The sequence below is a fragment of the Lactuca sativa genome, chromosome 3 (genome assembly GCF_002870075.4).
Source record: "Lactuca sativa cultivar Salinas chromosome 3, Lsat_Salinas_v11, whole genome shotgun sequence".
NCBI lineage: Eukaryota > Viridiplantae > Streptophyta > Magnoliopsida > Asterales > Asteraceae > Lactuca > Lactuca sativa.
Window position 1 is genome coordinate 177,740,704 of NC_056625.2, and position 72,089 is coordinate 177,812,792.

Below are 72,089 nucleotides of genomic sequence, written 5' to 3' on the forward strand. Positions count from 1 at the left end.
GAGAGACCGAAGTCAGTTAAGGAGGTCCCGGTGGTGCGTGAGTTTCCAGATGTCTTTCCCGAGGAACTGCCGGGAGTACCTCCTGTGAGGCAAGTAGAGTTTGGTATCGATCTGGTTCCGGGGGCTGCGCCTATTGCTAAAGTGCCCTATCGTCTTGCACCTCCAGAGATGCAAGAGTTGTCCTCGCAACTCCAGGAGTTGCTGGGAAAGGGATTCATTCGGCCGAGCAGCTCGCCATGGGGAGCACCTATTTTGTTCGTCAAGAAGAAGGATGGTTCACACCGGATGTGCATTGATTACCGGGAGTTGAACAAGCTAACGGTCAAGAACCGTTACCCGTTGCCGAGGATCGATGATCTATTCGATCAGTTGCAGGGAGCATCTTGGTTTTCCAAGATCGATCTGAGGTCGGGTTACCATCAGGTGAGAGTACGGGATGAAGATGTCCAGAAGACAGCGTTTAGGACGCGATACGGGCATTATGAGTTTGTGGTGATGCCTTTTGGACTCACCAATGCCCCGGCTGTGTTCATGGATCTCATGAACAGGGTATGCAGGCCGATGTTGGATCGGTCAGTGATCGTATTTATCGACGACATTCTGGTGTATTCGAGGTCGAGAGAGCAGCATGAGGAGCATTTGAGGGAGGTCCTTGAGGTATTGAGGTCGGAGAAGCTTTATGCAAAGTTCTCCAAATGTGACTTCTGGTTGCGGGAGGTCCAGTTTCTAGGACATGTGGTTAATCAGAAAGGGATATTGGTCGATCCGGCCAAGGTTGAGGCGGTGATGAGTTGGGAGGTGCCGAAGTCACCCTCTGAGATCAGAAGTTTCCTTGGGTTGGCAGGGTATTATCGGAGATTTATCAAGGATTTCTCCAAGATTGCAGTGCCACTCACCAGATTGACCCGGAAGGGTGTTACGTTCTCATGGGGGCCCGAGCAGCAGACCTCCTTTGAGACACTTCGCCAGAGATTGTGCGAAGCCCCGGTTTTAGCTCTCCAAGAAGGGATGGAAGATTTCGTGGTATATTGCGACGCATCGATTTCGGGATTGGGTGCAGTGTTGATGCAGAGGGGTCATGTGATAGCTTATGCATCGAGGCAGCTGAAGCCTCATGAGGCGAGATATCCCACGCATGATTTAGAGCTGGGGGCAGTAGTGTTCGCTCTCAAGATTTGGCGCCACTACTTGTATGGGGTTCGATGTACGATATACACGGACCATAAGAGTTTGAAGTATTTGATGGATCAACCCAACCTAAATATGCGTCAGAGGAGGTGGTTGGATGTGGTCAAGGATTATGATTGTGAGATCCTGTACCACCCAGGCAAGGCTAATGTGGTAGCCGATGCATTGAGCCGCAGGGCGGAGATCACTCCATTGCGAGATGTGTGCTTGAGACTGACCGTGATGACTCCTGTATTGGACGATATTCGTAGGGCACAGGCTGAGGCTGTGCGACCAGAAATGCAGAAGAAGGAGCGGGTTGTGGGGTTAGTCTCAGAGTTTGTCAAGGATGGTCGAGGCCTTATGACGTTTCGGGGTCGGATTTGGGTGCCGTTCGTGGGCGGTACGCGTGTTACTTTGATGGAAGAGGCTCATAAATCGAAATTCTCGATCCATCCCGGTGCTACAAAGATGTATTTGGATCTAAGGAAGGAATATTGGTGGCCCTGTATGAAGAGGGACGTGGCATGGTTTGTTGAGAGGTGCTTGACCTGCCGTAGGGTTAAAGCTGAGCACCAGAGACCGCATGGCAAGTTACAGCCATTGGAGATCCCCGAGTGGAAGTGGGATCAGATCACTATGGATTTTATCACCAAATTGCCACGGACTGCTAGGGGAGTAGACGCAATTTGGGTGATTGTGGATAGGTTGACGAAGAGTGCACACTTCCTTGCCATCAGTGAGAGTTCTTCAGCGGAAAAGTTAGCGGAGATATACGTGAAAGAGGTGGTATCTCGGCACGGAGTACCGATCTCGATTGTGTCAGACCGCGATGTGCGCTTCACTTCCAGATTCTGGAAGAAATTCCATGAGGAGCTGGGTACTAAATTGCATTTTAGTACCGCATACCATCCCCAGACAGACGGTCAGAGCGAACGGACAATTCAGACGCTGGAAGACATGCTCCGAGCGTGTGTGTTAGACTTCGGGGGTAGTTGGGATGCGTACTTACCATTGGCAGAGTTCTCCTACAACAACAGCCATCATTCGAGCATTGGTATGCCACCTTTCGAGCTGTTGTATGGTAGGAGGTGTCGGACCCCCATTTGCTGGGGAGAGGTGGGACAGAGAGTGATGGGCAGCACGGAGATCATACTCCAGACGACAGAACAGATTCAACAAGTGAGACAAAGATTATTGACTGCCCAGAGCCGACAGAAGAGTTACGCAGACAGGCGCCGATCCGAGCTTGAATTTCAAGTCGGCGACTTCGTTCTCCTGAAGGTCTCTCCTTGGAAAGGAGTGATTCGATTCAGGAAGAGGGGCAAATTGGGGCCCCGGTATATCGGGCCATTTCGTGTGATTGCAAGAGTAGGCCGTGTAGCCTACCGGTTGGAGTTACCAGCGGAGTTGGGTCAGATCCATGACACTTTTCATGTGTCGCAGTTGAGGAAATGCATAGCCGATGAGTCGGCAGTGGTTCCATTGGAAGATATTCAGGTGGATGCGAGCCTGAATTACGCGGAGAGACCAGTGGCGATCAAGGAGCGGAAGATCAAGGTTCTGAGGAACAAGGAAGTACCTCTGGTGCTGGTTCAATGGCAACACCGTAGGGGATCGGAATTGACTTGGGAACCGGAGCGTGAAATGCGGGAGCAGCACCCGGAACTATTTGCAGAATGAGACTTCGAGGGCGAAGTCTAAACCAAGTGGGGGAGAATTGTAACAGCCCGGAACCTCAGGTATTATTAAAATTATGTTTTTGGGGTGATTTAAGAGGGGACTCGGCGAGTTGGTGCCTAGACTCGCCGAGTAGGATCGCGGACTTGGTCGCGGGTCCGCGACTGGACTCGACGAGTCCAGATATGGACTCGGCGAGTCGACGCTGTTCAGCAGAAACCCTAACCGTTCAAGGTTGGGACGTATAAAAGGGGTCCATTGGCCGTCATTGTTCGTTTTTGCCTTCTGAGAAGAACCCTAAATCGATTAAGTGCAGCAGGAGCAAGGATCTTAGGCCATTATTGGTTAGAAAAGAGTGGGTGTGCAAGGAAGAGGGAGGATTGGCTAAAAGAGCTGCAAGGGGGTCACATTCTGAGGTTGGGAATACAGAGAACACATCATCCAGGTAAAAATTCGTGTTGCTCTGTTATTTTGATGTAATTATGAAATTAGGGTTTATAGAACCCATTTGGTGATTTGATGAAGTAATGCCTTGTTACCCCACGATTATAGTCTTGTATTAGGACCTTTAGAAGTCCAGAAGGTCCCATGCATGTGTACTTCGGGACGAGACATATCCCAGGAAGCAGTTGCTCGTCTGCATGGCATGGACTCGCCGAGTTGTTCTTCAGACTCGGCGAGTAGCTTGAAGATGTGCTGGGACTCGCCGAGTTGTTCATCAGACTCGGCGAGTGGAGTCGGGGTGGCCCCGCGATTCTTCCACGAGGACCTCGTCGAGTCAAGAGGTATGCTCGACGAATAGAAAGGGAATATTCAGGAATCTGTGAGGACGACTAGACTCGCCGAGTCGCCATGGTACTCGCCGAGTCCAGTCGAGTTGACCGTTGACCGTTGACCAGAGTTGACCTAAGTCTGACTTCTTAGGGATAGTCACACTTAGATGATATAAGTGTTAATGAGATATGTAATGTTATAGGAGGATTGTAGCTCGTTGGTTGGTGCGCGAGTGATTTCAGGAGTTGCTAGCTTTCAGCACTTACGAGGTGAGTCTTCTCACTATACTCCACCCGGAAGGGTTCGACTGTGTGACCGAAAGGTCAAGTATGTTATGTATTATGTTTATATGCTATAAGTGGTAAGTTAAGTGTTATATGGATATGTATGCTATATGTGGTAAGTTAAGTGTTGTATGTACTATGTATGATATGTGGGCCGGAAGGCAATATGTTATGGGCCAGAAGGCGATTATGTTATGGGCCGGAAGGCGTTGTAATGAGGACCAGGAGGTCAGGGCCTGGAAAGGCGTATGTGTGTAAGTGTATATTGGGGAACTCACTAAGCAATTATGCTTACAGTTGTTGTGTGTGTATGTATTTCAGGTACTAGCGAGGACCGTGGGAAGGCGCCGGCATGATCGATACACACTGGAGATTGTTTTAGGATCTTGGGAGTTGAATAATTGTATTGATCGAATAACTAAACTATTTATGCCTTGTTTTTAATGGAAAATATTATGTTTTAAAAATGAAAAATTTGTTTGAAAAATTTGAGTTGTTACAATTGGTATCAGAGCCTTGGTTTGAGGGATTCGGGTGCACCTTCGGGGGTAACTGAACTCAAACCGAGGATTTGAGGGAACTTTTTCAAATAAAGGCATAAATTTTTGTAAATGGTTTTGTAGTAAGCAAGAAAGAAGCAGTGTGTACGATCAGTCAGCGCCCGAACGGTAAAAGATCCCCAAAATACCTTACGATATTATATGATATGAATTGTTATGCATGCTAGAAGACTAGGTATTCATGATAGGACTAGAGTGGCCTGATTTGTGATGCCTTAGTCTAGGGAAGTTGCTTATATGAGATGCTTTGCTAGTATGCGGGTAGATAGAGCGTAGCTGAAGTAGAGTACTCACTATCCGAAGTTTGGGGAGGACGACTTGGGATGAACACTGATGCGGTGTGGTCGGTAGTATTGGGCCCGTACTACCGAGGACACCGGGTCAGTGGGAGACCCAAGTAAGAATCCCTGGATGACGGGGACGGGGTAGGGTCGCGTTATCGAGTGCAATTACACTTGATAGAATCTCTGATAATTTTATGTTGTATTTCAGAGATACCATGGTTAGACCGCGACACGGGGCGAGTACGAGCGGTGTGAGTGACGAGGATATTCGTCAGATGATCCACGAGGAGGTGGCGGCGGCGATCCGGGCCGAGATCCCGGAGATGTTTGGGTCTATCAAGACCACCCTTATGGAGACGTTCGACGAGCGGTACGCCGCATTGACTGAGGCTGCAACCGCTGCAGCTACCGCAGCTGTGGCCGCTGCTAGGCCACAGGGGGGTGATTCATTGCTGTTCCGAGAGTTCAGCAACACGAAGCCACCAGAGTTCGACGGGACGCAGGATCCGATTGCTGCGATGAGGTGGATCGCAGATATAGAGGGGTGCTTCTACACTTGTTCATGCCCGGAGCACCTGAGGGTACGGTTCGCTTTGAACCAGCTCCGTCTGGGAGCCAAGGACTGGTGGAAGTTCGTGACGGCGAACTTCACTTTAGCAGAGACTGCGGCAGTGACATGGGAGGGGTTCACTACCATGTTCAGGGATGAGTACGTTCCCCCGGTGGAGCGGGAACGATTGGTTCAGGAGTTCTTAGCCCTCAAGCAGGGTACTGATTCGGTGGCGGCGATCACGCGGAAGTTCCACGAGAGGGCGATGTTTTGCCCTGAGCTAGTGGCCACAGAGCAGGCTCGGATGAGCCGGTACTTGGGTGTTCTGAGGAGGGAGATCCGGGAATTTGTGTCAAACTCCACTTACCATACTTTTGCTGAGCTTCAGGCGAATGCCAGGAAGCGTGAGATCGAGTTAGAGACTCAGGCCAGGGAGGAGGCCGAGTCTCAGCAGGCAGACCGGCGACCGGCTCAGTCTCAGCCGGCAGCTAAGCGGATCAAGTCCGCCGATTCGAGGACGGGAGGTTCGAAGAACCGCACTTGCGTAAAGTGCGGTAAGGGTCATGATGGGGCGTGTCGAGCCGGTGCTTGCTACAAGTGTGGCAAGGAGGGACACATTGCTAGGGAGTGTCCCAAGGGATTTATGGTTTGCTTTCATTGCAACCAGACCGGCCATCGGAAGGCCGAGTGCCCTCAGCTTCGTCAGGGATCTGCACCTGTTGCCAGGACTACTGAGACTCGACCGGTGAAGGTCGAGGCCCCGAGGGCTCGTGGGAGAGCTTTTCAGCTGACTGCGGAGGAGGTCCGCGCTGCGCCCGATGTTGTGGCAGGTATGTTGTCATTCATGTAATTATTTTAATATTGATATGTTATGTTTATATTATTATGCGCGTAGGTACTTTCCTTGTGAACTCTGTGCCTGCCTTAGTGTTATTTGACTCGGGTGCGAGTAGGTCCTTTGTGTCCTTGGCCTTTAGTCAGCAGATCGACGTGAGTCGTGAGTCGTTGAGTCGACCTTTGCGGGTTTCTATAGCTGATGAGAAGGTGATTCGTGCTGCGGAGGTTCTTCGAGGATGTGTACTAGAGATTTTCGGGGTTGAATTCCCGATTGACCTGATTCCTATCGCGATGGGGGATGTCTGTGTCATCGTGGGCATGGACTGGCTGAGCCGATTCGGCGCTGTTATCGACTGTGAGCGTCAGTTGGTGACTATACGAGACCCTAGAGGGGGAGTTCTTTCGGTGTACGGCGAGGGTACCCGTGCGGGATCAGCTTTTTGTTCGGCCGCTAGGGCGAGGCAGTGTTTGCGGCAGGGCTGTAAAGGTTTTGTGGCGTATGTGATGGATACGCGGGGGGTTTCCGAGAGACCGAAGTCAGTTAAGGAGGTCCCGGTGGTGCGTGAGTTTCCAGATGTCTTTCCCGAGGAACTGCCGGGAGTACCTCCTGTGAGGCAAGTAGAGTTTGGTATCGATCTGGTTCCGGGGGCTGCGCCTATTGCTAAAGTGCCCTATCGTCTTGCACCTCCAGAGATGCAAGAGTTGTCCTCGCAACTCCAGGAGTTGCTGGGAAAGGGATTCATTCGGCCGAGCAGCTCGCCATGGGGAGCACCTATTTTGTTCGTCAAGAAGAAGGATGGTTCACACCGGATGTGCATTGATTACCGGGAGTTGAACAAGCTAACGGTCAAGAACCGTTACCCGTTGCCGAGGATCGATGATCTATTCGATCAGTTGCAGGGAGCATCTTGGTTTTCCAAGATCGATCTGAGGTCGGGTTACCATCAGGTGAGAGTACGGGATGAAGATGTCCAGAAGACAGCGTTTAGGACGCGATACGGGCATTATGAGTTTGTGGTGATGCCTTTTGGACTCACCAATGCCCCGGCTGTGTTCATGGATCTCATGAACAGGGTATGCAGGCCGATGTTGGATCGGTCAGTGATCGTATTTATCGACGACATTCTGGTGTATTCGAGGTCGAGAGAGCAGCATGAGGAGCATTTGAGGGAGGTCCTTGAGGTATTGAGGTCGGAGAAGCTTTATGCAAAGTTCTCCAAATGTGACTTCTGGTTGCGGGAGGTCCAGTTTCTAGGACATGTGGTTAATCAGAAAGGGATATTGGTCGATCCGGCCAAGGTTGAGGCGGTGATGAGTTGGGAGGTGCCGAAGTCACCCTCTGAGATCAGAAGTTTCCTTGGGTTGGCAGGGTATTATCGGAGATTTATCAAGGATTTCTCCAAGATTGCAGTGCCACTCACCAGATTGACCCGGAAGGGTGTTACGTTCTCATGGGGGCCCGAGCAGCAGACCTCCTTTGAGACACTTCGCCAGAGATTGTGCGAAGCCCCGGTTTTAGCTCTCCAAGAAGGGATGGAAGATTTCGTGGTATATTGCGACGCATCGATTTCGGGATTGGGTGCAGTGTTGATGCAGAGGGGTCATGTGATAGCTTATGCATCGAGGCAGCTGAAGCCTCATGAGGCGAGATATCCCACGCATGATTTAGAGCTGGGGGCAGTAGTGTTCGCTCTCAAGATTTGGCGCCACTACTTGTATGGGGTTCGATGTACGATATACACGGACCATAAGAGTTTGAAGTATTTGATGGATCAACCCAACCTAAATATGCGTCAGAGGAGGTGGTTGGATGTGGTCAAGGATTATGATTGTGAGATCCTGTACCACCCAGGCAAGGCTAATGTGGTAGCCGATGCATTGAGCCGCAGGGCGGAGATCACTCCATTGCGAGATGTGTGCTTGAGACTGACCGTGATGACTCCTGTATTGGACGATATTCGTAGGGCACAGGCTGAGGCTGTGCGACCAGAAATGCAGAAGAAGGAGCGGGTTGTGGGGTTAGTCTCAGAGTTTGTCAAGGATGGTCGAGGCCTTATGACGTTTCGGGGTCGGATTTGGGTGCCGTTCGTGGGCGGTACGCGTGTTACGTTGATGGAAGAGGCTCATAAATCGAAATTCTCGATCCATCCCGGTGCTACAAAGATGTATTTGGATCTAAGGAAGGAATATTGGTGGCCCTGTATGAAGAGGGACGTGGCATGGTTTGTTGAGAGGTGCTTGACCTGCCGTAGGGTTAAAGCTGAGCACCAGAGACCGCATGGCAAGTTACAGCCATTGGAGATCCCCGAGTGGAAGTGGGATCAGATCACTATGGATTTTATCACCAAATTGCCACGGACTGCTAGGGGAGTAGACGCAATTTGGGTGATTGTGGATAGGTTGACGAAGAGTGCACACTTCCTTGCCATCAGTGAGAGTTCTTCAGCGGAAAAGTTAGCGGAGATATACGTGAAAGAGGTGGTATCTCGGCACGGAGTACCGATCTCGATTGTGTCAGACCGCGATGTGCGCTTCACTTCCAGATTCTGGAAGAAATTCCATGAGGAGCTGGGTACTAAATTGCATTTTAGTACCGCATACCATCCCCAGACAGACGGTCAGAGCGAACGGACAATTCAGACGCTGGAAGACATGCTCCGAGCGTGTGTGTTAGACTTCGGGGGTAGTTGGGATGCGTACTTACCATTGGAAGAGTTCTCCTACAACAACAGCCATCATTCGAGCATTGGTATGCCACCTTTCGAGCTGTTGTATGGTAGGAGGTGTCGGACCCCCATTTGCTGGGGAGAGGTGGGACAGAGAGTGATGGGCAGCACGGAGATCATACTCCAGACGACAGAACAGATTCAACAAGTGAGACAAAGATTATTGACTGCCCAGAGCCGACAGAAGAGTTACGCAGACAGGCGCCGATCCGAGCTTGAATTTCAAGTCGGCGACTTCGTTCTCCTGAAGGTCTCTCCTTGGAAAGGAGTGATTCGATTCAGGAAGAGGGGCAAATTGGGGCCCCGGTATATCGGGCCATTTCGTGTGATTGCAAGAGTAGGCCGGGTAGCCTACCGGTTGGAGTTACCAGCGGAGTTGGGTCAGATCCATGACACTTTTCATGTGTCGCAGTTGAGGAAATGCATAGCCGATGAGTCGGCAGTGGTTCCATTGGAAGATATTCAGGTGGATGCGAGCCTGAATTACGCGGAGAGACCAGTGGCGATCAAGGAGCGGAAGATCAAGGTTCTGAGGAACAAGGAAGTACCTCTGGTGCTGGTTCAATGGCAACACCGTAGGGGATCGGAATTGACTTGGGAACCGGAGCGTGAAATGCGGGAGCAGCACCCGGAACTATTTGCAGAATGAGACTTCGAGGGCGAAGTCTAAACCAAGTGGGGGAGAATTGTAACAGCCCGGAACCTCAGGTATTATTAAAATTATGTTTTTGGGGTGATTTAAGAGGGGACTCGGCGAGTTGGTGCCTAGACTCGCCGAGTAGGATCGCGGACTTGGTCGCGGGTCCGCGACTGGACTCGACGAGTCCAGATATGGACTCGGCGAGTCGACGCTGTTCAGCAGAAACCCTAACCGTTCAAGGTTGGGACGTATAAAAGGGGTCCATTGGCCGTCATTGTTCGTTTTTGCCTTCTGAGAAGAACCCTAAATCGATTAAGTGCAGCAGGAGCAAGGATCTTAGGCCATTATTGGTTAGAGAAGAGTGGGTGTGCAAGGAAGAGGGAGGATTGGCTAAAAGAGCTGCAAGGGGGTCACATTCTGAGGTTGGGAATACAGAGAACACATCATCCAGGTAAAAATTCGTGTTGCTCTGTTATTTTGATGTAATTATGAAATTAGGGTTTATAGAACCCATTTGGTGATTTGATGAAGTAATGCCTTGTTACCCCACGATTATAGTCTTGTATTAGGACCTTTAGAAGTCCAGAAGGTCCCATGCATGTGTACTTCGGGACGAGACATATCCCAGGAAGCAGTTGCTCGTCTGCATGGCATGGACTCGCCGAGTTGTTCTTCAGACTCGGCGAGTAGCTTGAAGATGTGCTGGGACTCGCCGAGTTGTTCATCAGACTCGGCGAGTGGAGTCGGGGTGGCCCCGCGATTCTTCCACGAGGACCTCGTCGAGTCAAGAGGTATGCTCGACGAGTAGAAAGGGAATATTCAGGAATCTGTGAGGACGACTAGACTCGCCGAGTCGCCATGGTACTCGCCGAGTCCAGTCGAGTTGACCGTTGACCGTTGACCAGAGTTGACCTAAGTCTGACTTCTTAGGGATAGTCACACTTAGATGATATAAGTGTTAATGAGATATGTAATGTTATAGGAGGATTGTAGCTCGTTGGTTGGTGCGCGAGTGATTTCAGGAGTTGCTAGCTTTCAGCACTTACGAGGTGAGTCTTCTCACTATACTCCACCCGGAAGGGTTCGACTGTGTGACCGAAAGGTCAAGTATGTTATGTATTATGTTTATATGCTATAAGTGGTAAGTTAAGTGTTATATGGATATGTATGCTATATGTGGTAAGTTAAGTGTTGTATGTACTATGTATGATATGTGGGCCGGAAGGCAATATGTTATGGGCCGGAAGGCGATTATGTTATGGGCCGGAAGGCGTTGTAATGAGGACCAGGAGGTCAGGGCCTGGAAAGGCGTATGTGTGTAAGTGTATATTGGGGAACTCACTAAGCAATTATGCTTACAGTTGTTGTGTGTGTATGTATTTCAGGTACTAGCGAGGACCGTGGGAAGGCGCCGGCATGATCGATACACACTGGAGATTGTTTTAGGATCTTGGGAGTTGAATAATTGTATTGATCGAATAACTAAACTATTTATGCCTTGTTTTTAATGGAAAATATTATGTTTTAAAAATGAAAAATTTGTTTGAAAAATTTGAGTTGTTACAATAATAACATATAGTCTTCAAACTAAGATGTATGAGTTGTTCACTACAAGTTGGTTGTGCATTTATGGCACAAAAACGCATCATGTTGTGCATGATTTAATGAGTAGTTAGTACAAGCGTTTAATGTCACATTTTATCTGATCCATTTATCTTAAGAGGGTTAAAAGAAATATATTGGGCCCCTCGACGATTTTGTTTTAACTTATGTGTCGGGCCCGATCAGAACTAAATTGATGTGTTCAATTATGTTCTATGTCAAACAAATCGAAAATCGGGAAACAAACTGTTGGACAATAAATATGACACTGTTCCATGTATTTTTCCAACTGATATCTTGAGAACAGAGGAGTATATGATCTCTTATCTAAAGGATGAGTCACTTACTTGGTCAGAGTTCGAAAGCGGCTTTTGAAAGCTTATGATTGCTAAGTCGGATCAGAGAGTTACATTGGCAGTTTTAGTTACTAGACTTATCCAATTGGGAGACTATTGGATTTAGTATATAAGTCATAACTATAATTGGGATGTACTTGACCCGATTGTAGCATGTTCCTTTTGGGTTGCCTTCACTACTGAAATTTGATAGGATGGATTTTTGAGAATAAAGTTATTTATGATTTATTAATATATTATAAGTATAATATATTAATATTATTATTTAATTAGTATTGTCCAAGAATTAATTTGGAATTAATTTTGTGATCAAAAGAGACTAATTAAATATATGGGGATTGATTATGTAAATCAATGATTCTTATAGTATAGGCAAATGATCCATGATTATGTAGATGGGCTAAACCAATAAGATAATCCATGGATAGTCCATGGAGGTTAAACCCATGGACCATAGGAATGTGGAAAGTCATGGAGCATTAGGGTTTACAAAGTGTAACCCTAGCATTTTCCATAACTATAAATAGAACCCTCTTGAACCAAAATCGGTTGCACCAACCATTGAGACAAGTAACTTATTCTCTTAAAGCCCCCTCTTGCATATTTGGGGCCCAACTTGCCCTGCTTCCGAAACCGGATGACAACCTACCAAGGTTAGACATTAAGGAACACGTAATCTCCTACCTGGAACTCGAGATCAAAACGAATACGGTCTGTGTAACAATTCTAACGGATCTATGTAGTCTGCAAATTACCTGGAACTAGCTCAGTACTCCCCATCACTCGTTGTCCAACCTCACCCCATTAAATCAGGGTCCGACACTTCCTTATGTAGAGCAACTCGAAAGGAGGCATATCAATATTGGTGTGATAGTTATTATTGTAGGAGAACTCAGCTAAAAGAAGGTATTGTTGGGTTTTGGTATACCACAACATCCTATGGTGCACATATGACCCTAAAAGCTTTGGATCTATGTTTTCTCTTATTATACATGCAATATTTTTTCCGAAGATATAAGATTACAACTAGCATACAATTGACATGAACAACATGAAAATGAGTTATAGAATTACCTCTTGGTTGTAGCTTGTATTTTTGGCCTTTAAGAACTTAGTGCCCCAAATGTTGCACCTCAAATGGAATCACAACACACCTTGGACAAAGGATAACTTTTGAGAGAGAATGCTAGCTTCAATACCGGCTCTATGAACTCCAAGATCATATGCATTGCCGATTTTAGCTATAGGTCATTGTATATATAGTATAGGATTATGGTAAACCCTAATCCATACCCTTGGGCTTATTATCCATGATCCATGATTCAAGTGGGATAACTCTTTATGGATTCCTCCATAAAATTAGTCCATCAAGTATCATAAGCCCAAACTATATATAAAACTAATTTACACAATTAGTCCCCATTAATTTAATTAGTATCTTTTGATCACTGAATTAATTCCAAACTAATTCTTGATCAATACTAATTAAATCATATGATTTCATATTAGTATATTAGAACTTATAATATATTAATAAATCATAAATAACCTCTTATCAAAAGTGATGGGTTTTGGTATATTACAATATCCTATGGTGTACATACAACCCTAAATGCCTTGGATCTATGTGTTCACTAATTATACATGCAATATTGTTTCCAAGACATTAAGCCTACAACTATCATGCATTTGACATATTCAACATAGAAATGAGTTAGATGACATACCTCTTTGTAGTAGCTTTCTATCCTTGATGTATTTGGCCTTTAAGAGCTTAGTGCCCTAATTGTTGCACCTCAAATGGAATCACACAATACCACCAACAATGGAGGAACTTGAGAAGAGATCACTTACACTCCATGAAATCGGCTAGCCCTCTTTGTGCCTCACTAGTGCTAATTTCATGAGCTAGAGGGGTTCTTATATAGTGTGGATTGATTAGGGTTACACCTTGTAAACCCTAATGTGCATGACCTTCCATATTCCTCATGCTCCATGTGTTTAAACCTCCATGGATCATCCATGGTTCACCACATGGGCTTAGCCCAATATAAGGAATTATGGATCATAAAGCCCACATTATAAGAATGAATGATCTACATAATCAATCCCCATATATTTATTTAGTCTCTATTGATCACAAAATTAATTCCAAATTAATTCTTGATCAATACTAATTAAATAATGTGATTTCATATTAATTTATTAGAACTTATAATATATTAATAAATCATAAATAACCTCTTCTCAATTATCCATCCTCCAGATTGTTCAGATGCCATGTGTCACACCCCTAAACCGATACGGCGAAAACGTTCAGGGTTAGAGGACGTCATGTATAGTATCACAACAATTGCATCATAGTAATCAATGTAAACACAACCATTACATTGAATAAGTAAAATATTTACATCTGTTTGATACATAGTTTGTATACATCGAAAGTATAGCAAAATATAAAATAGGTGACGCTATATGCTCTGTCTTCTCAAAAGCTACGGGAGTACCTGTCTACTGATTTCCTAAGAATACAACCGATTTTGAAAAGAGTAACAGCTTTAAGCTGGTGAGTTCATAAGCATATTTTTGTAATGAAAACCTGTCTGAATCTGTAAAATGTTTACATGTTCTCTAGAAAATCCAATATTTTCTAACATATGTGTTCGTTACGATGTTCCATAAAGTTCGTATGTCTAGTTACCACTAGATGTATATTATAATGTTGTTTTGAATGAAAACCATGGCTATCACCAGTACGTATAGAATATTTTGTTTGAAAACCTGGTTACCACTAGTATGATCCGTAGTAGTTTTATTAAAATAAAACTAATGAAAAATGAATTCCCGTAAACAAAGGTTAGTTTATACTATTGTGATTCGTATAACCACGATTGATATGACCTAGTGACCCCTATGGCGTTCTTCAAGTGTCAGATGTTATCACATTTGTCACTTCAGGCATGCCTGCCTAACTGTAGCTAGCAGTTCAGGTGTCAGATTATCAGTTCCGAATAGGTGTATTCATGAATCTCACGTTCTCCCTCCAAGAGACTCTGGTTATATTGTGTCAGGATTTAGTTCCGTACCCCGAAGGGTACAAATTGAAGTAGTGCCACACAACCCTATATTAACTACTTTACGTGTAGTTTTGTATCGTTCTCATGTACTTGAAACTGTATGTATACTTTACAGAGTAATAATAATTATAATTAAATAATTATTTAGTGTGGTACTCTTGTATTTAGAAAGTAGTAATGTATACCATAAACTATATCTATTATAGTTTAAATGATTGCTAATGTATAAACGTGAGATGATAAAATTGTGTATTGAAATCCAAAACTATACCTATTATACTTTGCATGTGTGTTAAGTACTCGGTTTGTGTATTGTTCTGAAAACTATGCAATTATAGTTGTGAGTTGAAAACTTCCCTTATGCTCAACATGTTACAAAAGGGATAAAATATCTAAATATTTTATAAAATGTGGTGATCTTTTGGTTGTATCAATTGCATAAGTTTTAATCCTGATGAATTTCTATGTATAAAATTCACAAAAACTGTTTGTGTTTGGCTTGTATTCCCCCCTGAAAATGTTAAAATAGTAAAAGCGTAGGGGTATGAACTCAAATTTGGTTGCATGTATGTGCCGGACAACGAGACTCGAAATAAAGACCCTCGAGTTTGTTGCACGTGAAATTAACTGAATCCTAATAATAATTAAACAAATATTTGCATTTAAATTAGATAATCCATTAGTTAAAGTGTTAGAAAAACACTTGATTTTGGTTAAGGAATGTTACAAAGACTCAATCGATGTGGAAAAAGTGGGTTTGCAGCCAAGATTCCGATTGGGGCTGATTGCGGCCGTGAAAGGACTATGGTTGTGAACTATTCTCGGTCATGAATGGTTCCCTGCCTTTGAAGGGTTTACGGCCTTTGAATGGTTTATGGCATGTTCTTGGTGTTCTTGGTGAAATATGCATATTTGAAGGGTTTACAGTCGTGAACTGATTTCGGCCTTTGAAGATTTGAGGATTTGAAGGTTTCACGGCCGTGAACTCAAGAACGAGGAATGTTTGATTTGATGAAAGGATGAATGCTTGATGCTCCCTAACAAGTTCCAAGGTGGATTGAGTGGTAGATGAAGAGAAAACTTGAGTTTTTGGTTGAGGATTTTAGAGAGAGAAAGTAGTGTTTTCGGCTAGAAAAGTGTTAATGAAGGTGAAAACACGTATATATAGGTTGGGGTTCATGGTCGGTGCTGGGGTCCACCCATCCGTGCACGGTTTACCGCCATAAACAGTTTACGGCTGTGAACACCAGGCTGCTTGAGACTTGGATGATTTTTGAAGAGGAACTTGATTTTTCGCACAATTTTAGACCCGACACTTATATAAATTCAATTTATAGGATCTAAGTTGTTTACAACCCTTACAATATTGAGAAAATAAATAAAATTCGATTTTTTTTTAACGGAAAATGACTTTCGTTGACTGAAAAAGGTTCGGGTTGTCACACCATGCAACTCAAATGGACCATGCTACTCTCGGGTCCAGTACATACCAAATATAGTTATGGACTTAGACACTAATCCAACAGTCTCCCACTTGGATAAGTCTATTATTGCAGGTATGACTCCTCAACTCGACTAGCAATCATAGCTTTTAAAAGCCACTGTCGAACTCTGACCTAGTCAATGACGCATCCATTAGATAAGGGATCATATATTCCTCCATTCTAGATATCATATGAACCGATACATGGATTTTAATCATTCTCTCTATCCATCTATTGTTTCCCGATTTCCAATTTATGACAACTGACTAATTGAACAATTCAAATCAGTCCAAGCTTGGCCAAACACTTAGGGGTGTCATCACTATGTCATCGAGGGGCCCACATATATCTCTTTTATACCTCTAAGGGTAAAAGGAATGGATAAACTTCAACTCACATGTTTGCTCTATCTACTCATCAAATCACACACAAGAATATGTTTTATAACACCGAGTTACCGGTGCGTTTTTATTTTATCAATGTGCAACCGACTTATAAACTGCAACTCATATCTCTCAGTTTCAAGAATATAAGATATTATCATCTCATGATCACTCATGATAAAATCGATGAAGTGATTCAAATGAGCGTGGGTTGAATCCAATACTCGAATCTTATTCCAGGAGCACTCATGAATACTACATCTATGTCCTAGACAAACTACAGACCCATTAATGACAATCTTTCCTCAATACCTACTTCCAAAGTATGATTAACTGTGGATGGTTTGAATAACTTAGTCATTCGGGAAGAATAACCTAGTTATTCTGGAAGTCAAAACATGCAAAGTGAAACACACGAATAATACTAATCCTATATGGCCCAAAAATGTTTGAGTCCCATATTGATTACTCATTATTCAATGTATAATGTTTCGATTTATCAACTTAATACTTGAATCAAAACAATAGTCATTCCATGCTCCAAGCATGCACACTATGTTTGTCTAAACAACAGTTATGCCATGCTCCAAGCATGCACACTATGTTTGTCTATGGTCCTTACTTTGTGAAATAGATCAATTGAAAACCTTCCAATGAAGCTCATTTCATAATTCCAAATCTTTATTGTAAGTGTAAGAATTCCAAATTCTTGTCACTGCTCGAATGTGTTAGATTGTACACTATTATGCAATATTGTTTTGTAATGTCTAGGTACCAAGAGTCACAAAGACTTGACCAAAGATATTACAAAACTTTCCACTAGAAATTGTTACAAGAAAATTCCAAGCAAGTGAAGTCTCAAATCAAAGTACATTCCTTTGAACATCTTTCTTGCATAAAAGTTTCTAACTTTCTCATAGATTATTAATATCTAACTCCCAATATGGAAAACATTTCCATATTCCCATTTTGACTATCAGTTCTGAACAAGAGTTGCCTCTTTTCAAAATATGTCAATATGGTCCATCCATTTTAATACTTCCAACTACAAACAACCAATCCTTTGCGAACCTTATGTTGGATAAGGTGTCTAAGTCTATAACTATTACTGGCATGTACTTGACCCGGTTTGGCATGGTCCATTTTGGTTGCATGGCATTGCAACATTTGGATAGACTAAATGCGAGAAGTGACACTTAAGGTTTATTAATATATTATAAGTTCTAATATATTAATAATATTATTTAATTAGTATTGATCAAGAATTAATTTGGAATTAATTAAGTGATCAAAAGGAGAGTAATTAAATATATGGGGTTGATTGTGTAAATCATCTATTCTTGTATAGCGGGCTAATGATCCATGGTTTATATTAATTAGACTAAAACCCATAGGGTGCTTCATGGATGCTCCATGGAGGTTATAAACCCATGGATCATGGAAATGAAGAGCCATGTCAAATTAGGGTTTACATGGTGTAACCCTACTTGTGACACACTATAAAAGAAACCCCATAACTAGCAAAACTAGACACTAAAAAAGAACTAGAGGGCTAGCCGAATTTCAAGAGTGTTTGTACTTCTCTCAAGGTTATTCCAAGTGTTGTGGTGTTGTGTGAGACATTTGAGGCATCACACTTGAGGTGCTAGGCTCACAAGGTTTTCAAGGACTCCAATCAACTCAAAAGGTATGTTCTTCTACTAGCAATTATGTTTCAATGTTTCCCATGCATGCTAGTTAAGTCAAGAACCTTGGAAAATCAAATTTTCATGTATCTTAGTAAAACATAGATCCAAGGTTTCTAGGGTTGCACGTACACCTTAGGAGTATTAGAATGCTCAAAACCCATCAGTGGTATCAGAGCCTATGCTTGTTTTTTTGATATTTGATGCAAACTTGCTGAAAAATCGAAAAAGTTGTTGTCTGGATAGTGGACTCGCCGAGTCCATGGGGGGAATCGACGAGTCCAAGTACAAATTCATCCTACTCGTCGAGTAGGTTCTTGCACTCGACGAGTAAGAGGCTCTGACTGCAGTTTTTCTACTTTTGCTGCTGGAAATGGACTAGAAACTTTACCCTAAACTATTTTGATGTTTTAAAACTTGGTTTAGATGGTGTAATGGTTATGTTAATCAATTTACAATGGCTAATATCAAAATTCCATGCTTATATGTGTTCATATGATTCTTGAAATTTTGATATGAAGATTCATGTTCTTATGAGTTATTGTTAGATCATAGGAATTACTTGCTAAATTGTTTAATGATTAATTCTTGATCAATTATGTGTTTTAATGGAATCCATAATTTGTCCTCAAGTTATGGATTACCAAAAGTCATTCTTTTAAAGTCCATTAATAAACAAATAGGTTATATAAAATGAAAAGTCTCTCATTTTAATAAACCATTAACTCATAAGTTATGGAATGAAAAGTTTTGTAAAGTTACAAAACTTGCCCTCAAGTTTTGGAACATATAAAGTCACTTTAGTAAACTTTAGTTCCAACCCCTAGAATTTTAAAAAGTTAAAATTCAACCCTTATACTTTACAAAGCTAAACTTAATAATATTGCAAACCCCACCAACAATAACATATAAGAGTTATATATACTCTGACCCACGATGAGAACATTTAATAAAATTCTAACATGCCTCCAACTAAAAATACCAACTCAACCCTTTAGGTCAAACGCCTCAATTAAGGTTAGTACCATACATAGGCCATACCATAAATAAACTTGGAACGTACGCCAATGATATTTATGGTCGGGATGGTGAACAACAAACCTTGAGCAAGGAGTTTGACAGACTACAATGGTTGAAAGTTTTAGAGATTGAAGGATGTTCTTAAGATTCGCTGCAGAAACCTAGTGTCTTAGAAACCATATATCAACCCTAATTCTACGTATCCATTTTAAAATACACTTAAAAATCTGGAATAACGTTTAGATTTTTCCTAATCTACCTAAACTCAAGGAAGAACAAAGAACCAACGGCTCCGCTACCGTCGTAGCAGAGAAACCCATAGTTCCCAATTAATCATTCAATAGTCTCCAAACTTCTCTCTCTATCATTTGAAATCGGTAGGATTTCAATTGTCTCTCTACAATTTGGAACCCGACCATAAAAAGATTGAATGTAACTGCCAGACTTTCTGATTTAACGACCTCGCAAACCTTTACCCGGGAATGGTGAACTAAGAATACAAAAATACCTAAAGGTACATCTGGGGATTTGCTACACTAGTTCACGGTCTACTTACTACGCCTAGAACCACTACCTTTGACAGTGCAAAGCAATTAACCTACCAATTGACTTAGTAGTGTATCTGTCAGAGTTCCATAACCCAAAAAAACATATTGGGAGTACAAAAAGGAAGTTCCATGGCAAGTCAAATGGGAACTTCAAGCACCGCAATCCTAGTCCATAACCTGTAGTTGTGTACATCTCAATCACAAACACACCTACTCAATCAAATTCCTACTCTAGGACTTTATCCCACCATATAAAGTGCAACTTTCACCATGTCAGAAATTGCATGGCCTGCAAAATCTGTAACTTAAGAGGTCACGCCTCTAAATTTTGCAAAAAGACCCTGAATGACCATGTCTTTCACGTCAACCTAATACCTACGACCATTGGAAGTTTCAATGTGATCATCCGGATGGATTGGTTATCACTTCATCAAACAGATATTTTATGTCACGAAAAAGTCATCTGAATACCTATACCTAACAACGAAGCTCTTGTGATTTACATAGACAAATCAGGAAAGAATCTAAGAACCATCTCTTGCATGAAGGAAAGAAGGTGTTTGTAGAAGAGATGCTTCACTTTCTTGGCCCACGTGGTGGATATGCAAGACAAGGGTAAGGAAATCATAAACATACCGCTAGTGTGTGATTATCCGGGCGTATTTCCATAGAATCTACCTGGAGTGCCTCCAGTCAGACAGGTCAAATTCCAAATTGACCTAATCTCGGGTACAGCACCAGTGGCACAATCTCCTTATCGTCTGGCTCCATCAGAAATGCAAGAACTATCCAGTCAACTCCAAGAACTTCTTGACAAAGGCTTTTTCCGACCAAGCTGCTCTCAATGAGGAGCTCCATTATTGTTGTCGAATAGAAGGATGAATTGTTTAGGATATGCATCGACTATCGAGAGTCGAACAAACTTGTCATCAAGAACCGATACCCACTCTCGAAGATCGATGACCTGTTTCGACCAACTACAATTATCCCGTTAATGCTCAAAGATCGATCTAAGATTTGGCTATCATCAACCTAGAGTTCAAGAAGAAGACATTCCAAAGACGACATTTAGGACTCGGTACAATCACTACAAGTTTCTGGTTATGCCATTCGAACTGACCAACGACACCAACCGAAGTATGTGATGAGATTAAAATGCTAACTTTTAATCTATAAAGATCGATTAGATCGTGAACAGGTATATGAATATGAAACTGCAAGAACACAATATAAATAACAATGCAGAACACAATAAAAGGAACAAACAGCTTGAATCAAACGTGTTGAATGATTAAACAAAATCCTTAGAAGAGCTCGATTAAGAACATCAACTGTAAAGGATTGGAAGATTACAAGAGAACAAAATCGTAAACTCTGAAACGCTCAAACAGAAAATCTTGAATCTTAAATCTTGACCTAATATGCATGCAAGCGATAACTTATATACTATACATAAAAGGCTCTCGGTTGGACAGGCCCAAACCGGAGAATACTAGGCTAATCTACGAGCCCAAAAGACGCAATACAAAACAGAACTTCAGCCCAACAATCTCCCCCTTTGCGTCAATTTGGAGCGAGACCATTACTTCGTACTTGGGCCGGCAGCTGAAGCTGGTACCTTCTTCTTCACGGTACTAAACAGACACTTGGTTATGGAAAGGATGGTCTGTCTAAACCGGATGTACCAGTTGATCATATCTTCAAAATATTTGATGTCATCAGCCGAATTGTCCTTACACCGCTTGACGATAGATAGAACGTGTTCCAAGCAGGGAGTGGTGTAGAGGTGCTTGTCAGCTAACGCGAACAGACATTTCTGTCCTTCGGCTCTGGTGAACATCACAGAGTTTCGCCTCGAATCAATCTTGCCCATTTTCATCGTGTTTAGATCACTGGCCGATCCCACAGGCTTGACTTTCGGTTTCTTCTTAAACACTGTGGCAACCTCCTGATCCATTAGGGCCACCTCCATGATGTAGCATGCCAGCATCCTTTTGACATGGTCTAAGATGGGACCATATTCAGCTTCGTTTGTCAGCAAGATGTTGTACAAGACTATCCAATCATGAGGGTTCAGATTGGGCAGATCCGCCAGAGAGATCATGTGAGCAGTTCTTGCTGATCCTCGGATTAGCTTGAACTTGACGTTCGTGAATCTCCCCACGGTAAACGGCTTCATCACCCGAACATTGACAATCTTCTGGGCGCTCCATGTAAGGTATTGAGGGCGAGCAGCTTCCAGGTAAAAGTCAATGAGCTCCCTGTCAAGCTCATCGTTCGGATGCGGGACTTCGAAAATGTTGGAGAAGGCGTGGAAGATGAACGCCTTTCGAGTCAGCGGCATATCAAATTGCGAATCGACCGAGTTGATGCAGTCGAATGATATCACCGGCTCGAGCCATAGTATACTTGGAGTCTCTATGGCCTCCTTTATCAGTCGATCCCTGGTCCAGGCAGGGAAGAGCAGCTTTCGGCTCTCAAGGAGATCGTTGGCTTCTTTTTGTTTACGTTCGGCTTCTTCAGCTTCACGTGCCACACGACTGACATCGTCATCAGTATTGCGACTGTTTTTCCTCTTTAACATGTCCGCAATAGTCTCCTTGTCTTCATCTCCTCCCTCTGCAATGTTTTTGCCCTTGTCCTTCACACCCGAACCCGAGGCATGACCAGTTGGGGTTGGTTCGGTTGTGTGAGTTGCATTTGAGGAAGGAGGTGGTTTCGATCCTTTCTTCTCATCTCCCCCTTGTTTCGGAATGGACACGAAACTGGGTAGGCCTTCAATTTTACTCAAGAGAGCCATGGCCGGAGAGAGTTTCTCAGCGAGGGTACGCCTCACCGAGTGATTCAGAATGGGATCATGTGCTTCCAGGATGTTTGACAGAGCAGCGTGGACATCCGAAACACATGTTTTGATTATTTCCCTTTCGGATCGAAGAGCCTCCAATTGTTGTTCAGAGTTGGAAAGTTGGGTGCTCTTGACCTTGAGGGCAGTAGTCTTACTCGCCAGGACGTCCATCAGTTTATTTTCAGCCGCAAGATCCTCTTGTAGCTTTGCCAAGCGGGCTTCGATGGAGGCACGGAGTGCCGAGTTGTCGTCGCTAAGGTTTTGTCTGAGGGTAGCGAACGAGGATAACTCCGTCTTCACAAACTGGGCCAATTGATGAACAAGTGGTTCCAGTGTTGTTTTGGTGGCGTCGGCGCTTTCCTGCATAGACTGCAGCAGGATTGTAGCGTCATGGAATAGTTTATCGACTTTTTCGGTCGCAGCCTCACAAGCTCGGGTGGAGGCGTCTATTGCAGCAGTAGCAGAGGCGACTGAGTCATGTTGAGCCCTAGAGAAGGCATCAACTATCCTCTGAAGGGCTTCTTCAGATAAGGAAGACTGCTGATTGGAAGAGGAGGCGAGAAGTTGATCAACCTTCTCGTTCAGCTCGCGAAGATGCTTCTTGGTTACAGGAGCATCATCCTCCTCATCACTTTGAACTTGAAACGGACTATAGTAGACCGAATCAAAGTTCAGGTGGTCACCACCAAGATATTGATCATCGCCATCGGAGGCGGCTTCTGGAGATGGAGGTGGTGGTGAAGCTGGGGGTGTTAAGGGTTTGGTTGGTTCAGGTTGAGTAGGTGGGGGGTTAGTTTCGGGTGGTGGTTGTGTATGGGTTTCGGTTTGTGGTGGTTCGGTTACGGGAGGGGTTTCGGTTACAGGTGGTGTTTTGGTTGAGGTGGTAAATATTGGTGGTGGTATAGGGAATGAGGTTGGTGGTACAGTAGGGGTTATGGTGGGAATGGAAATAGGAATTGTGGGTGGAGGGGAAGGAACTGGGGATTGGTGAAGTTCCATCTCCGGGGTTGGGGACCGAGGGGGTGTGTTTCCTCTTTGTGGAGATTCGTCTCCTTGTAACCCCTCAGAGTCCGAACTCCTACCTTCGGATTCACTGGAGGATGACGAAAGGACGAGCGTCCGTTTCGGTTGGGTCTTCCTCCGTTTCGGTTTTGGAGAGGAAGCAGCCTTCGGTTGTTTGCGTTTCTTGGGAGTGGGTTTTGGGGCTTTTGATGGTTTCTTCCCTTTGTCTGCCTTCTTACCCCTTGCCACCGGTTTGTCAGCATCATGAATTGATCGCAGCATGTCCGGTGTCAGTTCCCTCGGACCAGATGGCCCTAACTCCTTGATTGCCTTGATGAAACTGCTCTCTGAAGGCACACTACCATACATCGACTCCGGGATAGAGCCAATGAAGGAGAATTTCGATGCAGCAGATACGATGATCTTGGTGGTGTGGAACGTACCAACCGAAGACATTGGTGCACCGTCAGCAGTTTGGACGTCAAACCTGTCCATGGCCCATCTTGTGATCAAGATCCAGAACCGGGCCAGCGACACTTCAGAGTGTCGAGAAGTGGAAGAGAGGCTCTGAATCAGCTGTTGCCAAAGGACAAACCCGTAGTCGAGGTTGATCCCGTTGTAGACCCCATACATGATTGACAGGAAAAGACGACTGGCCCCGTCTGATCCTGAGCTTCGTTCAGACAGTCCCTTGAAGAGAACTGTGAATAACCCATTCCATTGGGGCGGTAGGCATGACTTCTTGAATCTGGCAACGGAGGTGAGAGCTTCCGTGTAGCCCATGTTGTAGAACATGCTGTAGAGCATACCAACTGGAATTGTTTCCGGGTGAACACGCGATGGGTCAGCAGCAAAACCAAGCATAGAACAGAAGCGGGAACGAGAAATCGACGTCTTGTGTTCCGCCACTTCGAAAAAGATCCTGTCGACGCCCTTGTCGTAGTAGGCCGTGGCATAGACCTGAGAAAGAGCCACCATTGGCACCGTTTCAATCTTGGACAATGCCGGAGCAAGTTGGGAGTACTTGAGGCATTCAATAATCGGCGACATGTAGGGATCATAGGCTTCTGGGTTCAGATCAATGACAAGGCATTGTTGAGGTCTGATGGGGAGAATCTGAGAAGTAGCATGGACGGAAGAGGATTCAGCCATTGTTGCAGGTGTGGAGAAGAAGATGACCGGGAGAAAGTTTGGAAGTGTTTTGCTTTGGAAATTATGGGGGCAGTAAAGAGGTAAAAGGTGGTCTGGATGGGTTTTTATAGTAGGTGATAGGAGAGAGAAAGATCGATTCAAATCTTTTATGGGAATATGGAAGGGTATTTGAGTGACTGATTGGTGACAGTTGGGACGTGCGATGATCACGTAGGAGAGAGAGTGTCAGTTTCCTAGGATCACGCCGCCCAATAAGCGCCGGTTTAGAGAGATGAACCGTTTCCATTTCCACACGCGCCATTAATGCCTGATGGATGACGCTTCAATATTGTACACGCGTCCAATAGTGTCAGAAAAAGCGCGGCCTCTTCAAATTCACGCGCCCGCCTTTTTACCGTCGTTTGAATTTCTATCCTTTGAACTTCCGCCGCGTCAGCATCTTTTGTCTCTTCCCGTTTTTAACCTGCTGTCTTTTGAATAAAACGCCCACGTGGATTATTGGTAACCACAACTTCATTATGAACCATCCATTAATTATCCAGCCTGTAAAATAATTAGTAACGGAATTTTTGAAAATCAAGGATTTTCGTGCTAAGAGTGTAAAAGATAAGGAAATAAAGCAACTCTTTTTTTGGAATAATCTGTGATGTCAATTATGACACGAAACTGATGATCCCAGGCACGAATCTCTTCCTTCAAGATCAAGAGAGACCTTAAAGTGTTAGTGTGGAATCCCGTTGAATTACGATCAAACATTTATTAATAAATGTTGAAAGGCTTCTTTTAATAAGATAAAATAAGGGTGGTTTCGCTTTGATTCATCAATTCAATTCTTGATATAAGAACGAATGTGAACAAAGTACTTGTGAGACCAGTGTAGTCTGTTGAACAAGTAGGTTGGAGTTGTTTATTAAGTGACTTGGATAAGTATAAAATCTCAGATAAAAAAAAATTATAAAACTGGATCCCTTGGGAAGAAATGTTATGGTGTGTAACAATTTCATTGGAACCACGCAAAAAGAAAAGAAACTGAGATTTCATGAAGGTACATTCGTCAATTCATTGGTAAAAACTTGATCAAATTAATTTGTCACCGTCAATTCTTTGGTGTTGAATTTTGGGTTTCACTCAGCTCGTAGTGGCACGAAACTAAGATCATAAACACAGATGTTGCGTAACCATAAACCTCAGTGGTAGTTTCTGAGAGTCTCTAGGGTTACAGTGATGAAACGAATGTTATGGAGAAGTGAAATGGGGATGGTGAAAGAAGACATAGTACCTCTGCTGTGGAAGAAAGGACCAAGCAGGAGACTCTTAACTCATGTGAGAAGAGTGTGAGGTAGCTCACGATTAGAATAAATAAGTTAGCCTTATTGGGAAGACAGGGTTTGTGTATACCAAGTCGTGAAGGCAATTATTCAAAATCTTATGAGGCTTGGGACACATACAGCAGCATGCTTCTAGGGACACTTAAGTAATTCAGCAAATATATCCCCATAAATAAACGAACATACAAAAAAAATATTTTTGGAGTGTTTGAAATTTATATAAAAAAAATAAAATTAAAAAAATGGAAAAGAAAAAGAATAGAAAAGATTAAAAATAAGACAAGGGAAAAAAAACTTTTGATAATAAAAAAACTTTTGAAAAAAAAAGGAAAACCGAACCCGAACGTTCAGTTGGTTTCGGTTCAGGAAAATTTTGAAAAACCGAACCCGAACCTTCGGTTGGTTTCGGTTCTTGAAAATTTTGAAAAACCGAACCCGAACCTTCGGTTGGTTTCGGTTCTTGAAAATTTTGAAAAACCGAACCCGAACCTTCGGTTGGTTTCGGTTTTTGGAAAATTTTAAGAAACCAAGAAGTTTAGATATGCAATAAAAAACTTTTTACATAAAGAAAAACAAATTTTGCACAAGAAATTTACAACTTAGAAAAACTACCTTTGAATTAATGAGCGAGTGAAATGGTTGAACCGAACCCGAACGTTCGGTTGGTTTCGCTTCTTACGTTTGAGATTGAGAGGTAGTGTGAGGTACTGACTCTGATTCCATCATACCTAGGCCTTGCAAAATTTTATTGAATGAGGCTTCTGGAAGAGCTTTGGTGAAGACGTCAGCCAGTTGATCAGTGGTTCTCACGAAGTGAACTTCGACATTTCCATCTTCCACATGATCTTTGATGAAGTGATACCTCAGTGCTATGTGTTTGGTTTTAGAGTGTTGCACCGGGTTATGACAGATCCTAATTGCACTTTCAGAGTCGCAATATAGAGGGATCTTCTTCATATTGAGTCCATAGTCTCGAAGTTGACTCTGGATCCAAATCACTTGTGATGTGCAGGATGCAGCGGCAATGTATTCCGCTTCAGCAGTAGACAGCGACACACATGTTTGTTTCTTGGATTGCCAACTGACCAACTTCCCATCAAGAAATTGACAGCCACCAGTTGTACTTTTGCGGTCGAGTCCACATCCTCCAAGGTCTGCATCAGAATAGGCTTGAACGAAGAAGCCAGAGGTGGATGGATACCATAGACCCAAGGAGGCGGTTCGCTTGAGATAGCGTAGGATGTTCTTCACTGCCAGCATGTGAGGTTCGCGTGGGTTAGCCTGAAATCGAGCACAATAACATACAGAAAACATGATATCAGGCCTGCTAGCAGTTAGATACATCAGTGAGCCTATCATTTGACGATAGAGCGTGATGTCGACAGCCGGTTTATCCAGTGAAGGGGTAAGTTTGGTGCCAAATGCCATAGGGACTTTGACTTTTGAGTCTCCCATCATGCCAAACTTTGCTAGGAGAGTCTTTGTGTAAGCTTCCTGATTGATAAAGATGCCTTCGGGTCCCTGTCTTATATTTAAACCAAGGAAAAAATTAATAGGACCCATTGAGCTCATTTCAAACTTAGTCTCCATCAACTTTCTGAATTCAGCTGTTAAGCTGGGATTCGTAGAGCCAAAGATGATGTCATCGACATAAATTTGAACGATCATAAGGTGGTTACCTTCCTTTTTGCGAAAGAAGGTTGGGTCAACCGAACCTTGTTTGAATTTGGACATCTTTAAAAATTTTGTAAGCGTTTCATACCAGGCTCTCGGAGCTTGTTTGAGGCCGTACACAGCTTTATCCAGAATGTAGCAATGATTTGGATATTTTTCATTCACGAACCCAGGAGGTTGCTCCACATACACCGTTTCTTCAAGTTCTCCATTGAGAAATGCGCACTTGACGTCCATTTGGAAGACCTCAAAGTTTTTGTGAGCAGCATAGGCCAGAAATATTCTAACCGATTCTAGCCTAGCTACTGGAGCGAACGTCTCTTCGTAATCTATCCCTTCCTCCTGACAGTATCCCTTGACAACCAGACGATCCTTGTTCCTTATGACATTACCTTCCTTGTCCATTTTGTTTCTGAAGACCCATTTAAGACCAACAACCGAAGCATCTGGAGGAGTTGGAATGAGGCGCCAGACTTTGTTCCTTTCAAACTCATTCAGTTCGTCTTGCATCGCTTGAACCCAATCAGAGTGATCGAGGGCAGTGTTCACTGTCTTCGGTTCAACTTTTGATACAAATGAGTTAAACATACAGAACTCAACTTTTGAGAATAAGGATGTCTGTTTCGCCTTCAGTTGAGATCGGGTCAAAACCTTTTCAGATACATCACCAACTACTTGAGAGATAGGATGATCTCTGGTCCATTTTGTAAGAGGAGGGTAATTTGGATCAAAGGATGGATCTAGTTCAGCGTTGATCATCTCTTCAGGTTCAGATTGGCTATCAAAATCAAGCGTCATATCATCATGCTCCCCCTCAATTGATGAGTCTTGAGAAACATGAGGTTCAGGGGTTTCTTGCGGTGCTGGACTTTCAGGCATTGAAGCACCTTCGTTTGGAGGGGCACCTTCGGTTGGTGAAGGACCTTCGGGTGAAGTAGTAGAGCTTAGCTCCCCCTGGACTTGTGAGCTTGGCTCCCCCTCGACTGAAGCATTGTTGGTTGGAGATTCATCAGTGGGCGAATTTCCTTCATGCATCCTTCTTGCAACATCTTCGACAATTTGCTTCATATGATCTATTTTATTGTCAGCTGCACCTGCTTCGGAGAGAGAAGCTTTTTCCGGTTCGTCAAATAGATCCAGAAAATTCTCGTACATATTGGCGATTGAGACTGTGACTTGACCAGTTTGAGGAAAGATTTCCCTGGCAGTGTCATCTATGGCCTGTAGCTTCTTGACATAGCTATCATCGAAGGTCACATAGTATGTCTCTTCAATCCTTCTTGAGCGTTTGTTCAGAACCCTGTACGCCTTGGATGTGAGTGAGTAACCCAGAAAGATTCCCTCGTCAGCTTTGACATCAAACTTGTTGCGGTGTTCTTTAGAGTTAAAGATGAAACACCTTGAGCCAAACACATGGAAAAATTTCACGTTGGGTTTTCTGTTATTTATTATCTCATAAGGTGTGAGCTTGAATCGCTTATTGAGATAGGATCTGTTCTGTGTATAACAAGCAGCAGAAATAGCGTCAGCCCAAAAATAAAGAGGTAAGGAAGCGAAACTTAACATAGTTCGGGCAGCTTCACATAAGGATCGGTTTCGTCTTTCGACTATTCCGTTCTGTTGTGGTGTGTAGGGAGCTGAGAAATTATGACTAATTCCCTTTTCTGCAAGAAACTCTTCAAACTCCTTGTTTTTGAATTCGAGACCATTGTCGCTCCTGATGTTTCAAACGACCTTCTTGAGCTGGACTTCAATCTGCTTGATAAACACTTTTAGCTTTTGAGTCGCTTCAGATTTGAGCTTTAGAAAGAACACCCATGTAAATCTAGAGAAGTCATCAACGACAACAAGAATGTACTTGCTACCACCGATGCTTTCAATAGATGAAGGACCACATAAATCGATATGAAGCAATTCGAGTGGTTCAACAACTTTTGTGTTAACAATGGATGGGTGACTTTGACGACTCTGCTTTCCCATTTCACATGCAGCACATAAATGCTCTCTGTCAAACTTGAGCAATGGAAGACCCCTAACATGACCTCCAGTGACAAGTCGGTTGATATCTTTGAAATTGAGATGAGAGAGTCTTCTGTGCCACAACCAGCTTTCGTCGGATTGAGCCTTTGATAGCAGACAAATAGCTGGGTTTCCTTTGATGGGTTTCATGTTCAACGGAAACATTTCACCCTTTCGCTCTGACTTCAGAATCACTTTCTTTGTTGTTTTCTCTATGATTTCAGAACCTTCATCATCGAATGAAACTTTGAGACCTGTACCTCCAACAAGCTGAGATACACTGATGAGGTTGTGTTGAAGTCCTTCCACATAAGCTACCTTTCTTATGGTAAAATCACCATTCGTTATCATCCCATATCCCTTTATAGTGCCGAAAGAGTTATTTCCAAACTTAACGTTGCCACCATTTGCAAGAGATCTGTATTCCCTGAGTTCCTCCTTCCTCCCTGTCATGTGACGCGAGCAGCCACTGTCAATGTACCATTCTTCGCCAAACTGCTCGTCACTTATAACCTGCAAAGATTAAGCAGATTTAGGAACCCAAAGTTTCTTGGGTCCATGTGAGGTTTTCATGGGAATAGGAATAGTTAGAGAGATATCAACAAGATATGTTCTTTTAATTAAAGTTGTTTCATCTTTCCTTTTAATGGTGAAAACTTTTATTTTGTTAGGATTGGTTGTGTTCGCTTTAAACTCAGGTTTGAATTTACCGATTTTCTGCTTGTCCTTCTTTTCAGCATATGGACGTGGTTTTTGAGAACCCATGGAATTAGAGTTAGAGCAAGAAGGAGATGAACAAGAAGAATTAGGAAGAGAGGATTTGGATTTGGATGGAGGTGTCTTCCTTGCTGATGACTCTAGGTGACCCTTTTGCTTTTGATCGTTGGTGGGTTCAACTTTTGAGTCTTGTTCTCTTCTGACTTCAGAACCGAACCTCTGCGTTCGGTTGGAGTTGTTCTTGGAACCGAACCTTTGGTTTCGGTTGAACTCCTTTTCAGAACCGAACCTTTGCTTTCGGTTAGAATTTTCTTGCGAACCGAACCTTGTCTTTCGGTTGGTATCTTCTTGCGAACCGAACCTTGGCTTTCGGTTGTTGGAATTATCATTATTGTCATAACTCAGATTCTTGTCCTTGTGTGAATAGTATGCATTTTGGGAGTGCCAGAATTGTTTCCTTTCAGAAAGGTTTTTCCTGTATCTTAGGTTCCTTTCTATCTTTTTATCCCTCATCTGTTTAGGTTGATGATGAACGTTCGCTTTCGCTTTTGATGTAACCTTTGCTGATTCCTTTTGAAATTTAGGAGATTTTCTTTGAATCGAGGGAGCAGAGGGAATATCTGAAGAAGATTCAGTTTGTCCTGAGGAAGTGGAAGGAGTATCTGATGAAGTTTCACTTCGAGCTGTTGGCGTTGAAGGGATGTCTTCTTTTACTGAATGATCAACCTCTTGAGGCGTGTCTTTGGTACCACTTGTGCTTGGTTCACTGAAATTATCAGGCTTGTTCAAGGGTTCAGGTATGTATCTCCCTTTCTTCATCCAAGAGGTTCTTTCAAATAGGCCAACGGTTTCGTTTCCATTGTCAATAGGAGCTTCCCAGAAGAACTCATCACAGCCATCAGCATTGTCTTCGTTAACAATAGCCGTGAGTTCAGCTGTCTGATGTTCGGTTACTCCAGTCACTTTGTATACCTGATTCGGAGTGGTTCTGACCTTTTGATAGACAACAGCCTTTTCTACTAATTTCGGGGACTTTTGTTGGGACAATCTAGCGAATTCCACAGAATTTTCAGAAATAAGATTTTTGTGGTTTTCAGTTTCGCTTTTCACAAATTCTGAGCAGTCAACCGTATCCTCTACAGAAATTTCACTCATGTTTTCGTCCTCGTTAAGCTCAGATGCATTTTCAACATCAATTTTATTTTCTGAGCTTACTTTGGCATTTAGAGAGTCAAATTTTTGTATGGTTTCGGTTCTCAGTTTAAGTCTATCATTTTCGTCCAACAGATTTTTGAGCATGTCCTTATGGTCTTTGGATTTAATGAAGGACTCAATTTTGTCCAGTCCGATTTGATAAGTTGGGTTGACATCATCAGACGAAATCACACTCTCACAATTGTAAGCTTCGGCATCGATTTCATCCTCCTTAAATTCTAGGAATGGTAAAATCATACGGTGAATCTTTTTGCCTATCTCACAGTCCAAATGCAGTTGAGTAATATTGGAATATAAACGTTTAGCTATTAAACAAAAAACATTTCGTTGTTTTAACAATTTCAAATTGTCTCTCTGCAAATAAATGTTTTCGTCTTTGACTTTAATTAATTCCGACTCTTTTAACTCAATCCACATACGCCGCTCCTCACTCTTCGACGCCACCCTGCTTAATTGATCAGTCAGGTTAGAATTGGTGACTCTAGTTTGAGTTAAGCTACTATCTAAATGAGAAATTCTTGTGTTAACGTTTTTTAGTTCTTTCTCATATAAGGATGATGGTACTTTAGATGAAATAAAAACAGATTGTACCTTCTTTATCAGTTCATCAAGCTCATTGAACTGTTGGCTGAGTGGTTTGGCTGTGAAGCACATATCTTCTTGCGCTTTCGGTCCTTTGCTTCCTCCATCGGTATTGTATCCCCTCATTTGGGATGCGCTTGACACCATGAAGCATTTTCCACCACTGCTTTCCTCCTTAGCCACATAAGCCTTTCCATGAGTAGGCTTCCTCACTTCTTCGTCTTCTGAGTCAGTAGACCAAACTTCGGTGCTACCGAACTCATCGTTATTAACCGAACCCTGCACAATAAGAGCATTAATAGAAGGGTTAGCGGTAGACTTTTTCTTCCTCAACTCATCCAATCTCTTCTGCAGCACAGCTTCCTCATCCTTTCCATCGTCCTTTTCAGCCATCTTCTTAAGAACACAGTCCTTAGCATAGTGGTTCTTGCCACCACAGTAGAAGCAGCTTACTCCGGAATCGCCATCTGCCTTCGGTTCCTTCTTGGACTCCTCAGCCTTCGGTTCATTATTTGCCTTTTCAGAGCTATAACTCCCCTGCCAGTTTCGGTTTTTGTTGCTGGGGAATCTCTTCTTTATGAACCTCTTAGGATTGGATACCATCATGGCATAATCCTCAGTTGTGAGGTCATATTCTTCCAAGTTGAGCTCTTCATCCTCCATCACAGCTTTACTTTTAGATAGGAGAGCCAACGAACCAAGACTGGACACCACATTCTTCTCTTGAACAACAATCTTCTCTTGGGACTTTAGAATACCCACCAGTTTCGCCAAAGAGTATGATTTAAACTGTTCATGGGCTTTGACTGTAGACACTACAGCTCTCCATTCCGATCTCAGTCCGTTTAAGAAAGTAACCTTTTGTTCGATGAGCTTCCTTTCAATGTCGTGTTTGATCATCTTGCTGAGAAGATGATTGAAGCGATCAAACGTCTGGGTCACGGTTTCTTCAGCCCCTTGCCTGAATTCTCCAAACTCAGATAGAAGCAAGGTTTGGATGGAGTGTTCAAGATCTTCGTCTGTTGAATACAGTTCGCGAAGTCTATCCCACACTTCCTTCGCCGTAGTGCATGAGCTGACTAGTCTGAATGTGTCGGACTGAAGGGCGAATCGGATCAACCTTAGTGCCTTAATATTGCACTGGAATTTATCTTTCTCATCCTGCGCAATATTCGTCACGTCCTTGAGCAAATCGTTGTAATCTTTTTGTGTCTTAATAACTCTGGATGTCGCGGAATGAGAAAACGGCCCATTGATAATGGCTTCCCATATGAGAAAACCATTGTCCTCCGATCCAATCACGTAATCTTCAAAATGATGTGCCCACACTTCATAGTCATGGGTGTATAAGATTGGAATCTTTGTCGTCGAACCAATGCTGTTGGAAATGTTAATGGGGTTTGATTGCGTTGCGTCCATAATGATCGAAATAACCTGTTCAAAGATCAGACTTGTAATAAAGCAGATTAGGGCAAAACAATAAATACTAAGATACGTCAATTAAGATGACGGCTCAATAAATATCGATGATTGCGGAAAACCCTAATGAAAATCTTTTTCACAGAAAAGAAGTGTATCGATTACACAGCCTCCTGCTCTGATACCAATTGATGAGATTAAAATGCTAACTTTTAATCTATAAAGATCGATTAGATCGTGAACAGGTATATGAATATGAAACTGCAAGAACACAATATAAATAACAATGCAGAACACAATAAAAGGAACAAACAGCTTGAATCAAACGTGTTGAATGATTAAACAAAATCCTTAGAAGAGCTCGATTAAGAACATCAACTGTAAAGGATTGGAAGATTACAAGAGAACAAAATCGTAAACTCTGAAACGCTCAAATAGAAAATCTTGAATCTTAAATCTTGACCTAATATGCATGCAAGCGATAACTTATATACTATACATAAAAGGCTCTCGGTTGGACAGGCCCAAACCGGAGAATACTAGGCTAATCTACGAGCCCAAAAGACGCAATACAAAACAGAACTTCAGCCCAACAGTATGCCAATATCTAGGGCTTGCAGACTATCAACGGAGATTCATAGAGAACTTCTACAAGATAGCCAAGCCTCTCATTTATCTAACCCAGAGAGACAAGGAATTCAATTGGGGAGACAGGCAAGAGTTTGCCTTCCAGAAATTGAATCAGTTATTATGTAGTGTACCTATTTGTCTCTTCCAAAGGGAACATAAGACTTTGTAGTATTCAGCGGCGCCTCGCACCAAGGGTTAGGATGCGTGCTGACACAAAAGAATAAAGTCATTATATATACATCCATACAACTTAAATCAAACAAGACCAATTACACTACCTCCAAATTAGAGTTGGGAGTTGTAGTGTTTTCCTTAAAGATTTTGAGGCACTACCTCTATGGAACGAAAGTGTGTCGGATTGCTAAATGATTATGGATGCAAAATTCGTTATCATCCTGGTAAAGAAAACGTTACAGTGGATGCTTTAACCAGGAAGAGAAGCAAATCCACTTAGTGTAAAGGCTCTAACCCTAACCACCTACTCGAATCTCACCACCCAAATTCGAGATGCTCAACTAGAAGCTCTCAAACCTGGGAAAATCATGGAAGGAAACCTGTGAGGCATGGACAAACAGTTTGAGCTCAAGGAAGACAAAATACAATATTTCATGAACCGAATTTGGACCCTAAAGTTTAGTGAATTCTGGGGTCTAGTTCTAGAAAAAACTCTCAATTCAAGGTATTCAATACATCTCGGATCAGATAAGGTGTATCTCGATCTTAAGAAGCTTTACTGGTAACCCAACATGAAGACAGAGATTGTTAACTATGTCATTGAATGCTTAACTTATTCCAAAGTCAAAGCAGAGTACCAGGAGCCGTATGGTCTACTACAACAACCGCTAACCCTGGAATGGAATTTGGAACAAATAACCACAGACTTCATAATGAAGTTGCCAAGAACTTCAAGCGGTTATGACACCATGTGAGTAGTGGTTAACCGTTTGACCAAGTCCTCCCATTTCCTAGCCATCATGAAAATTGAGAAGGTAAAGAAACTCACTAGGATCTATCTCAAGGAGATAGTCAGACTACATTGTGTACCAATAACGATTATCTCAGACCGAGAGAGCAGATTCACTTCCATATTTTGGCAATCATTACAGAGGTTCCTAAGAGCCAAACTCGACGTGATTTTTGCATATCATCCTTAAACAGATGGACAAAGTGAAAGAACGATACAAGCTTAGAAGGACATGCTCAGCGCTTGTGGGATGGACTTCGGTAATGAATGGGATACTCACTCACCACTAGCTGAGTTTTCATATAACAACAGTTAGCATACTAGCATAATGATCACTCCATTCGAGACCATGTACGGACCAAATGTCGTTCTCTGATATGTTGGATAGAAGTTGGGGATACCCCAATTGGTTGATAAGCATGTTGTAGATACTCTTCTCACTAGCCCTGAGATTATTAATGAAACAATACAGAAGATCGTTCAGGTAAAGGAACGATTAGAAGACCGCACGTAGCCGTCAGAAAAACAAATGCTAATGTCGTACATAAACCCTTAGAGTTCAAAGTAAGAGAGTAAGAGATAGTTTCCTACTAAAGGTCGCACTATGGAAAACGTCATTAGATTTCGAAAACGAGGTAAACTAAACTCCCTATTATATCAGACCTTGTGAAATCCTAGCAATGATTAGTCTGATGACTTACAAACTCAAATTACCTCAAGAACTCAACAAAGTTCACGACACCTCCCACGTATGTGATTTCAAAAGTGTTTCTATGATGAGAACCTTGTCTTTCCTCTTAATGAGATCCCGGTCAACACTAAACTTCACTTCATGAAGGAACCGATGGAGATCATTAATCGAGAAACCAAAAGCCTCAAACAAAGAAAAATAACAATAGTAAACACCTAATGGAACCCTCGTAGAGAGTCGGAGTTTACTTGGAAATGTAAGGATCAAATAAAATAAAAGTATCCGCAATTTTTCAACGGTGCTCCCTCCAATACCGGAATGAAATACTAGTAGAACAAAATGATAGTGAAACAAAAGAATCTAGAACTTAATAATTTCGGGACGAAATTCCCTTAACAGGGAGGTAATGTGACATCCCGGAATTTAGGTCACAAACTGTGAACGGTCAAGTTCACAGTAAATCTCTTTGTAATTTTATTCATTGAATTTTAGTGAATCTAATATAAAATAAATGAGTTATTTCAACTATTATAAGATACCAAATGGTATTTTACTTCAAAATGTGTAAATTAATAAACCAATCAAACAGCTCAAACTACAATCATAGGAATGCGTCTGAAAAACTATAAATTTGTGTTAAGCAGCCGTGAGCAATACAAACATTCTAGTCTCGTAGTACATGTTTCCCTGATTTCGAAAATATAAACAACGACCAAAACAGAGTTCATATGCAAAAGATATGACCGTTTTAAGAATCCAAAATCAATACAATACCGATTTCCTTAAAATCGTTCAAGCCGTTTCTATCCGTTGAGGGACTTACACACCTCAAATAGAAGTTACGAAAACATTTTTTGGATTCAGGCTACGGTCTAATATTTAATTTTATATTTGAAATATTTTTGATAAAAATATTTATAAAAGTCAAAAATTAGACGTTTTCAGCTTAATTCAACGCAAAACTTTAAGCGTCATTTCACGGAGACCAGTATAACGGAATTCAATTTCGTATGCTTTTTTGGAATCAACATGAACTGAACCTTAAGCACACACTTTTAAAAAAAATTATATGAATCAATACGAAGGAACCAGAGTTGAGGTAATAAATAAATATATATAAAATGTATTGTAGATATTATTGTGAAAAATGTTTATAAGTGTATAATGACAAATTGGACACTTATTATATATAAATTTCTAATTCTTTATGTTTAGATATATATATCATAAATATACGTGTGTCTATTTTAACTTTAAAAGACCAAGATTTAACAAATTAATATTTTTACGTTTTTCTAATGTATGAGTTTCAATTTATATGAAGTCCATATACATATGCTAGTGTATATAACTAGTAAAATAAAACAATAATCATCCAAATGCACAAATAATTAGGGTATTACATTCATTCTAAATCCAAACCAAACAAAATACACTACTAGACACAAGAGTTTCAGCGACAGATCAATCCGTCGCTATTCTGTTGCTAATGATTGTTTGCGACAGAATAACTCCATAGCCAATTTAAGCATGGCTAATGTGCCAGCGAGAGTTTTTGCGACATATTTGTTTTTTACTTGCGACGATTTAGTGACAAATCATCCATCACAAATGGTTACTTACTACACTTATTTAGGACATTCAGCGAAAAAACGTAGTAACATTATTCCGTCGCTGATCCGTCTCAAATCTCCATATTTATTTTTGCAGTCCGTTGTTGATCCGTCGCAAATGTATGATACCAGATTCTTGTAATCGTTAATCCCTCGCAAATGTTTGATAAAAGATTTTTTTTAGTCCATTGCTGAACCCTCGCAAATTAATAACATAATAACATATTTTTTGATTTTTTTATTACCAATCTAAAACAAAAATAAAAAATAAATTAAACAATCCCAAAACAAACATTAATATTTAAATAACAAAAAGCATCAACCATCAAAGTTTACCAAAAAATCCTAAAATATCATATATATATATATATATATATATATATATATATATATATATATATATATATATATATATATATATATCAAAGTTTAACATTAACTGATATTTGATTTCAAAGTACCATATTTCATAATTTTTAATCTTTCACAACTTTCACATCTTTAATATCTTTAATATCCATCTCTCCACACATTTCCAGTGTTCATCCACAACGTACAGTTAAAACATGAAAATAATATGTTAGATTTTGTTATTAGAATCTCATGATAGGAAAAACTATAAAGTAAAATGTTATAGAAGTAGGATACTATAATAGACAAAATTAAACGAACCTTTTGGGGCATTATTGTACTAGATGCGAATCCGAATATTCTTCCATAAGCCTCCTATTATAGTAAAAGTAAACATGAAATAACTTATAACAGCCAACATAAATAGATTAAGAAACACAAAAATAGGATGTTATAACAGCCAACATAGTACTTTTTATACAAAAATAGATAACAAAAGAAAAGATATATGGAATGGCACTTGCATTAGACACCTGTACTTTCAAATATAAAGTTTCTTTAATAAATAAAATGTTAGAACAAGTATAATACCAAATACTAAAAACAATTAAATAAAAATAATTATAATAAAATACAAATAAAAATATGATTTTTCCAGTTTGATTGTAACCTCGCCTCGTTTTTTCTCTGAGTTGAAGGAGAATGCATGAACTACTAAAGATGATAAAAGAAAATTAAAATTTATAAAAGAAAATAATATATGAGTAAATGGTACCTCCACATTTCCACCAACCTATATCAAAAGTTTCAAACGATTACAAAAAATTATTTTTAAAATAAATAAATTCTTAACGAATTTACCTTAGGTAAAAATACACTGCCAGTTCAATGAGAAGAGATACAAGTCTAGATGGCAACTCAGACGTTTTATTTGGTGGATCAATTTTCTTACCACATATATAAACCTCAACCACTATCATCTGAACACAACAAAATAATAAAGATTTTACAAATTTGAAGAAACATAAAAATAATCCAAAAAAATAAGTAAACAGACATAGACATACCAAATTTAATGTCAATGTTCCAATTTTATCATTGCAAAATAATAGCAGATCCCATTGTCTCACAAGCAGATAGTCTTCTAACCTACAACAACAAATAATTACCCTTTGTCAGACATCATTTTACGCATAAAGTATTCAAGCTAGTAAAATTAAATAACAATATATTAAATGCTGAAATTTTATAAAAAACTAAAATTGATTATATATATATATATATATATATATATATATATATATATATATATATATATATATATATATATATATATATATATATATATATATATATATAATTAATCAAACTTCTATAAATAAATAAATAAATATATTGAATTTGAATTTTAAAAAAAATTACTTGGAAAAACAAAACAAAATTTTTTTTTTCTATTTATTTAAAAACATTAACATACCCTGCCATCAGAACAACAAAATATATCCCACCAAACTCCTATCCAGATATATTTCTCCTGCAAAAGTGGAGGGGGGCAAATTGAAAACTTGAAGAATTTCAAGGTTGATAAAAGATGAAATTCAACCACAGCATACCCGTATACCATTACAGGGATTAGATCATGGCCAGATGCTCCTTCAATGGGATCAAAACACTCCTGCCATACCAAACCCAAACCCAGATTAATTAAAAATAAAATTAAAAAAATGCAATAAACAATATTATTGAAATGGTAAAAGGACAAATAACCCACCCAGAAAATGGCAGCAGCCCTTGAGAGGAGGGGCAAATGTTCAGGATAACGACTTTTCCCACTTAACATCCGCCATCTAATCTCATTTGTGACTCCTCCTTTGTCTACATGTTGATGTTTCCTGTTTATTATACTCAAAATTGGAGTTGAAATTACAGTTGCGCCATTCACAACCACATCTTGAATAACACCATGAATCATATCAATTCTTTTGTTAAAAAGCAATTAAATTAGAAAAATAATGTGATACCTTTATTGCTCCCGGACCCGTTCTTTCATTAGGGACTGATGCATTCATATGTCCAAATCCTCCCTTTCCAAGTTTTCTCTTAATCTTATATGATCAGGAACTGCCAAGTTGGACTGTTGTTGATAAAATTCAAAAGCATTAATCAAAGTGTATATAAGTCAAAAGCATTAATCAAAGTGTACAGAATGAAAGATTATTTTGAAAAATCTAACTACAAAAGACCCGTATAAACACAAATGCCTTGTGTAACTAAAAGTACTCAAAACATAATTCAAAAGACTACAAAGAATAATATTTGGAACAACAAGTAGAAGGAAAATGAGACTTCAATCCACATCTATTGTTCATATACCGAAAACTTCATTTTTTGATACTCAATAACAACCAAAAGTAATCAACTATTAGATTAAAAAAGTTGTACACGTTTTGAAGGGAATATCAAACCAAAATCTAAAAACACTAAACCAAATAAACACAAGCTTGACTTTGAACATCTAAATCCTTCAAAAAGCAATGTAAGAGAATCTATAAAGGTAGAACGAACCATAAAATCCATCAGATAGGATAAAATACTATTAAAATACTCAAGCATCAAGTCATTAAACATTAGCAAAAATCCAATCCATGATGAAACAAGCAAATGTCTAACTCTAATCATGTAAAGTATTAGGCTATATAACTCTATTATTTTGATCGATAGAATTAAGAATTCAATTGAAAAGGGAGACTTTTACCCTTTCAGGAAGTGGCGCATTACTACCTTCTTCTACGGCACCAAAATTATATTCATAGCAATGTCATCCAAAATTACCTCAAATTTAATTAAATTTCATCAATTGTAACATCAATGCACAGCTAGTACTATCATCTAAGACATATAACACATAACACTGGCCTAAAATTATGCATTTCATCCACAAAAGTTCAAAATTACCTCAAAGTTAATCAAATTTGTAAGAACAAGAGCTTGAATGGGATGACCACCACAATTTTCTAGCAACCAACAGATCAAACAACGTTGGCAGGAAACCACGAGTCAATGAGGAAGGGAGACAGACCGAGAGGAAAGCCGCGAGGATGTTCTTTGGCGTTGCTTCAAGTAAACGCCAATGAGAGGCGATGCAGGTAAGAGAGGCGAGCAAGCAGACGGTGGTGGAGGTGATTTCCAGGGCGGAGGAAGGAATTGAGTCAACGCATTGGCTTTCAGACGGAATGGAATTAAAATGATGGAAGGAAAAAAGAAAAAAGCTCCAAATAAAAAAAAAAAAAAAAAGGCGTGGGCCTTTCAACGATCGATTGGCGAGGCCCAAGAAACAAATCTCATGTTTTTAACAAATCCATCGTTGTTCCCTAGCTAAAAACCTTTAACTTACAACATATCAGCAAGGGATTTCTTTTTTCCTAAAAAGTTAGATAAATCCCTCGCTAATCCCTCGATAACCCCTCAATAAATTTCTGAAATTAAGTTAGTTGAAGGATCTTTTGAAATCCATCGCTGATCCCTCGTAAAACCTACGCTAATTAGCTACAGAAGCGTTCCGTTGCTAATTCCGACGCAGAAGGTCTCGTTTCTAGTAGTGATACATATAGAAATTTATTAATTACAACTTATACATGCATTACATAATAAAACAAATACATAATACAAATCAGATACATACATATACATAAATACAAATAAATAAATAAGTAAATAAATAAACAAATAAAAGGACAGCCAGCTGAAACGTGTTTCTTTTTCACTTCTTAACTGAAGCATGCACTCCTTCACACCACTGTTCCCTAGCGGTTCCTTCTCTTCTTGCTGGTCGCTGGAGATGGACGTTGCTTCACTCCTTCCCTTTTCCTTCCTTGTACCCAGTCAATGAACCCATACACAATTCTTCTTCATATTCTTCCTGTCAATCTCAATCAACAAACACACATCCCAAATACAACATCGACATTTATCAAAAACAAAAAAAAACCTCTTTACCTGTTTGTTGATTCACTGCTACCATCTCCGTTCTTCTTCATATCGCTTCCTGAGAACCACCGACTGTAAGGCCACTGCGCAACCTCCACAACCCACCCTTTCTCTCATTCCTTCTCTATTGATCAGGGTAACTTCTGCCAAACAACCAAAACCCAAACATATATTTTCTTTTTCTATCAACTTCTTGCCCAATCAATCTTGATCCAGAACAATAAAAAAAAGAGAAAATTACACGAATGGTCCCTATGGTTTGTGGTCACTTGCACGCTTGGTCCCTAGAAAGATTTTTTAACTCGGACCGTCCCCAAAACTTTAATTTGTTACCCGCCCAGTCCTTCTTTTAACTTTTCCGTCTGTTTAGGTGTTAGTAACTCCCATACCAGGGGCATTTTTGTCCTTTCGCCATTGCAAGGCCTCTAAAACGCACCTCGTTCATTCTTTTTCTCAATTTCTTCTTCTCACTTCTTCCTTTCGTGTTCTTCTCTTGGGCTTGCAATCCAAACGAAGGGAAAAAGGTGCACGTTCCCACTTTCCGGCAGCACATGCTGCTCAGGTATGTCTGTGAGTTGTAATTTTAAGAGACATAAAAGCAGCCGGCAACAAATGTCTGCAGCTGGAGCTTCTCGAAGAAGAGAACCCTGAACTATGAAACGGAGCGGCAGTCTCTCATTCTGTGCGGCGTGTGTGCTGGCTTCTAGTGACAGTTTCTGATAGGCCATCAATCGACAGAGCAGCTCCCAATTGGAATCTATCAGCCATGGATGTGCCTGTAAAATTACGATTACAAGGTTTCGCCATTTGAGTTCGAACTTCTGCTTCAACATTTTAGAAATTTCTATGAATAAATTGAAAAGGATTTTGTCCCTCTTTATATGATTGCAAATATTACGTATAAGAAAATCTTTATCCTGAATTTCTAACAATTTCGGTCTCAATTTTGACTTTAAAAGTCAATTGTACCTTGAGATATTCCTTCATCGATTGACCTTGCAAAATCAGTGACAGTAGCAACCAAAGATTGAAACTTTTTGAGCTTTAAGTTAACATCGGATGCCACCTCAGCAAGATAGTTGTCGATGAGATTAGCCACCATCGTCACGGGTGTAAGCGAGTAAGAATTCCTGATTAAATCATCATCATTGTCTTCTAAGCAACCCGAATAAGTAATTTCACTTCCATCTTAATCGTGATCTCGATCTGCAACCATGAAATGATCAAGCAACCCGACCCGCCTTTCCAAATTCTGAAGGCACAAAGGGCTACATGACCACAAATAATGAAGGGGTGGGTTTTAGAGGTCTTGCAATGGCGAAAGGACAAAAATGCCCCCGGTATGGGAGTTACTAACACCTAAACAGACGGAAAAGTTAAGAGAGGGACTGGGCGGGTAACAAATTAAAGTTTCGGGGACGGTCCGAGTTAAAAAAACTTTCTAGGGATCAAACGTGCAAGTAACCACAAACCATAGGGACCATTCGCGTAATTTTCTCTAAAAAAAATGAATGGATCAAGTGTATTACCTGTTTCGTCCTTGCTCTTCAATCCAGACGTTTCCCATTTCCTTCGCGTTTGCTTTTGATCGGACCAGGAGAAGAGAAACCCAGAAGCCATCGGGCATCAACTTCCTCCATCGCCTCCTTAGTCTTCCTGCTGACTAGAGCTGCCATGCCCCGTCGATTTGATTTGGTCCGTTCATTTTTCGGACAGATGAAACCGAAGACTCCTTCCTCGAATGAGACTGCCAGAGACGAACCAAACGCACCAAGGGAGCCCACTGGAGATCGATGCCCTCCTTTGCCCCTTCCCCCATCAACAAACACCGTCGAACACCCTCCTGGGGTTGTTGTTGCTTCAAACGAACCAGCTCTCGCACCCATCCACGGTGCACCTCTCCACCTCCTGACCTGCTTCGATCGGAGCAACAGCCCCATCTCGCTGCTTCTCCCTTGTTCTTCAGTCTAGTTGCTCATCGGAGATTGAAAACCTCGCCCCTTACAAGCTCTTGTTCGTGTATTCCTTCGTGATTCTCCCCGACCACACTACGACCGAAACCCCAAATCCACTATGCCTCCGATTTCGTTTTGTTGTTGCCTCTGCGTTTTTCCCCTTATGATCGATTCGTGTTCCTTTCAATCGAATTTCCCACGGCCTCATCGTTTTGAATTCGTCGCCATTTGCTCGATCAAAGCAGGAAACGGGATGATAGAAGACCTAATCCTTTGTAAATGGAGCCTGGATCGCTCATGGAGCTTCAAAAAGAAACGGGTATCCGAGTTTGACCCAGTCAAAGGTCAACACAATTCAAACTTGTATTTAAATTTATCAAAATCTACCCTGACTTGACAAATACTTAAAAGATCAGTCTTAATCCCCAAATAGTGATGTCATTTATTCACAACAGCCCCTCCCATGGAGATTCTTTACAAAATGAGTCCCTAGTTGTATGTTTTTGGAAAATCAAACCCTAGAGTCTATTTATTTTCACAAAGACCACTATATAATCAATAATTAATACCAAACTACCATTTGGTTTATTAGGAAATATAAATATACATGGTGATTCGTCTTACGAACGAGGAACATCACGTAACAAATCTCACGATATGTTTCCCAAAGGAATCAAAATATCGTACGAAGTGAACTCACGCTTCAAGGATGAGTGCTTACGGCCCCTTTTCAATATTTTAATTATTTCCGGGGGGGGGGGGGGGGGGGGGGGGGGGGGGAGGAATACATGTGCTTATATAGTTTTTTTATACAAATATATTATTTTTTATGCGAAAATACAATAAACATAGTTTATAAAAATATAATTATTTAAACGATTTACCATATTGTTAAAAATAAACTAGGGAAAACTTTTTGTATACGTGTTATGATTATTTTATCGAGAAATATTCAGCTCACACAACAAATACTACATTATATAAAGTTTTATGATTTTTATGTGACATTGTATATTATAACAAAAAATTATAAAATTTTGTAGTATTTCAAGAATTCAAATTATTACTATGCATATTCATTTATATGTTTAAGTACACAATGTTTATACATGTACATATGTTCATTAATTTGAAACATTCATATTTATAAAAGCGAGCACATTACATTCAAACTACTACTACTACTACTACCACTACGACTACGACTACGACTACGACAACGACCACGACCACGACCACGACCACGACCACGACCACGACCGACCACTACGACGACGACGACGACCACGACGACCACGACCACGACCACGACCACGACCACGACTACTACGACGACTACGACGACTACTACGACTACTACGACGACTACGACGACTACGACTACTACGACGACGACGACTACGACTACTACGACGACTACGACGACGACTACGACTACCACTACGACTACCACTATGACTACCACTACGACTACCACTACGACCACTACGACCACCACTACTACCACCACTACGACCACCACTACGACCACCACTACCACTACTACGACCACGACTACCACCACGACTACCACCACGACTACCACTACGACTACCACTACTACGATTACGACGACTACGACGACTACGACGACGACTACGACGACGACCACTACGACTACCACTTCGACTACCACTACGACCACTACGACCACTACGACCACTACTACGACCACTACTACCACCACTACTACCACTACGACTACCACTACTACGACTACGACGACTACGACGACTACTACGATGACGACGACGACGACGACGACGACGCGGACGCCGCCGCCGCCGCCGCCGACGACGACCTACGACCTACGACGACACGACCACGACCACCACCACCACCACCACCACTGCTTCTCCTCCTGCTGCTCCTCCTGCTGCAGCTGCGGCTACGGCTACGGCTACGGCGACGACGACGACCACCACCACCACCACCACCACTACTACTATTATTATTATTTGTAAAAAAACATTGTATTCAAATATCAAGATGGAACATGAATGCTATTTAGTTTATTCTTGTACTTGTGCTATATATTCAATTTGCCTGTGATCCATGAACTTAGTCATACAGCCCGACGTGTTCCGCCGCCTCGACCGAAGGTGTGACAGGTGTCCACTCTCACCCACCGCTTCCTTGACTTGTGGAGGGTCGTTAGCCGAACGGGTAGGACAATGACTTTAATCCTCATTAAAAGTATGATGATTATAAAGTAACTAAATGTTTTATAAATTCTCAATCTTAGTTACTTTAGGGAAATGTGAATAAGGTGGTAACCCATGAAATTACACTTGACACTTTGCTTAAGTCGTTAGTAGAGCGTGTGGTTAACTGGCACACTAACCTGGACTTAACAAGGTAGGAAAATGGTGGCTTAAGGTTCATCATAGATCGGTGGAGTGTGTGCGGTTAACCGGCACATCAGTTCAGTGATAAACATTAAGAGTACCAAGTAATTTGCATGGTTACTTCACACCTTGCTTTGTAATCCTCGGCATCCCAGTTACAAAACTTGAAGGGCATACTCGAGACTGAAACATGCTATTGAAAAGTTCAACGAATCTCAAAAGAATCTAGGAGTTTCAAAAACCAATTAAAACCTAATAGTTTATTTCGTTTTTCATGGTGGAAATTGGTGAATCTTCATTCACCTACCTTCAAATATTTTATATCTTGAATTACGACATCCCTCTTCTAAGATATAAAATATTGTGTTGGGTCCTACCCTTAATATTACATTTGGGTATTTTATTAAGAACTATCTTTATATCTAATCTAAACTTGTATTTTCCTCTTTTTCAGATGTGTTACAACAATGTTGCTTCTAGCTCAAACCCTACCGACTCTTTCTCTCTCATGAACCTTTCTGGGAGAGTCATCTTCGATGGTTCCAATTTTATGGATTGGATCCAGAACATCAGGATGGTCACTCGCTACGAGGAAAAAGAATATGTCCTCGATAAGGAGCTGAAGGAAATCGATGAGTCTACTGCTACTCTCCAGGAGATCGCTGACTTTAGGGCTCATGAGAGAGATGCCACAAAAGTGGCATGTATCATGATGGCTACAATGACAGTTGAACTCCAAAAGTCCTATGAGGACTATTACCCTTTTGAGATGCACCAAGAATTGATGGAAAGATACTATCAAAATGCTCGTCAAGAGTGGTATAAAATAATCTCCTCCATGATAACAACCCGGAAGAAGGATGGTGAACCCATCACGGGCCACATGCAGAAAATGCAAAGGTATGTGGATCGTTTGCTGAAATTGAATGTGAACTTCCCCGAGAAGTTGGCAATTGACATCATTTTGCACTCCTTACTCTCGTGTTATGATCAATTCCACATGAACAAGGAGGAAGTTACCCTCAGCAAGCTTCAAGGACTTCTGAAGACCGCTGAAAGTGGTCTTAAAGGTAAGTCAGTTGTTACCACTCCTACTCCTAACTCCGCCCTTGTCTTGGCAATCAGGAAAGGTAAAGGAAAAAAAAGGAAAACCCCTTCGAATGGTACCAAGGGAAAGTCCCTTGATGGATCCTCTTTAAGTGGAACCAAGAAAGGTTCTATCACTCCTTCGTCTGACCCAAAAGAGGTTGAATGCTTCTATTGCCATGAAAAGTCGCACTGGAAGTGGAACTGCCCAAAGTACCTGCAAAATGTTAAGGATGGGTAAGTGAAACCCAACCATGCAGGTATTTACACTATATTGTCTAATAACTCACCCTATTCTAATTCTTGGGTCCTTGATACAGGTTATGGTATTCACATATGTTCTAATTTGCAGTGACTAAGAAGAAGTGAGAATGTGGAGCATGGGAAGATAAACTTAATCATGGGGAATAGGAAAGCTTCACCTATCACCAAGATTGGAGTTTATTCTGTATTGCTAAGTAGTGGGTTTACATTAGATTTGAATAAATTTTGTTACTCACCTAAAATGGTGAGAAATATTATTTCCTTTCATGGTTTGTACAAACAAGGTTTTACCTTTTCATTTGATAATGAATGTGGTGGTATTAATGCTTTCTTTAATAATGTTATTTTATTTAAAGCATTACCTTGTGATGGTGTGTATGAAACTATTTTGGTTGTAGATAACCTAGGAAATAATGTATTGTGTATTGATTCTTCTAATAACTTGGATAAAGCATCATTATGGCATTGTCGTCTTGGACATGTAAGCAGGAAACGCGTATGCCAACTCCAAAAGGATGGAGTCTTGGAGTTATTTGACTTAAAGTCAGATGATAGTTGTGAATCGTGCTTACTTGGAAAAAAAATCACCCTTCATTGGTTCTTGTGCTAGGGGTGAGGGTTGTTGGATCTCATACATAATGATATGTGTGGACCCTTCAAAACTGCCACAACGGATGCTAATCGTTATTATGTGACTTTTACTAATGATTATAGTAGATATGGTTATGTCTACTTAATCAAGCATAAGTCGGAGACTTTTGAAAGGTTTAAAGAGTTTAAACATAAAGTAGAGAATCAATTGGGCAGGAACATTAAGATGATTCGATCCGATCGAGGTGGTGAGTATCTTAGTACATAGTTCCTCGATTATCTTATGGAATGTAGGATTGTATCAAAATTGACACCTCCCAGGACACCACAGTTGAATGGTGTGGCTGAGAGACGTAATCTTCGTTCCATGATGAGTCGAGCTTCGCAACCTATCTCATTTAGGGGGTATGCCTTAGAGATTGTTGCCCATATCCTTAATCTAGTCCCTACAAAGAAGGTTGCCAAAATCCTCATGAGATGTGGACTAAAAATTTCCCAATCTAGACCACATAAAGATTTGGGGTTGCGAGGCTTTCGTGAGGCGCCAGACTCACGATAAGCTCGAACCTCGAAGTGAGAGGTGTATTTTCATTGGCTAACCACATAAATCCTTTGGTTACCTCTTCTACAAACCCAATGAGAATGTGGTCTTTGTAGCAAGGAGGGGTGTCTTCTGCGAGAGAGAATTCATAAGCCAAGGAAACAGTAGGAGGAAAATTGACCTTTGTCACACCCCCAAACCAAGGATGGCGGAAACGTCCGGGGGTGAAGGACTTCATGTATAGTATCATAACCACAATTTCAATAGTAATTTATGCAAACACAACCAACATATATATATAATTGAAAAAGTTACATCACTTGTATGAATTACATGTTTCAAAATCAATTACAATATGTTGACAAAATATGAAAAGTTTGACGCCTTAACGTCCCATCCTCAAAAGCACTTGATTACCTGTTTAGTGTTTTCCTGAGAATACAAGTTGTTTGAAAAGTGTCAACACAAAGGTTGGTGAGTTCATAAGCTTTTATTAATAAACTTAGTAGAAGTCTTTCACATGTAAATGTCGCGTTTGTTTCAGAAAAATCCGATATTTTCCTTGAAATCCGAAAAATGTAGGCTTATAACCAAAGACTAAAATGTATAAGAAATCATCATTTCTTAGTAGAAATGTCGTGAGTTTAAAATGATATAGAAAGTAAATTTCTTTATCAATCTAAAACCTACTTCGGTTTTATGAAACCCCGTAAACTTTATGAATTGTTATCTCCCTAGGTGAGTCGCTATAATCATACTGTGACTATGTGAACCTGCCACAACGTTTCTCAGGCGTCGCGAAAATGAAATGACATTTGTCACCTGTAGACCTGCAGGTCCCACTGTAGCTAGCAGCAAGGTGTGGGGTGTCAAACCCAATATAGATCTATATACAAGTATCACGTTCTCCCTCAAGGAGATTCTGATTATAACTACCAGGAATTATATCCTGCACTCGGACGTACGGGGAGAGAGAGAGTCTCACAACATAGGTTAACAAGTTTACGTGAAATGTGTGTGGATATAAATCTTTCTTGTATGAATGTACCCTTTTTGTACGAGTGTGTTGAGTGATGTATCATAAACTATACCTATTATAGTTTATCTAAAATGTATATAATATTTATGAATTCTTTTATGGAAATGTATTAGTGTTGTGAATTTATCAAACTATACTTTTTATAGTTACATAATACATATTCTAAATGAATGAATAATATTTAATATGAATGACTTAGTTTCAGTTCATAATGATAAACTAACAAGGAAACACATTCAAATATTAGAACTTATGATTATACACTTTGCTCAACATATTACAAAGTGTTATGATATTTACATGCTGTTGGCTAACTTTAGCAATTCTGCCCTGTTTTGGAAAAATCATAGAAAAATCATACGAAGTCGAAAACTAGATCCGTAAATTCTGAGAGTTCACAAAATGTGTCTAGTTTACTCATAATTTTTATCACGATTTTTAATGACCTCCAACTTGGGTGAAAATGTCCATAATCACAGACTGGTCCGGATTGTTGTTTGAAATGATAGGCAGTTTTGTAAAAATCACCATAAATTGTAAAATAATCGTATGGAGATGTTCAAGTAGTCATTTTAAAGCTACAAACTTGAACTATTTTCACCTTGTACAGTTTTGAAAACAAAAATGTTTAAGATGCCCAAAACAGTCCGTGAATGAAGCTGAACTTTTCTGATGAAGGCTGTTAGAAAATTTTAGTTATGTTCTTAGTATTTTAACTTGTATTCCCCCCTGAAAACTTGAGAAAACATGAAAATGTAGGGGTATGAACTCACCTTAAGTGATTTCAGTAGATGATTGTTGAAGAATGGAAGTGTTTAATTCAAGAACACTTGGAGATGCCTTGAAGGTCTTCGAGAATCTAACATTATAGTTATGGAGTTTGTGTAAGCAATCAAAGATTTGAGTAGAAGGAAGTGAAATAATAATAGGGAGGATGAATTTTTACTTACTAAGAGTGGAAGAACACTTGAAATCAGCCTTGAATCTCGAAAATTTGTGTAGAAAAAGTTTGAGAGAAAAGTGGTGTTTGTTACTTAGTGGAATGCGAGAAATGAGAGAAAATGAGGAGTGTGGTTGTTTGTTCCAGCTCAAAAAACGTGGGAGTGAGTGAAATTTGAGTGTAAGGGGACATTGAAGTGACATAGGTAAGGTGGGGAGGTATGGCTGGTCATAGAGTGGGTGTGGGGTGGTTGCTTGTGTCATAAGTTAAGGCAAAGTCAACACTCCACCTTAAATAAATCCCCCATTAGATCTTTATTATTTAAATAATGATTTTCATCAAAATATGTTTAAATTATGAATATTTAGAGTTTATTATGTTAAAATATAATTTCTGGAGAAAATCCCGCTTTAAAATCACGAAAAAAACGGGCTTAAAATGTTAAAAATATCAAAAATGGGCTAAAAGTGAAAATTTCCCGAAGTCTGGCCGAGGTTCGGCCTTCTGGTGCTGAACCGAGAGAGAGGGAGGCAGAAACCGAGAGGGAAGAAGAAGGAGGGAAGGAACCGAGAGGGGAGAAGAGAGAACAGAGGGGCGCGAGTAGAGACAGAGCGAGAGAAGGGAAGAGACAGAGAGGCGGGTAGAGACAGAGCGAGGAGCGAGCGACAGAGACAGAGCGAGAGAAGGGAAGAGACAGAGAGGCGGAACAGATGAGGCGACCGAGAACCGAGGCTCGGTCCTCGTGCCCTTAGCCAACAGAGGCTCGGTTCGGAGATAGAAGGCGAGAAGTCAAAAACCGAATGAACTGTAGTGAACAGTAGTGAACAGTACCTTCGGTTCGGTTCAGCAGCCTTCTTCATCAGGAGGGTTCGGTTCCTAAGAGGGGTTTCGGTTCCTAAGAGGGGTTTCGGTTCCTAAGATCCGTTTTTCGCGTTTTCGCCCCGTTTTAAGCCGTTTTTGACCCGGTTAAGGGCCGGAATGACCCGAATGATTCTAAAAAGTTACGGGAACTATTTGAGGGAGATTTGGGAGAGATTTCTCATACTTGGAGAGATTTGGGAGAGATTTGACATTCTTGGAGAGATTTCTCATACAAAGAGATATTTGAGAGAGATTTCACATACTTGGAGAGATTTGGGAGAGATTTGACATTCTTGGAGAGATTTCTCATACAGAGAGATATTTGAGAGAGATTTGGGAGAGATTTCACATACTTGGAGAGATTTGGGAGAGATTTGACATTCTTGGAGAGATTTCTCATACAGAGAGATATTTGAGAGAGATTTGGGAGAGATTTGACATTCTTGGAGAGATTTCTCATACAGAGAGATATTTGAGAGAGATTTCAAGTGTGGCATTTGTGAGTGTTTGGCTCCGCAATGCAAGTCTCTTGAGCCCCGTTAAGTCATGGTTAAGGATCCCACACACTCCCAATGAGTATGCAACATGGTTTTTATCAGTTTAGTTCATTGATTAGCACTAGGGCTTAGGAAATTTTTAACACAAGACTTTTCTCAAGTGATGTTTTCCCATTAATATAGCAAGTTATACAGTATGAACATAACACAAACCCTAATACACAAGGTTTAATCGAGTTGACCGGCTTGACTTGATGACTTGACTTGACTCAAGATTGACGATTGTCACATCATCCCCCCGTTAGAGGGAATTTCGTCTCGAAATCTAAATTCGACTGGGACTTCAAGGGTTTGGGAAAAGATGTGGATACTTTTGCTTCATTTGATCTTCACGTTCCCAGGTAAACTCAGGCCCTCGTTTTGCGTTCCAACGAACCTTCACTATGGGAATGCGACTTTGTTTTGTTCTCTTGATCTCTCGATCCATGATCTCGACGGGTTCCTCCACAAAGTGGAGATTTTCATTAACTTCGATTTCTTCGAGTGGTATTACGAGTGTCTCGTCAGACAGACACTTCTTTAAGTTGGATACGTGGAAGGTAGGGTGTACATTACTAAGTTCTTGTGGTAGTCGGAGTTTGTACGCCACAGGACCCATCCTAGCAAGGATTTCGAACGGACCGATGTACCTTGGGTTTAGTTTCCCTCGTTTACCGAAACGTATCATCCCCTTCCAGGGGGAAACTTTTAGTAGTACCCGGTCTCCGACCTGGAATTCTAAAGGTTTGCGTCGCTTATCCGCGTAACTCTTTTGTCGATCACGAGACGCTTTTAGTCTTTCCCGAATTTGAATGATCTTTTCTGTGGTTTCCCTTATGATTTCAGGCCCAGTAAGGGTGCTATCAGGGACTTGCCCTCTGGCTAGCTGAGTATCTCCAACTTCGGACCAACACAGTGGTGATCTACACTTACGACCGTAGAGAGCTTCGAATGGAGCGACTCCAATGCTAGTGTGATAGCTGTTATTATAAGAGAATTCGATAAGCGGTAGATGGGTATCCCATGCCTTACCAAAATCTATCACACAGGCTCTCAGCATGTCTTCCAATGTCTGGATGGTTCTCTCGCTTTGTCCGTCAGTTTGTGGATGGTAGGCCGTACTCATGTCTAGCCTAGTTCCTAGAGACTTCTGTAGGGACTGCCAGAAACGCGAGGTGAATCTACTATCTCGATCAGAGATAATGGATGTTGGTACACCATGTAGTCGCACGATCTCTTTAATGTACGTCCTGGTTAACTTCTCCATCTTGTCTGTTTCCTTTATTGGCAGAAAGTGTGCGGACTTGGTCAATCTGTCCACAACCACCCATATGGTATCCATCCCACCTGATGTCTTAGTACAGAGTACCCCAATAGAGTGTGTAAGCTTGAGAAATCCACTATGGATTAAAACAAGCACCTCGCAGATGGAATCTCCGTTTGGATGAGAAAGTCAAAGAGTTTGGCTTTTCGAGGAGCGAAGAATCTTGTGTGTATGTCAAGGCTAGTGGGAGTATAGGTAGCTTTTTTGTATTGTATGTGGATGTGATACTACTCATAGGAAATGACATCCCAACTCTGCAGGAAGTGAAGTCCTGGCTTGGGAAGTGTTTATCTATAAAGGACCTTGGAGAAGCTGCCTATATTGTAGGGATAAGGATTCTAAGAGACCGGAGTAAAAGACTAATTGGACTTAGTCAGAGTACCTACTTGTATAAGGTGTTAAATAGGTTCAGCATGCAGAATTCCAAGAAAGGAGAGTTACTGATCCAGAGTAACGCCGGATTGAGTAAGACTCAGAGCCCGAGTACAGAGGCTTAGATAGTAGAAATGAGTCGAGTACCTTATGCTTCTGCTGTAGGCTCGATCATGTATGCTATGACTTGTACTCGTCCTGATGTGGCCTTTGCCTTGAGCATGGTTACTGGACTGCGGTAAAGAATATTCTCAAGTACCTGCGGAGGACTAAGGACTGGGTCCTTACCCTCGGTGGGAGTGATGACTTGAGAGTAGTAGGGTTGTAACACCGTGAAATTTCAAATAATTTTTCATTTAATATAATAAAAACATTTCATTTTCAATTATCCAAAAATCATGTTCCTAATATTTTCACAAAATACAAATCATAAATCCACATCCCAAGATCTCAAAACATATCAACTGCAAGTGTGTACTGATCATGCCGACGCCTTCCTGTGATCATCACTGGTACCTAAAACACATATCATACAAATGGTAAGCATAAATGCTTAGTGAGTTCCCCAAAATACCACATATAACACATACGCCTTTCCAGACCATAACTCTATAGGATCTTCCGATCCATGTGTCTCAGGGGATTTCCATCCCATAACTCTGTTGACCTTCCGGCCCATACTCCGTTGACCTTCCGGTCCATATCATTTTGACCTTCCGGTCCATATCATACTCATATCATGACATATCACATATATAACATGCATCACATAATCATCATACACATAAGACCTTCTGGTCAAACATAATTACCCCATCGGGTAAGGTATAGTGAGAAGACTCACCTCGCTAATGTCGGATAATCACTCGTGCTCGATCCCCTATCCTATCGTCCTCTTATATCATAAACACATCTCTAATTAACACCTTCCTGACTTGGTATGACTAATACTCTTAAGTCAACACAAGTCAACCCTGGTCAATGCTAGTCAACGGTCAACCCTTGACCCGACTCGTCGAGTCTTGCATCGACTCGGCGAGTCCATACGTGAACTCAAGTCCTCCAAATCCCTTCTAACTTACCGAGTCACTCCCCCAACTCGGCGGGTCATCAACTTACATTCTCTTACATTGTGTTTATTTGGTTTAGTGTTTTTAGATTTTGGTTTGATATTCCCTTCAAAACGTGTACAACTTTTTTAATCTAACAGTTGATTACTTTTGGTTGTTATTGAGTATCAAAAAATGAAGTTTTCGGTATATGAACAATAGATGTGGATTGAAGTCTCATTTTCCTTCTACTTGTTGTTCCAAATATTATTCTTTGTAGTCTTTTGAATTATGTTTTGAGTACTTTTAGTTACACAAGGCATTTGTGTTTATACGGGTCTTTTGTAGTTAGATTTTTCAAAATAATCTTTCATTCTGTACACTTTGATTAATGCTTTTGACTTATATACACTTTGATTAATGCTTTTGAATTTTATCAACAACAGTCCAACTTGGCAGTCCCTGATCATATAAGATTAAGAGAAAACTTGGAAAGGGAGGATTTGGACATATGAATGCATCAGTCCCTAATGAAAGAACGGGTCTTGGAGAAATAGAGGTATCACATTATTTTTCTAATTTAATTGCTTTTTAACAAAAGAATTGATATGATTCATGGTGTTATTCAAGATGTGGTTGTGAATGGCGCAACTATAATTTCGGCTCTAGTTTTGAGTATAATAAACAGGAAACATCAACATGTAGACAAAGGAGGAGTCACAAATGAGATTAGATGGCGGATGTTAAGTGGGAAAAGTCGTTATCCTGAACATTTGCCCCTCCTCTCAAGGGCTGCTGCCATTTTCTGGGTGGGTTATTTGTCCTTTTACCATTTCAATAATATTGCTTATTGCATTTTTTAATTTTATTTTTAATTAATCTGGGTTTGGGTTTGGTATGGCAAGAGTGTTTTGATCCCATTGTAGGAACATCTGGCCGTGATCTAATCCCTGTAATGGTATATGGGTATGCTGTGGTTGAACTTCATCTTTTATCAACCTTGAAATTCTTCAAGTTTTCAATTTGCCCCCCTCCACTTTTGCAGGAGAAATATATCTGGACAGGAGTTTGGTGGGATATATTTTGTTGTTCTGATGGCAGGGTATGTTAATGTTTTTAAATAAATAGAAAAAAAAAATTTGTTTTGTTTTTCCAAGTAATTTTTTTTAAAATTCAAATTCAATATATTTATTTATTTATTTATAGAAGTTTGATTAATTATAGGTCACTATTGTTGTTGTTGTGCCAGAAGGGATATATATATATATATATATATATATATATATATATATATATATAATCAATTTTAGTTTTTTATAAAATTTCAGCATTTAATATATTGTTATTTAATTTTACTGGCTTGAATACTTTATGCGTAAAATGATGTCTGACAAAGGGTAATTTTTATTGACAAAGGGTAATTATTTGTTGTTGTAGGTTAGAAGACTATCTGCTTGTGAGACAATGGGATCTGCTATTATTTTGCAATGATAAAACTGGAACATTGACATTAAATTTGGTATGTCTATGTCTGTTTACTTATTTTTTTGGATTATTTTTATGTTTCTTCAAATTTGTAAAATCTTTATTATTTTGTTGTGTTCAGATGATAGTGATTGAGGTTTATATATGTGGTAAGAAAATTGATCCACCAAATAAAACGTCTGAGTTGCCATCTAGACTTGTATCTCTTCTCATTGAACTGGCAGTGTATTTTTACCTAAGGTAAATTCGTTAAGAATTTATTTATCTTAAAAATAATTTTTTGTAATCGTTTGAAACTTTTGATATAGGTTGGTGGAAATGTGGAGGTACCATTTACTCATATATTATTTTCTTTTATAAATTTTGATTTTCTTTTATCATCTTTAGTAGTTCATGCATTCTCCTTCAACTCAGAGAAAAAATGAGGCGAGGTTACAATCAAACTGGTAAAATCATATTTTTATTTGTATTTTATTATAATTATTTTTATTTAATTGTTTTTAATATTTGGTATTATACTTGTTCTAACATTTTATTTATTAAAGAAACTTTATATTTGAAAGTACAGATGTCTAATGTAAGTGCCATTCCATATATCTTTTCTTTTGTTATCTATTTTTGTATAAAAAGTACTATGTTGGCTGTTATAACATCCTATTTTTGTGTTTCTTAATCTATTTATGTTGGCTGTTATAAGTTATTTCATGTTTACTTTTACTATAATAGGAGGCTTATGGAAGAATATTTGGATTCGCATCTAGTACAATAATGTCCCAAAAGGTTCGTTTAATTTTGTCTATTATAATATCCTACTTCTATAACATTTTACTTTATAGTTTTTCCTATCATGAGATACTAATAACAAAATCTAACATATTATTTTCATGTTTTAACTGTAGGTTGTGGATGAACACTGGAAATGTATGGAGAGATGGATATTAAAGATATTAAAGATGTGAAAGTTGTGAAAGATTAAGAATTATGAAATATGGTACTTTGAAATCAAATCTCAGTTAATGTTAAACTTTGATATATATGATATTTTAGGATTTTTTGGTAAACTTTGATGGTTGATGCTTTTTGTTATTTAAATATTAATGTTTGTTTTGGGATTGTTTAATTTATTTTTTATTTTTGTTTTAGATTGGTAATAAAAAAATCAAAAAATATGTTATTATGTTATTAATTTGCGAGGGTTCAGCAATGGACTAAAAAAAATCTTTTATCAAACATTTGCGAGGGATTAACGATTACAAGAATCTGGTATCATACATTTGCGATGGATCAACAACGGACTGCAAAAATAAATATGGAGATTTGAGACGGATCAGCGACGGAATAATGTTACTACGTTTTGTCGCTGAATGTCCTAAATAAGTGTAGTAAGTAACCATTGGTGATGGATAATCTATCACTAAATCGTCGCAAGTAAAAAACCAATATGTCGCAAAAACTCTCGTTGGCACGTTAGCCATGCTTAAATTGGCTATGGAGTTATTCTGTCGCAAACAATCATTAGCAACAGAATAGCGACGGATTGATCTCTCGCTGAAACTCTTGTGTCTAGTAGTGTATTTTGTTTGGTTTGGATTTAGAATGAATGTAATACCTAATTATTTGTGCATTTGGATGATTATTGTTTTATTTTACTAGTTATATACACTAGCATATGTATATGGACTTTATATAAATTGAAACTCATACATTAGAAAAACGTAAAAATATTAATTTGTTAAATCTTGGTCTTTTAAAGTTAAAATAGACACATGTATATTTATGATATATATCTAAACATAAAGAATTAGAAATTTATATATAATAAGTGTCCAATTTGTCATTATACACTTATAAACATTTTTCACAATAATATCTACAATACATTTTATATATATTTATTTATTACCTCAACTCTAGTTCCTTCATATTGATTCATATATTTTTTTTTTAAAAGTGTGTGCTTAAGGTTCATGTCATGTTGATTCCAAAAACGCATACGAAATTGAATTCCATTATGCTGGTCTCCGTGAAATGACGCTTAACGTTTTGCGTTGAATTAAGCTGAAAACGTTTAATTTTTTATTTTTATAAATATTTTTATCAAAAATATTTCAAATATAAAATTAAATATTAGACCGTAGCCTGAATCCAAAAAATGTTTTCGTAACTTCTATTTGAGGTGTGTAAGTCCCTCAACGGATAGAAACGGCTTGAACGATTTTAAGGAAATCGGTATTGTACTGATTTTGGATTCTTAAAACGGTCATATCTTTTGCATATGAACTCTGTTTTGGTCGTTGTTTATATTTTCGAAATCAGGGAAACATGTACTACGAGACTAGAATGTTTGTATTGCTCACGGCTGCTTAACACAAATTTATAGTTTTTCAGATGCATTCCTATGATTGTAGTTTGAGTTGTTTGATTGGTTTATTAATTTACACATTTGGAAGTAAAATACCATTTGGTATCTTATAATAGTTGAAATAACTCATTTATTTTATATTAGATTCACTAAAATTCAATGAATAAAATTACAAAGAGATTTACTGTGAACTTGACCGTTCACAGTTTGTGACTTAAATTCCGGGATGTCACATTACCTCCCCGTTAAGGGAATTTCGTCCCGAAATTATTAAGTTCTAGATTATTTTGTTTCACTATCATTTTGTTCTACTAGTATTTCATTCCGGTATTGGAGGGAGCACCGTTGAAAAATTGCGGATACTTTTATTTTATTTGATCCTTACATTTCCAAGTAAACTCCGACTCTCTACGAGGGTTCCATTAGGTGTTTACTATTGTTATTTTTCTTTGTTTGAGGCTTTTGGTTTCTCGATTAATGATCTCCATCGGTTCCTTCACGAAGTGAAGTTTAGTGTTGACCGGGATCTCATTAAGAGGAAAGACAAGGTTCTCATCATAGAAACACTTTTGAAATCACATACGTGGGAGGTGTCGTGAACTTTGTTGAGTTCTTGAGGTAATTTGAGTTTGTAAGTCATCGGACTAATCATTGCTAGGATTTCACAAGGTCTGATATAATAGGGAGTTTAGTTTACCTCGTTTTTGAAATCTAATGATGTTTTCCATAGTGCGACCTTTAGTAGGAAACTATCTCTTACTCTCTTACTTTGAACTCTAAGGGTTTATGTACGACATTAGCATTTGTTTTTCTGATGGCTACGTGCGGTCTTCTAATCGTTCCTTTACCTGAATGATCTTCTGTATTGTTTCATTAATAATCTTAGGGCTAGTGAGAAGAGTATCTACAACATGCTTATCAACCAATTAGGGTATCCCCAACTTCTATCCAACATACCGGAGAACGACATTTGGTCCGTACATGGTCTCGAATGGAGTGATCATTATGCTAGTATGCTAACTGTTGTTATATGAAAACTCAGCTAGTGGTGAGTGAGTATCCCATTCATTACCGAAGTCCATCCCACAAGCGCTGAGCATGTCCTTCTAAGCTTGTATCGTTCTTTCACTTTGTCCATCCGTTTAAGGATGATATGCAAAAATCACGTCGAGTTTGGCTCTTAGGAACCTCTGTAATGATTGCCAAAATATGGAAGTGAATCTGCTCTCTCGGTCCGAGATAATCGTTATTGGTACACAATGTAGTCTGACTATCTCCTTGAGATAGATCCTGGTGAGTTTCTTTACCTTGTCAATTTTCATGATGGCTAGGAAATAGGAGGACTTGGTCAAACGGTTAACCACTACTCACATGGTGTCATAACCGCTTGAAGTTCTTGGCAACTTCATTATGAAGTCTGTGGTTATTTGTTCCAAATTCCATTCCAGGGTTGGCGGTTGTTGTAGTAGACCATACGGCTCCTGGTACTCTGCTTTGACTTTGGAATAAGTTAAGCATTCAATGACATAGTTAACAATCTCTGTCTTCATGTTGGGTTACCAGTAAAGCTTCTTAAGATCGAGATACACCTTATCTGATCCGAGATGTATTGAATACCTTGAATTGAGAGTTTTTTCTAGAACTAGACCCCAGAATTCACCAAACTTTAGGGTCCAAATTCGGTTCATGAAATATTGTATTTTGCCTTCCTTGAGCTCAAACTGTTTGTCCATGCCTCACAGGTTTCCTTCCATGATATTCCCAGGTTTGAGAGCTTCTAGCTGAGCATCTCGAATTTGGGTGGTGAGATTCGAGTAGGTGGTTAGGGTTAGAGCCTTTACACTAAGTGGATTTGCTTCTCTTCCTGGTTAAAGCATCCACTATAACGTTTTCTTTACCAGGATGATAACGAATTTCGCATCCATAATCATTTAACAATTCGACACACTTTCGTTCCATAGAGGTAGTGCCTCAAAATCTTTAAGGAAAACCTTACAACTCCCAACTCTAATTTGGAGGTAGTGTAGGTGGTCTTGTTTGATTTAAGTTGTATGGATGTATATGCAATGACTTTATTCTTTTGTGTCAGCACGCATCCTAACCCTTGGTGCGAGGCGCCGCTGAATACTACAAAGTCTTATGTTCCCTCTGGAAGAGACAAAATAGGTACACTACATAATAACTGATTCAATTTCTGGAAGGAAAACTCTTGCATGTCTCCCCAATTGAATTCCTTGTCTCTCTGGGTTAGATAAATGAGAGGCTTGGCGATCTTGTAGAAGTTCTCTATGAATCTCCGTTGATAGTCTGCAAGCCCTAGATATTAGCATACTTCGGTTGGTGTCGTTGGTCAGTTCGAATGGCATAACCAGAAACTTGTAGTGATTATACCGAGTCCTAAATGTCGTCTTTGGAATGTCTTCTTCTTGAACTCTAGGTTGATGATAGCCAAATCTTAGATCGATCTTTGAGCATTAACGGGATAATTGTAGTTGGTCGAAACAGGTCATCGATCTTCGAGAGTGGATATCGGTTCTTGATGACAAGTTTGTTCGACTCTCGATAGTCGATGCATATCCTAAACGATTCATCCTTCTATTCGACAACAATACTGGAGCTCCTCATTGAGAGCAGCTTGGTCGGACAAAGCCTTTGTCAAGAAGTTCTTGGAGTTGACTGGATAGTTCTTGCATTTCTGATGGAGCCAGACGATAAGGAGATTGTGCCACTGGTGCTGTACCCGAGATTAGGTCAATTTGGAATTTGACCTGTCTGACTGGAGGTACTCCAGGTAGATCCTATGGAAATACGCCCGGATAATCACACACTAGCGGTATGTCTACGATTTCCTTACCCTTGTCTTGCATATCCACCACGTGGGCCAAGAAAGTGAAGCATCTCTTCTACAAATACCTTCTTTCCTTCATGCAAGAGATGGTTCTTAGATTCTTTCCTGATTTGTCTATGTAAATCACAAGAGCTTCGTTGTTAGGTATAGGTATTCAGATGACTTTTTCGTGACATAAAATATCTGTTTGATGAAGTGATAACCAATCCATCCGGATGATCACATTGAAACTTCCAATGGTTGTAGGTATTAGGTTGACGTGAAAGACATGGTCATTCAGGGTCTTTTTGCAAAATTTAGAGGCGTGACCTCTTAAGTTACAGATTTCGCAGGCCATGCAATTTCTGACATGGTGAAAGTTGCACTTTATATGGTGGGATAAAGTCCTAGAGTAGGAATTTGATTGAGTAGGTGTGTTTGTGATTGAGATGTACACAACTACAGGTTATGGACTAGGATTGCGGTGCTTGAAGTTCCCATTTGACTTGCCATGGAACTTCCTTTTTGTACTCCCAATATGTTTTTTTTTGGGTTATGGAACGCTGACAGATACACTACTAAGTCAATTGGTAGGTTAATTGCTTTGCACTGTCAAAGGTAGTGGTTCTGGGCATAGTAAGTAGACCGTGAACTAGTGAAGCAAATCCCCAGATGTACCTTTAGGTATTTTTGTATTCTTAGTTCACCATTCTTGGGTAAAGGTTTGCGAGGTCGTTAAATCAGAAAGTATAGGCAGTCACATTCAATCTTTTTATGGTCAGGTTCCAAATTGTAGAGAGACAATTGAAATCCTACTGATTTCAAATGATAGAGAGAGAAGTTTAGAGACTATTGAATGATCAATTGGGAACTATGGGTTTCTCTGCTATGACGGTAGCGGAGCCGTTGGTTCTTTGTTCTTCCTTGAGTTTAGGTAGATTAGGAAAAATCTAAACGTTATTCCAGATTTTTAAGTGTATTTTAAAATGGATACGTAGCATTAGGGTTGATATATGGTTTCTAAGACACTAGGTTTCTGCAGCGAATCTTAAGAACATCCTTCAATCTCTAAAACTTTCAACCATTGTAGTCTGTCAAACTCCTTGCTCAAGGTTTGTTGTTCACCATCCTGACCATAAATATCATTGGCGTATGTTCCAAGTTTATTTATGGTATGGCCTATGTATGGTACTAACCTTAATTGAGGCGTTTGACCTAAAGGGTTGAGTTGGTAGTTTTAGTTGGAGGCATGTTAGAATTTTATTAAATGTTCTCATCGTGGGTCAGAGTATATATAACTCTTATATGTTATTGTTGGTGGGGTTTGCAATATTATTAAGTTTAGTTTTGTAAAGTATAAGGGTTGAATTTTAACTTTTTAAAATTCTAGGGGTTGGAACTAAAGTTTACTAAAGTGACTTTACATGTTTCAAAACTTGAGGGCAAGTTTTGTAACTTTAGAAAACTTTTCATTCCATAACTTATGAGTTAATGGTTTATTAAAATGAGAGACTTTTCATTTTATATAACCTATTTGTTTATTAATGGACTTTAAAAGAATGACTTTTGGTAATCCATCACTTGAGGGCAAATTATGGATTCCGTTAAAACACATAATTGATCAAGAATTAATCATTAAACAATTTTGCAAGTAATTCCTATTATCTAACAATAACTCGTAAGAACATGAATCTTCATATCAAAATTTCAAGAATCATATGAACACATATAAGCATGGAATTTTGATATTAGCCATTGTAAATTGATTAACATAACCATTACACCATCTAAACCAAGTTTTAAAACATCAAAACAGTTTAGGATAAAGTTTCTAGTCCATTTCCAGCAGCAAAAGTAGAAAAACTGCAGTCAGAGCCTCTTACTCGCCGAGTGCAAGAACCTACTCGACGAGTAGGATGAATTTGTACTTGGTCTCGTTGATTCCCCCCATGGACTCGGCGAGTCCACTATCCAGACAACAACTTTTTCGATTTTTCAGCAAGTTTGCATCAAATATCAAAAAAACAAGCATAGGCTCTGATACCAATGATGGGTTTTGAGCATTCTAATACTCCTAAGGTGTATGTGCAACCCTAGAAACCTTGGATCTATGTTTTACTAAGATACATGCAAATTTGATTTTCCAAGGTTCTTGACTTAACTAGCATGCATGGGAAACATTGAAACATAATTGCTAGTAGAAGAACATACCTTTTGAGTTGATTGAAGTCCTTGAAAACCTTGTGAGCCTAGCACCTCAAGTGTGATGCCTCAAATGTCTCACACAACACCAAAACACTTGGAATAACCTTGAGAGAAGTACAAACACTCTTGAAATTCGGCTAGCCCTCTAGTTCTTTTTTAGTGTCCAGTTTTGCTAGTTATGGGGTTTCTTTTATAGTGTGTCAGAAGTAGGGTTACACCATGTAAACCCTAATTTGACATGGCTCTTCATTTCCATGATCCATGGGTTTATAACCTCCATGGAGCATCCATGAAGCACCCTATGGGTTTTAGTCTAATTAATATAAACCATGGATCATTAGCCCGCTATACAAGAATAGATGATTTACACAATCAACCCCATATATTTAATTAGTCTCCTTTTGATCACTTAATTAATTCCAAATTAATTCTTGATCAATACTAATTAAATAATATTATTAATACTTTAGAACTTATAATATATTAATAAACCTTAAGTGTCACTTCTGTCATTTAGTCTATCCAAATGTTGCAATGCCATGCAACCAAAATGGACCATGCCAAACCGGGTCAAGTACATGCCAGTAATAGTTATAGACTTAGACACCTTATCCAACATAAGGTTCGCCAAGGATTGGTTGTTTGTAGTTGGAAGTATTAAAATGGATGGACCATATTGACATATTTTGAAAAGAGGCAACTCTTGTTCAGAACTGATAGTCAAAATGGGAATATAGAAATGTTTTCCATATTGGGAGTTAAATATTAATAATCTATGAGAAAGTTGGAAACTTTTATGCAAGAAAGATGTTCAAAGGAATGTACTTTGATTTGAGACTTCACTTGCTTGGAATTTTCTTGTAACAATTTCTAGTGGAAAGTTTTGTAATATCTTTGGTCAAGTCTTTGTGACTCTTGGTACCTAGACATTACAAAACAATATTGCATAATAGTGTACAATCTAACACATTCGAGCAGTGACAAGAATTTGGAATTCTTACACTTACAATAAAGATTTGGAATTGTGAAATGAGCTTCATTGGAAGGTTTTCAATTGATCTATTTCACAAAGTAAGGACCATAGACAAGCATAGTGTGCATGCTTGGAGCATGGCATAACTGTTGTTTAGACAAACATAATGTGCATGCTTGGAGCATGGAATAACTATTGTTTTGATTCAAGTATTAAGTTGATAAATCGAAACATTATACATTGAATAATGAGTAATCAATATGGGACTCAAACGTTTTTGGGCCATATAGGATTAGTATTATTCGTGTGTTTCACTTTGCATGTTTTGACTTCCAGAATAACTAGGTTATTCTTCCCGAATGACTAAGTTATTCAAACCATCCACAGTTGATCATACTTTGGAAGTAGGTATTGAGGAAAGATTGTCATTAATGGGTCTGTAGTTTGTCTAGGACATAGATGTAGTATTCATGAGTGCTCCTGGAATAAGATTCGAGTATTGGATTCAACCCACGCTTATTTGAATCACTTCATCGATTTTATCATGAGTGATCATGAGATGATAATATCTTATATTCTTGAAACTGAGAGATATGAGTTGCAGTTTATAAGTCGGTTGCGCATTGATAATATAAAAACGCACCGGTAACTCGGTGTTATAAAACATATTCTTGTGTGTGATTTGATGAGTAGATAGAGCAAACATGTGAGTTGAAGTTTATCCATTCCTTTTACCCTTAGAGGTATAAAAGAGATATATGTGGGCCCCTCGATTATTTAGTGATGACACCCCTAAGTGTTTGGCCAAGCCTGGACTGATTTGAATTGTTCAATTAGTCAGTTGTCATAAATTGGAAATCGGGAAACAAAAGATGGACAGAGAGAATGATTAAAATCCATGTATCGGTTCATATGATATCTAGAATGGAGGAATATATGATCCCTTATCTAATGGATGCATCATTGACTAGGTCAGAGTTCGACAGTGGCTTTTAAAAGCTACGATTGCTAGTCGAGTTGTGGAGTCATACCTGCAATAATAGACTTATCCAAGTGGGAGACTGTTGGATTAGATTCTAAGTCCATAACTATATTTGGTATGTACTAGACCCGAGAGTAGCATGGTCCATTTGGGTTGCATGGTGTGACAACCCGAACCTTTTTCAGTCAACGAAAGTCATTTTCCGTTAAAAAAAATTTGAATTTTATTTATTTTCTCAATATTGTAAGGGTTGTAAACAACTTAGATCCTATAAATTGAATTTATATAAGTGTCGGGTCTAAAATTGTGCGAAAAATCAAGTTCCTCTTCAAAAATCATCCAAGTCTCGAGCAGCCTGGTGTTCATAGCCGTAAACTGTTTATGGCGGTAAACCGTGCACGACTGGATGGACCCCACCACCGACCATGAACCCCATCCTATATATACGTGTTTTCACCTTCATTAACACTTTTCTAGCCGAAAACACTACTTTATCTCTCTAAAATCCTCAACCAAAAACTCAAGTTTTCTCTTCATCTACCACTCAATCCACCTTGGAACTTGTTAGGGAGCATCAAGCATTCATCCTTTCATCAAATCAAACATTCCTCGTTCTTGAGTTCACGGCCGTGAAACCTTCAAATCTTCAAATCTTCAAAGGCCGAAATCAGTTCACGATCGTAAACCCTTCAAATCTGCATATTTCACCAAGAACACCAAGAACATGCCATAAACCATTCAACGACCGTAAACCCTTCAAGGGCAGGGAACCATTCACGACCGAGAATAGTTCATAGCCATAGTCCTTTCACGGCCGCAATCAGCCCCAATCGGAATCTTGGCTGCAAACCCACTTTTTCCACATCGATTGAGTCTTTGTAACATTCCTTAACCAAAATCAAGTGTTTTTCTAACACTTTAACTAATGGATTATCTGATTTAAATGCAAATATTTGTTTAATTATTATTAGGATTCCGTTAATTTCGCGTGCAACAAACTCGAGGGTCTTTATTTCGAGTCTCGTTGTCCGGAACATACATGCAACCAACTGTGAGTTCATACCCCTACGCTTTTACTATTTTAACATTTTCAGGGGGGGAATACAAGCCAAACACAAACAGTTTTTGTGAATTTTATACATAGAAATTCATCAGGATTAAAACTTATGTAATTGATACAACCAAAAGATCACCACATTTTATAAAATATTTAGATATTTTATCCCTTTTGTAACATGCTGAGCATAAGGGAAGTTTTCAACTCACAACTATAATTACATAGTTTTCAGAACAATACACAAACCGAGTACTTAACACACATGCAAACTATAATAGGTATAGTTTTGGATTTCAATACACAGTTTTATCATCTCAAGTTTATACATTAACAATCATTTAAACTATAACAGATATAGTTTATGGTATACATTACTACTTTCTGAATACAAGAGTACCACACTAAATAATTATTTAATTATAATTATTATTACTCTGTAAAGTATACATACGGTTTCAAGTACATGAGAACGATACAAAACTACACGTAAAGTAGTTAATACAGGGTTGTGTGGCACTACTTCAATTTGTACCCTTCGGGGTACGGAACTAAATCCTGACACAGTATAACCAGAGTCTCTTGGAGGGAGAGCGTGAGATTTGTGAATACATCTATTCGGAACTGATAATCTGACACCTGAACTGCTAGCTACAGTTAGGCAGGCATGCCTGAAGTGACAAATGTCATAACATCTGATACTTGAAGAACGCCGTAGGGGTCACTAGGTCATATCAATCGTGGTTATACGAATCACAATAGTATAAACTAACCTTTGTTTACAGGAATTCATTTTTCATTAGTTTTATTTTAATAGAACTACTACGGATCATACTAGTGGTAACCAGGTTTTCAAACAAAATATTCTATACGTACTGGTGATAGCCATGGTTTTCATTCAAAACAACATTATAATATACATCTAGTGGTAACTAGACATAGGAACTTTATGGAACATCGTAACGAACACATATGTTAGAAAATATTGGATTTTCTTGAGAACATGTAAACATTTTACAGATTCAGACAGGTTTTCATTACAAAAATATGCTTATGAACTCACCAGCTTAAAGCTGTTACTCTTTTCAAAATCGGTTGTATTCTTAGGAAATCAGTAGACAGGTACTCCCGCAGCTTTTGAGAAGACGGAGCATATAGAGTCACCTATTTTATATTTTGCTGTACTTTCGATGTATACAAACTATGTATCAAACAGATGTAAATATTTTACTTATTCAATGTAATGGTTGTGTTTACATTGATTACTATGATGCAATTGTTGTGATACTATACATGACGTACTCTAAACCTGAACGTTTTCGCCGTATCGGTTTGGGGGTGTGACACATGGCATCTGAACAATCTGGAGGATGGATAATTGAGAAGAAGTTATTTATGTTTTATTAATATATTATAAGTTCTAAAAAATTAATATGAAATCACATTATTTAATTAGTATTGATCAAGAATTAATTTGGAATTAATTTTGTGATCAATAGAGACTAAATAAATATATGGGGATTGATTATGTAGATCATTCATTCATATAATGTGGGCTTATGATCGATAATTCCTTATGTTGGGCTAAGCCCATGTGGTGACCCATGGATGATCCATGGAGGTTTAAACACATGGAGCATGAGGAATATGGAAGGTCATGCACATTAGGGTTTACAAGGTGTAACCCTAATCAATCCACACTATATAAGAACCCTTCTAGCTCATGAAATTAGCACTAGTGAGACACAAAGAGGGCTAGCTGATTTCATGGAGTGCAAGTGATCTCCTCTCAAGTTCCTCCATTGTTGGTGGTATTGTGTGATTCCATTTGAGGTGCAACAATTGGGGCACTAAGTTCTTAAAGGCCAAATACACCAAGGATGGAAAGCTACTACAAAGAGGTATGTCATCTAACTCATTTCTATGTTGAATATGTCAAATGCATGATAGTTGTAGGCTTAATGTCTTGGGAACAATATTGCATGTATAATTAGTGAAAACATAGATCCAAGGCATTTAGGGTTGTATGTACACCATAGGATATTGTAATATACCAAAACCCATCACTTTTGAGAAGAGGTTATTTATGATTTATTAATATATTATAAGTTCTAATATACTAATATGAAATCATATGATTTAATTAGTATTGATCAAGAATTAGTTTGGAATTAATTTAGTGATCAAAAGATACTAATTAAATTAATGGGGACTAATTGTGTAAATTAGTTTTATATATAGTTTGGGCTTATGATACTTGATGGACTAATTTTATGGAGGAATCCATAAAGAGTTATCCCACTTGAATCATGGATCATGGATAATAAGCCCAAGGGTATGGATTAAGGTTTACCATAATCCTATACTATATATACAATGAGCTATAGCTAAAATCGGCAATGCATATGATCTTGGAGTTCATAGAGCCGGTAATGAAGCTAGCATTCTCTCTCAAAAGTTATCCTTTGTCCAAGGTATGTTGTGATTCCATTTGAGGTGCAACATTTGGGGCACTAAGTTCTTAAAGGCCAAAACTACAAGCTACAACCAAGAGGTAATTCTATAACTCATTTTCATGTTGTTCATGTCAATTGTATGCTAGTTGTAATCTTATATCTTCGGAAACAATATTGCATGTATAATAATAGAAAACATAGATCCAAAGCTTTTAGGGTCGTATGTGCACCATAGGATGTTGTGGTATACCAAAACCCAACAATACCTTCTTTTAGCTGAGTTCTCCTACAATAATAACTATCACACCAATATTGATATGCCTCCTTTCGAGTTGCTCTACATAAGGAAGTGTCGGACCCTGATTTAATGGGGTGAGGTTGGACAACGAGTGATGGGGAGTACTGAGCTAGTTCCAGGTAGTTTGCAGACTACATAGATCCGTTAGAATTGTTACGCAGACCGTATTCGTTTTGATCTCGAGTTCCAGGTAGGAGATTACGTGTTCCTTAATGTCTAACCTTGGTAGGTTGTCATCCGGTTTCGGAAGCAGGGCAAGTTGGGCCCCAAATATGCAAGAGGGGGCTTTAAGAGAATAAGTTACTTGTCTCAATGGTTGGTGCAACCGATTTTGGTTCATGAGGGTTCTATTTATAGTTATGGAAAATGCTAGGGTTACACTTTGTAAACCCTAATGCTCCATGACTTTCCACATTCCTATGGTCCATGGGTTTAACCTCCACGGACTATCCATGGATTATCTTATTGGTTTAGCCCATCTACATAATTATGGATCATTTGCCTATACTATAAGAATCATTGATTTACATAATCAATCCCCATATATTTAATTAGTCTCTTTTGATCACAAAATTAATTCCAAATTAATTCTTGGACAATACTAATTAAATAATAATATTAATATATTATACTTATAATATATTAATAAATCATAAATAACTTTATTCTCAAAAATCCATCCTATCAAATTTCAGTAGTGAAGGCAACCCAAAAGGAACATGCTACAATCGGGTCAAGTACATCCCAATTATAGTTATGGCTTATATACTAAATCCAACAGTCTCCCAATTGGATAAGTCTAGTAACTAAAACTGCCAATGTAACTCTTGATGGGTTTTAGCCATAAGAACTTTCCTATGTGCGCATGCAAAACCCTAATGCTCGGATCTAGGCTTTCTAATTAAACATGCTTTGAATCCAAGACTTCTAATGGCTAATTAGGTTAAATAACAACATTGAAACAGATCTAGAATCATACCTTTGAGTTCCTTGTTGATCTTGTTGTCTTGGAGCTTCTAGAGTCACAAATGTCACTCCTCTAATGGCTTACAAACACCAATAGCAAGCAAGATGATTTAGGAGAGAGGAGAAGGGAGGAATTCGGCCAGAGGTTCCTTACTTTAGGTTGTGTGTCGAATTCCCTCACCCCTAGGGTCTGTTTATACTTGTAGACTCCTTAAGGGTTACCACCTAAACCCTAATTGGATAATCTTCTCTTAAGGCTATCCAAATCCATTCCATAGATAACCCTATGGACGATTTTGGCTTATCCAAGCCCTAGAAATCGTCCATCCTATCTAGGATAAGGATTTATAGTCTAAAGTGTAACTATCAAACAATTGACAGTTTATACCCTCTTATTTAATTAATCTCTTTAAGTCACCAAATTAATACCAATTAATCTATGACTTATATTAATCAAATAACCATATATTATTCCTTATAATATTTACTCTCTCTTAACAAATCATCCTTCAAGTTGCTATGGTGAAGGCAACCCAAAAGGACCATGCACAACCGGATATAGTTATAGCCTTAGACACTATTCCAACAGTCTCCCACTTGGATAAGTCTAGTAACTATACAAGTACAATTCGGTTTGCAATCGTAGCTCTCAAAGACGCTGTCAACTCTGATCTAATCAATGTTGTCCTTTAGATAAGGGATCTTACAGTCCTCTGTTAGATATCATGCTGACAATCCTATGGAATGGTTAGTCAAGCATTTAGATTTCTCGATCTCCGATTTATTTGACATAGAACTTAATCAAACACATCAATTCAGTTCTGACCGGGCCCGACACATAAGTCAAATCAAATCATCGAGTGGCCAAGATATCTCTTCTACCCTCTTAGGATAAAATTTACAGATAAACTTCGACTTATATGCATTTACTTATTCATTAACCAATTATACACAACAATGCGTTTTATAACATCAAGTTACTGATGCGTTTTCGCATTATCAATGCACAATCAATTAACAAATAATAAACCATATATCTAGGTTTTAAGACTATATGATATTATCGTCTTGCGATCACCTTTTATATCGTATTCCATAAGGTGATTCCAGCAAGCGCGGGTTTATTCCAATGCTCAAAACCAGTTCATAAGCACTCATGAACGTTGCAGCAACCCTTGCTATGTCCAACACCATTTAGACATTCTACACACCAATTCATGACAATCTTCATTCATATCTACTCCCAACATATGAACGATTGTGGACCATTTGAATAATTCGATTATTCCTAATAAACTCAATTATTCTGGAAGTCAAAACATGCAAAGTGAAACAATAGTTAAACAATTAACATGTGACAGTAACTTTACTCATAAATAAAACTCCTTTATTTAATCATCAAATGTTAATTACATTTATCTATTATACGTTTCTAACACTATCTAATCTATACAAATATCATCCTTCAGCCCAATACTCCTAGCATGCTGCAAGTGCTTAACCCTACTGAGTCCCTTCGTAAGCGGATCTGCTGGGTTATCTTCTGATGATATCCTCTTCACTACGAGTTGTCCTTCTTCTACACGATGTCTAATGAAGTGATATTTTCTGTCGATATGTCGAGATCTACCATGATCCCTCGGTTCCTTGGTCAAGGCAACCGCACCTTCGTTATCACAGAAAATCTCCA

The 72,089-nt window shown here is 39.5% G+C and overlaps 3 protein-coding genes and 1 long non-coding RNA gene across 7 annotated transcripts; 2 read left to right on the top strand and 2 right to left on the bottom strand.

The window, feature by feature from the left end:
- Positions 1–38,384: 38,384 nt before the first annotated feature.
- LOC111879336 (uncharacterized) lies at positions 38,385–39,831 on the bottom strand. The gene is made up of 4 exons (XM_052769858.1): positions 39,631–39,831; positions 39,337–39,534; positions 38,927–39,008; positions 38,385–38,839 (listed from the first exon to the last, which is right to left on the bottom strand). The coding sequence occupies exons 1-3, from the start codon at positions 39,829–39,831 to the stop codon at positions 38,955–38,957; spliced, it is 453 nt and encodes a 150-aa protein (XP_052625818.1). The 3' UTR covers positions 38,385–38,839; positions 38,927–38,954.
- Positions 39,832–41,448: 1,617 nt separating this feature from the next.
- LOC111894345 (uncharacterized) lies at positions 41,449–44,063 on the bottom strand. 4 transcript variants are annotated; one of them, XR_008230950.1, is made up of 4 exons: positions 43,376–44,063; positions 42,816–43,114; positions 42,088–42,622; positions 41,449–41,986 (listed from the first exon to the last, which is right to left on the bottom strand). It is a non-coding gene; the product is annotated as an uncharacterized LOC111894345 (long non-coding RNA). The 4 variants fall into 4 exon arrangements; XR_008230948.1 differs by having other exon boundaries at positions 41,449–41,989; XR_008230949.1 differs by having other exon boundaries at positions 41,449–42,622; positions 42,816–43,052.
- Positions 44,064–44,080: 17 nt separating this feature from the next.
- LOC128132864 (uncharacterized) lies at positions 44,081–45,851 on the top strand. The gene is made up of 4 exons (XM_052769859.1): positions 44,081–44,120; positions 44,845–44,912; positions 44,955–45,718; positions 45,830–45,851. The coding sequence occupies exons 1-4, from the start codon at positions 44,081–44,083 to the stop codon at positions 45,849–45,851; spliced, it is 894 nt and encodes a 297-aa protein (XP_052625819.1).
- Positions 45,852–46,462: 611 nt separating this feature from the next.
- Positions 46,463–47,869, top strand: LOC128132661 (uncharacterized). Its single transcript, XM_052769445.1, has 2 exons — positions 46,463–47,534; positions 47,627–47,869. The coding sequence occupies exon 1, from the start codon at positions 46,463–46,465 to the stop codon at positions 47,513–47,515; it is 1,053 nt and encodes a 350-aa protein (XP_052625405.1). The 3' UTR covers positions 47,516–47,534; positions 47,627–47,869.
- The last annotated feature ends 24,220 nt before the right edge of the window (positions 47,870–72,089 follow it).

Excerpts from the sequence above, each read along its gene's own strand:
- LOC111879336 (XM_052769858.1), bottom strand. The coding sequence starts at position 39,831 with ATGATTCATGGTGTTATTCAAGATGTGGTTGTGAATGGCGCAACTGTA. Across the intron at positions 39,535-39,630 it reads GGGCTGCTGCCATTTTCTGG|GAGTGTTTTGATCCCATTGA; the intron begins GTGGGTTATTTG and ends TTGGTATGGCAG. Across the intron at positions 39,009-39,336 it reads TTTGTTGTTCTGATGGCAGG|GTTAGAAGACTATCTGCTTG; the intron begins GTATGTTAATGT and ends TTGTTGTTGTAG.
- LOC128132864 (XM_052769859.1), top strand. The coding sequence starts at position 44,081 with ATGGAGCCTGGATCGCTCATGGAGCTTCAAAAAGAAACGG. Across the intron at positions 44,121-44,844 it reads GGAGCTTCAAAAAGAAACGG|TATTTCAAGAATTCAAATTA; the intron begins GTATCCGAGTTT and ends AAAATTTTGTAG. Across the intron at positions 45,719-45,829 it reads CTCCTGCTGCTCCTCCTGCT|ATGGAACATGAATGCTATTT; the intron begins GCAGCTGCGGCT and ends TCAAATATCAAG.
- LOC128132661 (XM_052769445.1), top strand. The coding sequence starts at position 46,463 with ATGGTGGAAATTGGTGAATCTTCATTCACCTACCTTCAAATATTTTAT.